This window comes from Heloderma suspectum, chromosome 17, assembly GCF_057233095.1.
Source record: "Heloderma suspectum isolate Gila_16-S chromosome 17, 16-S_ref, whole genome shotgun sequence".
Taxonomy (NCBI): domain Eukaryota; kingdom Metazoa; phylum Chordata; class Lepidosauria; order Squamata; family Helodermatidae; genus Heloderma; species Heloderma suspectum.
In genome coordinates, this window is record NC_139474.1 from 17941415 (window position 1) to 18001243 (window position 59829).

A 59829-nucleotide genomic window follows, 5' to 3' on the forward strand; every position below is an offset into this window, starting at 1 on the left:
AGAGAGATAATTTCTCCAAGGGAACCTTGCCAAGTGCAGGAGATCAAATGGCAGTCCACGCGCTGTGTGGCGCCGTGATCTGACACATGCCCTCGGAAGTGGTTTCACATCAAACCCCAACACCGAGGGAGATGCAAATGTTATTTGGGAGGTGGGAATCCCCCCCAACTTTGTTCCTAGGGAATCTGGTCCAGTAACACCAAGGTGACGGCCATAGTGTGGGCAATCCCTATCATTCTCCATAATAAAAACGCGTGTTTATAAATCCATTTCCCTGGCTTTATTAAATGTTCCACATATGTACATTTTAAAGATGAACCATTTACACGTCAGCCCACCCCACTTCCTGCTTCCCTTGAGTCACTGGGGTGGGTTGGGGGGAGGGGGTGGGTAAGGGAGATGTTCTTGAAAACCTCAACGGAAAGAACAGAAATGGTGCTGAGGTTGGGTGGGTTCCCACTTTCTTTTTGTTATGTCAAAATGCTTTCATTATTTAGACCATAATACGTTACAATTTAAAAAACTCTCAAACATGCAAACAGTAGAAAAAACATCTTTTTTTGTCTCCATTTTTTACGCTGGCAGTGAAAAATAAAAACAGGAAATTTCCCTCCTTTTTGTGCATGTCACAGCTGGGGTTCAATCGGAGCACTAATTTCAGGGAACGTAGTGTCTTGATGTCATAGGAGAAAGCAGACTTCAGTAGCTATCGATAGTTTTTTTTTTAAAGGTTAAGTCTATGGTCCATAAGAGAATTAGCTCACAATCAACCGCCCAAGAAAGGTTCCCACAAAGGGCTTGGATCTTCCACAGTTTACTCGTTAGCAATTCAAAAGGAGCAGGTAAGCTGATGGTTTCCCCAACGGAGAAAGAGAAGCTGTTATGTCAATCGTCAGGAAGTCTGGGTAATTTTCTACAAGTGGATCTTCGCTCAACCCTTTTTTAAAGTACAGTACCGCAAAGTCCAAGATCCATTTGCTGGTGACGAACAGGTGGGATCCACCCCCACCCCGCCCCCACCTAAACAAAGATGCCTGCATTTAAACGAATATGCCTGCATTTCTTCTTTTTATTAGGAAATCTCAAATTTCAATGGGCGACTATATATATATCACATGTTAAAGTAATCATTCATACCTTTAAAAAAAAGGTTACCCCCGAAATCTACATTTCTGGGTCCAAGTGTTAAAAGAAAAATAATCTGTGTTACAACAAATTAAAAGAGATTCATTCATTAGCTACATAATGGTTTTCCTTGTCTTCAAAAAAGGTCACATTGATGATGTAGTATAATTAAAAACCTTTTTGCACAGTATAAAACAAAACAACAAAAAAAACCAGAAACTATAATACAGTGAGGTAAAGAAAATGCAAAAACCCCCAAATAATAAATTCACCCACAATATATCTTCAGAAATTACCAACACAGTGATTTAAGGGGGAAAAAAATTAAGCAAAAAAAAAAAAGAGAGAGAAAAGAGAACTGAACAGCATCAATGGCTATTAGTCTGTGTGTTCACCTACTAATCTCCTACACCCACAAATCCACAGGGAAGTGAAAATGGTCTCATCCAACATTGATTCTTTTTTAAAAAGGAGAAAGAAGTCTTCTCCACGATCGGTCAGGTGCTCAGACTTCCATCAGCTCCAAATCTGCGTCCTCAAAACCATAGAAGGACTCCGTCTCGCTCTCACCCTCAAAGAGCTGGTGGAGGATCTCGGGGTTGGCGGACTCCTGGGCCTGCATGCCATCCAGCAGGTCGGTCTCCTGGTCGCGCGGCTCGTTGCTGAGCTTCAGCTGCTCTTCCAGCGAGGCGATCAGCTCCTCCTGCATGTCGGCGTTGCGCGTGGGCGTGTTGGCCGTGCCGTCAGGGCCGGGCAGCACGCTGGCCACCAGGAAAGACTGCTGCACCAGTTCGGGGCAGTCCCCAATGACCTCGAGAGCCTCGGCCAGCCAGCACAAGACCAGCTGGAGGAGGATGTCCGAGTCACACGTGGAGTCAGCCATCTCCTTGGCCTGCTCCTTCCATTTCTTGTGCACAAAGTTTTTCACGGTCCTTTTGATGCAAACGTCCAAGGGCTGGATCTTGGAGCTGCAGCCGGCCGGGACAACAGCCGGCAGAGTGCTGGAGGAGCTCAGCATGGCCAGGACCTCTTCTGAGAGATGCGTCCGGTGGCAATCCAAGACCAGCATGCCTTTGCTGTTTTGGCTCTCTATGTGTTTGTGCCACACCTTGGAGGACCAGACGTCCATGATTTCATCATCACTATAGCCGCTCTCCTTTGCCTCGAGGACAATCGTCTCCGGCACGTTAGCGGCCTGCTCCACGCGGCCTCGGTAGAAGACGAGGGTGGGCAGGACGCTCCCGTCAGCCAAGATGGCGAGGACCACGTCGCACCAGGGTTCCCCTGTCCCCACCGTCTGCAAGGCATTCTCTTTGCGGTCGTCACTGCACAGCACCTCCACGTCCAAGAAGAGGGAGATCTCATCAATGGCCGCAATCATGGAGAGGGGCAGGTCCTGGGTGTGGATCTGCCGCTGCACAAACTCAATGAAACAACTGGCGTTCTCCTCCACATCTTTGGGGAGAGGGTGAGCCACCGCACGGCGGTTGTGCGTGCTGAGATTGTGTCGTAGCATGAAGCGTACCGCCCACTCGTAGGAGATCTTGAAGCCGCCCTCCAGGGACCGCCCAATCTTCGTGGCTTTCTGGAAGAGGGTCTCCTCATTGACTGGCAACTGCTGCTCTCGCTGGGTGAGGACCCACTCTGCCAGCTTCTCTTCAGCCTCTAAGCTCAGGTACTTGGCCTCGGACAGAGATGCCACATTCTCCTCCTGGAAAGCTTGGAACCTCCTCAGCCAGCGCCGGATCCGCCTCGGAGGGTTCCTGAAATGTTCCGCCGCCTGCTCAGTGTTGCAGCACAAAGCAAAGAGAACCACCCGGAGCTTCTTCACAGAGAGCTGCTCCTTTTTGCTGACAGGCTCAGGCACTTCCTTCGCCGGGGGCTCCTCTTCATGGTCTTCGACGTGTAAGCACTCTTCCTCCTGGGCAACGGTGGCAGGTCTTTTGCTAGCCTCGTCGGGCACTTCGTCGGGCATCTCGTCGTCCTTCTCGTCCTCGGGCGGAGGAGACGATGTGTTCACAGTAGCAGCTTTGCTTGGGGGGTAGTTCGAGCCTGGAGCTTTCAGGCCTCGGTCGAAAGGCTGAGCAGGCCTGAAGGGGAAGAAAGAGAGAGACCAGATGGCACCTTGAGAGAAGAGGGACAACAACAAAACACCCACACAGGGATGGGTGGCGGAAGAACACAATCTGCCAGATGAGAAATTGGCAAAACCTTACCTTGTGTGGGAACTCCAGGTAGGACCTGTTATAAAAAAGAAAGAAGAAAAGTCAACACTTGCCATGGGAAAAGCAGCCAGTCGGGGTCACTACCCGTAAGGGATGCAAAAAGCAGGTCTCCTCATGGCCGAGGCTGGTGCTCTGCTCCTTCCTTTCTGAGGACAGCCACGGCCCTCCTGGGAACCAAGAAGCCTTGCTGGCTAGTGACCCTCTCCAGGTCCCACCCCCACAAAGACTTGTCCCTGCCCTTTCCTGTTGCCATGTAAACCTCTTAGCAGGGCAGCAAAGCGCCAACGCCAGGCAGGCAGCTCATAGACTACGCTCCTTCCCTCGTCGCATTCCGCTGCGCCAGCCTTGCTACCTCCCCCTCCCCCTGTGCCCACCTGTTCTGCCTTCCGGGAACTAATCGCACCTTGCCTCCCCGGCCAATGAATCTGTCTTGTCCCTTGCTCAAGCACTGGGGCCTGGCCGCCCTCCTGGAAGGGGCGCGGCTCTGTTTGCTCTCCCTGCAGTGCCGGATGGGCTGACATCCACACCCCCACTGTGGATGACCACGTCTCTCCCTCATCTCAGTGTTGTTCTTACAATAGGGACGTGAAGGCGAGTGATGCCCCAAATGCATCCAATGAGTATGAGGCAGGTTCTGAAACTGAGCTTAGAACTTTGAGCCAAGAGCAAGACGGCTCGATAGGGCAGAGGCAGGAAGTGGCACGGCAGCAGGAGGGGCGGGGCGAAAGGGGGCAGGACTACTGTGGGTGGCGCAAGAGGGTGGTGAGCGGGGGCAAGAGAGGAGGCAGAGCAGCATGCCTGAAACGAAGAGGGAGGTTTCTTTTCTCTTTTCCTCTTGGAAGGTGAAAGTGAAAGAGAGAGGTATGTGCATGTAATAGAAGGCTGGGGGTGGGATTCTTTCCTTTGAGGAACTGTTTGGTTGTGTAAGCACTGGGGAGAAAGGAGGACCCAGTAGGGGAGACCTGTGCTTCATGATCCTTTTTCCGTTCTTGCCCTCCATCCCTACCTCGTAGAATGACGTTGCTGAATTCATGCGAGGGGTTGAAAACGAGATGTTTGGCCATCGCGTCGCCTTCCGACGTAGCAAAGAGGCAAGCAGAGCAAGCTAACCGAACCCCACTGGGAGAGGGGAAAAGAAAGGGAGGGTCACTTAAGTGGCAGAAATTGCTACCAGTACACCCCCCGCATTCCTGAATGCCTACCTCCCATTATATAAAAAACAACCAATATTCCCTGACGATGCACAAATGTATCTCCTCCAGTTACCTACTCAAAGATAAATTACATCAAGATGTGCAACTTGAAACACTTTGATATGGTCCTCTTCTTATAAGCTACTGAATTCTAGCATTCGTTTTTTTTAAGCTTCTAGGCCTTATTGATGAGATTAAGTCTGAAAACAATTTTTTAAACAAATAAAATTGTGTGTCAGTAACAAAAAAAGAAAAAGTGAAATTCAGAGTTTGCAGAGTCCCCCAGAATTACCAAGTTTCCATCCCCAAGCTTTTTCAGACAGCATTAAAGCGATATGCAAATCATACTGATGATTTGCACAGCTACGGCCCTTCAGCTCACTAAATGCACTTCCAATGTGCTCTTGTTAGCTGAGCACAGAAAAACAATGGGTGGCTGAGAACCAGTGCACGAGAGAACAAGACGGGTCACTCTTGCCTTTTTCCGTCTCTGTGGTTTCTCTCTCATGGCTCCAGCCCCCCCCCCCTAAGGATCCTGGGAACTGTACTTTGCTCAGAGGGGTGAGAATTCACCCTCAAGAGATCCCTTGGCTCCCTCACAGTCACAATATTCAGCATTTTGGGGTGAGAGACAGAGAGTGACGATTAAATCCATTTTAGATCCACGGTGTACCCATGCCTGGGATTGGGGCGGGGGGAAGAGCAGACAAAGGTATTGCCAAAAGGTAAAGAAAGGAAAGCATTCATTCACAGAAATTCGGTCTTACCAAGCAGTGTAGTTTTTGAACAAGGCCAAGTACTTCGGGCTCTTGCGAGGAACATGGTTGCTGGTAAAAATAACAAGGACACACAAAAATGAGAAAACGCAGCAAGGATTACGGAACCCCAAACCTGGAAGGGCCCCAAAACACCATCCTGCTCAACCTGGCCCAAAGTGGGACTAGCAACACATCAGGTTGAGAAAGGCTGGGGTGGGCCACGATGGCTGAGACAGACCAGCGATCTGACCAGGGAGGAGGTCGCGTCGCACACGTCGCACCCTGAGACTCCTGCCTTGGGGTGTGTTGGCCAGCTGGCCTTTCTGTCTGCCTAGCACTTCCCCACCAACATCTCCGTGGAGAGTGGGGGCAGGACTCAGCCGCCATTCAGACCTGGGCACCAGGCAGAATTACTGTCCTCCTGTGGAACTGCAGCTTAGGCAGCGAGACCCTGCCTTGTAATCGAGGGGGGCAAAAAGTGCAGCCCGCCGAGCTGTTTCTGCTGGCCTGCCAGAACCCCTGCATCTGCCCTGGCGGAAGCAGTGCCTGGGTTTTCCCTTGCTAGCAAGAGAACCCCTTCCCTTCCCTCTGCTCTCTCAGCACAGCAGGAAGGGCTGGAGCTCAGCAAGTAAGCAGCAAGGCAGGAGGGACTTTAAGGGGTAGAGCCCGTATTTTGCCTGCAGAAGTCCCAGGTTCGATCCCCAGCATCTCCAGGTAGGGCAGGAAAAGTCCTGCCTGAAACCCTAGGGAGCTGCTGCCAGTCAGCATTGACAACAGTACTGGATGGATCGAGGGTGTGGCTCTGTAGAAGGTCGCTTCTGATGTTCCCACGCTGCTAGCACGAGCGATCAGAGGTCAGCGTTTGTGTGCGCGCACGCACACATGCACATACGTGTGGCCACGCAAGGCAGCCCTCGAGGCCAAAAAGACTGTGCACACTGCTCCCACCCCTCCCTGCCCGCACCGCGCAGCACTCACTTGATCATGTGGTTGGCATAGGCGCGTGAGCAGCACGTGCTGTAACGGCACAATGAGCAGTGGACGTAGGTTGGGAAGTGGTTTGGGAAATCCGGGATTTCGAAACTGCACTCCAGGCATGTCTGCCTGCCGAGGACGCTCCTGCGGAGGGAAGGGGAGAACCCGGTCAGGAGCCTCACTGTCCCGTTGCAAGACGGCTGCACAACGCGCGGAGTGAGGGGAAACAATAACATCTGCCAACGGCAGAGACCACAGCAGACAGGGACACCTTCTTCCACAACAGCTTGCAGGCTCGGGAGCATTGCTTGGCATGCAAGTGTCCCCCGGTTCAATCCCTGGCAGAATCTCCAGGTACAGCTGAGAAAGACCCCTGCTGAAACCCTGGAGAGCCACTGCCCATCCATTTCTGCATTCAGATGACCATCCAAGGCTTTATAAACCCTGGTGCATGAAGCTGTGGACAAGCGCCATGGCTGCACACTCCTGCCCGACTTCTTTTCTTGGGTTAATGCAAGCTTCTAGGCCCCATGGCTTAACAGCGAACCCTGAAAACGCTATCCTAAACATATATCCATATTTAAAAATCCAAAATTAAACATGCCACTTTGGAAACAGATATATAGAGGACACTTGAGTAAATATGTACCAATGCAAGTAATCTGCAACATAATTTAGCCCAAGCGGAGAATTTGGATTTTGCAGTCGAAGCACCATAGCTACGAGGTACCTGGCCCACAGCAAGGCCACCAAGTGGTGCAGGGAATCCACTCCAGTTTGGCTGCCTTGTCGTTTGGCTGGAACACCACCACAGTGGAGAAGACTCGCGTCCACCCAAAGGACAAACAAAGGGAGAAAAGCTGCGCAACCTGAATGCTGGGCTACACTTTTTGTTCTGGGGCCAGTGAGAAGCCTATCACAATTGCCTAAGTTTCTTTCTAGGAACATTTGAGTCTGAAATTTGTAAGGTTCTGACATTTTCCTGACGGCTTTCTTCTGGATGTTCCTCTGGAATGGCGGATATGGGAAGTTGGGCTGGGGGTCCGAAGAGGCCGATAACAAGGTGGCGTCCTGTAGGAGGCCTGGGGGCATGTCGTTTGCGGAGAGGGGCACCGTCCGTGGTTGTCCTCTGGATGCCCTGATGGTAACCTTTGGCACAAAGAATGAGAGATGTAATAAAAAACAGACAACATTCCCTGACCCTGAGCATGTCTGCCTGGTAAATTCTGTGAAAAGCAGAATGAGACCATAAACCGGCTTCTGGGCTACTGATGAAATGCTGCTCTGTATCTAATAAGTAAATAAAATACATGCATATAGAGAACTAGCATGTCAAGGAAAAGGGAACCTGCCATTCCTGTGATACTTCAGTTTTCTACATGCAGGCTTTTGTGGGGGTGGTGGAAGAGCATTTCATGAGAAGATGGGAAGGAGCTACTTGAAGATGTGCAAGTAGGGCGAGGCCAGGGAAACAGCAAACAAGTCAGTACAAGTTTCTAGTCCACAAGCTTTCTAACCAGCCTGCCTGCTGCTTATTACAGCTTCCAAAGAAAGGAAGACACTCACACCCCTTGAGTAAAGTTTGCCTGCCCGGCTGTTCACAAGCCCTGGCGATTCAAGGAGGCAGAGCTGCTCCTGCCCAACCCCACAGGCCCACCCCACAAGCTGCTTGTACCTTGGTGCCCGGCTTCAGCCCCTCCAGTTGCTTGGGCTTGCGGAACGTTTTGTGGTGCTGTAGCTTGTGTTCAATTTTGTCCTTGGCAAAGAGGAACTGCAGCCGACACTTGTTGCAGTGGTACACACTCTTCTTCTGCAGGGCGAAGAGAACCCAGGGCAACGCCCCCCACCCCCCCACACACAGAGTGTTACTCATCCACAGAGGGCTGAAGCAAAATGGGGGGAGGGCGCCAACGCTTTCAGACGGACAGCCCCAGTTCTGTGGTTCCCCAGTGCAAGGCTTCTAGCATTCCAAAGCACAGCATCAAGGCAGGAGGGGCCAGCAGGCAAACGCTAGCCCAGTCTTCAGGGCAGGCCTGTCCCCCTGCCAAGATTTCTCCCTGAGGGGTGTTTCTGCAAAGGGGAGCATCACCTCACCCTGCTGCATGTGTAGATCTGCCCTCAGAAAGTGAAAGCAAGCAAAATCAACCCAATGAGCCTTCTGAAGCGAAAATGTATTTGAATGCGACTCCTTTCCCTCCTCCACTCCCCAGCCAGGCCTTCTCCACACCCCAAGTCATTCTCAATCTCTCTCTCTCTTTAAAAAAACCCTACAATTTGTACCCTCCCCTTTCTGCCTGTAACAAGACCCACGACTGCAACAGAACGTAAAAGCCAAAATGCAAGAACAGCCCACAAAATCACCACCGAAACAACCATGAAACTCACAGATGTAAATGATTTAACTCAGAGGTGAACTGATACCACCTTCTTCACCACGTAGCACCGCAGCCCATATTAAATACCAAGTCTGGTTTCATTAGCCTCTCAAGTTTGCAGGGAAGAGAGACTCTCTTCTTCCACCGCCCACGTTCCTCCTACAAGAAGGAAAGCTAAACCCCACTGAAATTCTCCCAACTGCGAAGCTAAGAAATACAGGCGCTCTTCTCTAGTCTTTAAGGTGACACTCCAGACCACAGGGTACTTGTTGACCAACAGTCAACTTAGGAACATAGGAAGCTGTTGCCTTACACAGAGGCAGCTCACTAGTCTATGCAGCTCTCTACTGTGTACTCTGACTGGCGATGGCTCTCGAGGGTCTCAGACAGGGCTCTTCCTCTGGAGATGCCAGGAATGACCCTGGGACCTTCTGCATGGAAGGCACGTGTTCCATCACTCAGCTACAGCCCTTCCTCTGACTTGGACCAGAAAAATCAGGCTGCTGGCCTCTCACTCATCCTCCTGGAATGGTCATCACGGGAGGTACACATATGTTTTTTCTATGCAAAGAACCATTTGGAACTTTCTAGAGCAAAAGCCTACAAACTGGCACTCAAGAGTCCTTCCCGCTAGGGAATTTTAGTTCTGGTGCTCACGCCTACTGGGCCCGATGAAACTCCACCCCACTCTGTTCTCCTTCGATCACTGCAGCATCACAGAGAACTTTATCTACTTTTACTCTATACTGTGCAAAGCCTTTGTTTCTTCTTGGGGTTTCCCCCTTTTCCTTTTGTATTTTTAATTCTAGTTTTCAGCTTTCTGTTATATCGATTTGATTGATTACACTTCTATACCGTCCAGTTGCCAAAGTTCTCCGAGTGGTTCACAGAACAGAATTTAAAACCATAAAATACAATAGCATAATAAAACATTAAAAAGTAAACACACACACAATAAAACTAGAGTAAAAATAACCCCAAGCACATTAAAAAAAACTAGCCATGTAATCCTAAGCATGTCTACTCAGAAGAAAGGCCCATTGAGGTCAATGGGAATTACTCCCAGATTAAAGGGTGCAATCCTATGCATGGCTGGCAATGCTGGGAGTTGGAGGACTTTTTTTCTGTCAAAACATGCACAGAACTGCAGCCTGAAAGACTGACATCTGGATGCGCCCCATAAAAGGGAAGGTGCATCCAGATGCTCTGGGAAACGCTCCAGGTTGCGCCCAGGAGGAGGAGGAGGAGGAGGAGGAGGAGGAGGAGAGAAACATACCTGGTGTCTCATGAAGTGCTGCTGGAAGGCATTGCCGTTCTTGAAGACCTTGAGACAGTACGGGCAGAGGAGATGCCGCGTGTCCTCATGGACCATCCGGAAGTGGCTGTCCACCTCCGAGTACAGCGATGAGCGATACTGGCAAACCTGGGGGGAGCCATGAGCACGGAGGTGTGAGGAACGCAAGACCAGCCTCTCAACCTGTCTGCACACTGAGCTCACGGCTGACGGCTCTGCGCCAGGTGCCATCCGAGGGGGGGCCGGTGGTGCCTCAGCAGTGGCGCCCCCATTTGTGAAGTCCCCACCCCGGGATACCCGCCTGGCACCAACACAATTGTCCTTAGTGTGCTAGGCAAAGACATTTTTATCCTCCCAGGCCTTTAAATTTTTTTTTAATGTTTGATTTTGTTTTTTGTAAGCCACCTTAGAAGCTCTGCTGATGGGTGGCATATCAATCTTTAAAATGAAATAAAATAAACAAGATCTCTGCTGGGTCAGACCCAGAGGGCGATTGTCCAGCTGTCTTCAGGGCTGGACAACCCGAGGCAGGCTCTGAGAAGCTAATAAGCAGGACACAAGGGGCTGTATCTTTTCCTCCCAATCCCCAGCAACTGGTAGACTGCCCCTGAGGATGGACGTTCCATTCTCAATTCTCATATTTAACAAGAACAAAAGGAGAGCCCTGCTGGATCAGACCAAAGGTCCAAGTCCAGATTCAGTATGGATCCCAGCTGGGCTAAACAGACCCTTCCTGCGGGCACTCTCAGTACCTGGCAGACATAGGGCATCTCCCCTGGCTTATGGGTGTCCTTCATATGCTGCAGGAACATGGGCTCACTCTCGAACGCCCACTCGCAGATCTTGCATTTGGCTGTAATGCAGAAGAAGCTTGTGTCAAACGGATCGGGAAGGATTTAGACGTCGTGACAACCCACAACAAAGCTTTGCATAAAAGGCATTTGGGGTGAAGCCTGCACCGAGCCTCAAAGAAGACTTTCTTCCACATGAACCCCACTCCCGCGTGTTAAAAATGTATAAAATAAAATTATGCGAAATTAAGAAACGATTGGTATAATTTCTACAAGGTTGTGGAATTGAGCTTCTCTTGTCACAGATGTTTATTTATTAACCCCCCATCCCCAACTGCAACTATGCCTAAACCTGGGTGACTGCAAAACACATATTTTTCTCCTGTTTAGCCTCACCTCCACCTCGCTCTGCATCCTCTGTTGCCTCCTGTAGTGCTGGATTTCAGATTGTAAGCCCCTTGGGGCAGGGCCTTATTCCCTTGTACGTTGTAACGCTCCATGGCTGTTTATGGGTGCTATATGAACAATGCCACTGTTTCCTGTCCTACTGTCAGTGGGAGAGTGGGCAGTTTTTCCTCTGCCACGAAGGAAATGACACCTTTGAAGGAAGACTTGTTCCACTCCAGCACATGCAAGCCCAGCACGGAAGGCAACCTCTGTGGCATGGCCCTTTCCTGCAGCTGGGTCATGAAAAATAAACAAACCCCCTCCGAGGCAGAACTTACTGGTCGATTCGTAGGGGCTGTGTACGTTTTCCAAGTGGCACTGTAGCTGAAAAGGAGTGGTGAACTGCCGGTAACAGTGCTGACAGATGGTGTGGACGTCCACCTCCCCGTTTTGCTGGTCCAGTTCCACATGGTGTTTCATGTGATTCATAAACCTGGAAGTGTGAGCAGATACTTGTGCCTTTAAGTTTTCATTTGGGTCATATGTAAAATTTGCTTCTTCCTGCAGCCAGGTCCAATCCATTCCCAAAGTCTTAAGAGAAAAGGCTGGGAATGGCTCGCTTGGATCCAACCCCAAAAAAACCAAAATGTATTGTATAACATCTCTTAATTTGTATGTTTGCTTATCTAAATAACTTCAGACGGTGGTTGTTGTTGTTTTAACAAAAAGGATTCTCAATTTATAACAGCATCTATATCCCATTTTGACAAGCTGGTCCTCAAGATGGCTTACAACAATTACTCAGAACAATGAAATAATATATAAAGCTGTTAAAAACAACACTGTTACCACCTGAAATAAAGCTGAATCAAAGAAATAAGACAGCAGATTGCCAAGAAAAGTCTCCACCTCAAAAGGTGCCCAAACCTTTGGACAAGCAAAGCGGTTTCCAGTAGGTGTCGAAAGATAGAAAGCTGCTTTATGCCAAGCCAGACCCTTGGTCCATGCAGCCCAGTATCATCAGCACGGACTGACAGTGCCTCTCCCAGGTTTCAGGCAGGGGTTTTTCTGGCCCTACCTGGACATGCTGTCGGGGGTCAAACCTGGAACCTTCTGCATACAAAGCAGATGCTCTGCTGCCGAGTGCCAACCCTGCCTGACGGAGATGCAGCTTCCCACAATTTTTAAACGGGAGAGTTTGGGGCCGTGGACTTCAGCAGGCCAGGAGACCGAGAGGCCAGCCGTTCCCTCGCCTGCGTGCACCCTCCCCCCAGCACACATTTCGCCCGCTGCTGTTACCGTATGTTGTTCTTCAACCTCTTAGTGCAGTGCGGGCAGCGGAAGGACGTCGGCACCTTGGGGAAGTTGAGCAGCTGGTTCACTTTGCCGCCATCCCGGCCATAGTAGAAGTCATCCACCAGCATGATCAGCTTGCTCTGCGCCCCGTCACCCGTGCCATCGCTGCTTTGCTCAGAGATCTTGGCCGGCGGTGACAGCGCAGGGATGGGGGTGGAGGAGGGTGGTGAAGCAACAGCAGCCGTTTTCTCCGGGGAAGGGGGCTTGGGGGACTGGATATTTGGTTCTGACTCCAGGGGTTTCCCTTTTTTCAAGAATTCCACCATTTCAGGGCAGCAGTACTACAGCGAAGAAGAAGAAGAATTATAATAATGATAACAACAACTTGTACTTTCTTTAAATCTGAGGTGTGTTGTTTTCGAGGAATGCAAACAGGTCTGAGATGGATGGGTGTACTGGCTACTGGTCACCAAGGAACTTAATGTCTTCCGCAAGCATGGAAAAACAATGCTGTTTCCCAAGGATGTGTGGCTCTCTGGCAGGTGAAAGTCTGCAGATCCGTCAAACATGTCCCTACCCCTGCTTTCAAGTGATTATCTCTCCTGTCCATGCCAGTAAAATTAACAAAATCAGGCAGAGTTGCAGAGATGTGGGACACTGTAGTATAAAGACCCTTTTTGAGACAGACAAGCCAAAAGTCTGGGACGTCTTAGAGAAATGGCAGAAATTTTGAAAGTTATTTATAATCATCACCTGGGTCTCGATCAAGCTGAAATTTTAAATGTAGGAGACAATAGGGACTTAACAAACATGCGTGGACTTGCCTATGGAAGAGCTTTTGATTGTTCACCAGTGCATATATGCACTATTTGTAGAGTTGGGTTGTATCCAGTGGTCCACAACAATGTTAAAGCAATACAGATGGTATGCATTTAAATGTTACAATAAAATATTTAACAAATGCTTAACAAATGGTCCCGTTCCCCCCCCCCAACATATACACACACACAGATACACACACTCCTGGTGATTAGATTTGTGGCAGGGACATTCATTTATAACATGACTCCTGGGGTAATATTAATGTTATACAGTACCTAATCATGTAACAGGAACCCTTTCTTCAAGTTTGGATCTATATTTAGCACCAGAGAACCCCAAGGTTTGCAGAACTATTAAAAATATATATCTTTAGGGCTGCTTAGTAGGCCCAGAACGCTGGGTGATTGTTGGAGGTGGGGGGAAATGGAAGGGAGGGAGAACAGAATGGCGTATCCTGGGAAGGGACACGGGTGGATGGCAGACTGAGCAGGACATCCGTACACTGCAACGCTTTGTTGCAGGTCCCGTTTGTATGTACTGTCTACAATGCGCACAACAGATTGAAAAGTGACACATGAGCAATTTAAATACATTTTTTTCAAAAAGCCAAAATATACATTTTCTAAGAACTATTATTAAACTTGAAATCCCACAAAACCCATTCCAACTTTCAGTCATTTTTGGACCAAGGAATATATCAGATTGCTGGAGCTGCCAAAGACCCATCTAGTCATAGGAAGCTGCCTTATACTGAGTCAGACCCTTGGTTTCTCTGGGCCAGTACCGTCAACACTGACTGGCAGCAGCGGCTCTCCAGGGTTTCAGGCAATTTTTTTTTCCAGCCATAGCTGGAGACATCAGGGACCAAACCTCAGACCTCCTGCATGTGAAGCAGCTGCTCTACCACCGAGCTATGGCCCCTCACCAGCCTTTTGTTTCCACCAGCAGCTGGTTAGATGCCTCCGGGAAGACAGGCAGGAGAGTGATGACTTTCCCCTCTTGTCTGCCACTAGCTCCGGCATTCAGATACACTCCTTCTACAAATGGAGGCTCTATGTAGCCATCATGCCTATTAGCAGTTGGTAGACTTATTCGTCAAAACACATCCCCGTAAGAACCTAAGGTTCATCTAATCCACCCCACACCCACAGTGCCAAATCTCTTGGAAGCCCGCAAGCAGGACTTGAAAAAAAAAAACATCCGCCTGTCCCTAGCATCTGGTGTTCAGCAGTACACTGCCTCTGAATGTGGAGGTTCCATTTCAAAGATCTCTTTGAAATCAGGTAGCCCCCCCGAATAAGGAGTGCTCTCCCCAGAGAAGCCTGCCTGACACCATCATTGTCATCTTTTCAGCGCCGGGTTAAGACTTTCCTCTGCTCCCAGGCACCTGATGGTCTGTTTAATACATCAAATTGTTTAGGGTGGTTGTATTTTAATGGACAATTGCTGTAGCTGTTTTACAATTTGTATGTTTTAATTCTGTTGTATGTTACCTTGAGCCTCTAAACAATTTAATAACACTAATAATGATAAGCCAGAGGCCATCCCTGTATCTTGTGGCAGCTTGTTCCATAAATCAGTGCCATGTGGTGTGAAGAAATCCTCTCTCTTGTCAGTCCTGAATCTCACTGCCTACCGACTTTACTGGGCAACACCCACACTGAGCTGTGGTATTCTAGCAAGAACCATCTAAACCAAGCTTCCGTTCTCGGCATACAACACGGTTCTCCGAGGCTTCGCTCTCAGTAATTGTCTTGCAGTGTTCTTGGTCGAATAACAGGGGTGGGGGTTACTTACACACATATGGCCTCTTAAAGCTTCAGTGACTCTAAACTGGGCATTGCACCGGGGACAGACTTTCCGCCCACTGTCTTGTAAGTCGAAGGTGGGGATGGGTGATGAGCTGACTGTAACAAAAACAACAGGAGAAACAAGTCATGGCTGGAAGCCAGAAGCCCTGCAACCCCCTTTTCAACTTCTCACTCAGCCTGATCAAAAAATTCCCTTACAAGCCCACAAACTGCTGCATCCTCCAGTGTACCCCACAGATTCCTAAAATTCAGCAAGAATCCTAAGATGTCCAGCTTTTTTTTTGCCATGGGAGGATGACTTCTAGTCCTCCCAGCTGCAGAGCTAAGAGCGTAAACTGAGAAGTCCCCCATTCAAATCTCTCCTTTGCCACAAACTCAGTAGGTGGCCTGTATCTCTCAGCCTCAGCCACTGCTACCCATCCACAATATGGGGGGGAATAATACTGTTCCAAGCACACTGCAACTTGTCGACACCAGGTGGTGACATTCCAACTCTCACCTTTAAGTATTCAGAGCTGGCCTCCTTTCCCCAGTCCCCCTACAGCACACAGGCTACCATTGGTAGGTGAAGGAATTGTGCTGGGGGCAGGGGAGGGGAGCTTGGGTAAGACAGGGCATTGGCTCGGAGGAGGAATACTGAAGAACCTCACTTGGAAATTAACAGCCTGGCCGAGCCCTCTGTGTGTTTGGAGCAGAAGGGCAGGCCGAGCATGGAAGCAGCAGGGTCCAGGTTGAGAGGAGATGATCCACATCTTATTTATTTTTATTACTGCATTTATATCCCGCCTTTTTTCCTCTTGCAAGGAACCCAAGGTGGCTTACATTATCCTCCTCCTCTCCATTGTATCCTCACAACAACAACCCTGTGAGGTAGGTTGGGCTGAGAGTCTGTGACTGGCCCAGAGTCACCCAGTGAGCTTCCATGGTCAAGCGGGGACTAGAACCCGGATCTCCTGGCTCTCAGTCCGTCATTGTCGCCACCACACTACATCTTGCTCTCCATATGTGCTGGGTGCCTGACTACAGCCAAGGGCCAGGGCTGCCTCTTGAGGGAGGGTGAGGTGTCTCTTACCACCCACTTTCCAGCATCCTCCGTTTGGCGGTTGCCTTGTAAGTAACCTTCTTGGGTGTGCTTTGCCCAAGGTGTGATTGTTAAAGAAATGGCCCAGCTCCTTTCTCATCCTACATAAGCAGTGCAAGGGAAAGGAGGGGAGAGCTCTTTGAATTGTGCCACCACCCCCAAAATGGAGGAGCTCCAAATACATCCTATTTCCACGGCGCAGGCAAGACTAGAACTGGGTGGGGGGCCATTCATCCTGCCAGACAGACGTGTATGCCTCTGCCTCTGGAGCAAGTGGGAGGAGCAAGCGACTCTGGATACCCTCCTCCGCTAGTGGAGAATTTCCTTTTTTCTGTGCAATGGACACAGATAAAAGCGGAGTTTCTACCACTAGGATGTGGGCCAGTCCCAAGCCTCGAGTTTTCTGAATCCTTGGGTATAGACAGAGCTTACCTTTCTGCGATGGGGACTCAGAGATGCCTGCTCTCTGGGAGCCGTGAGCTGGGCTGTTGTTGGAGACCACAATGGAGCCTGAACTTTGGCCCAATGAAGGAACCGTATTCAGGGTGTTCACCAGCTTTGCCACCTCGTTGCTGTTCTCGCCTGTCACCCCGGGCCTTTTCACCGTCACAAAACTTGCAATGCTCACTGCCGAGTGGGGAGGAAAAAGGGTTTACACTCGCAAGTGGGAGGGGAGGGGGAGAGTTGGAGCAAGCAAACACTTTATTAGGCAGGGGAGGAAACCAGGTTGTGCTGGCAAGGTTTCAACTTATAAAGGCATTCCTTGGACAAAGCAGTAAAAAGAAGAATACACTCCCAGTGGAAATATGAGACCAAGTTGTTCTATGCATTCCTAACAAAATGTGGAAGGACATTCCTTTCCCCCCTTTCAAGACAGGATGCATGCAGAAGGTTCCAGGTTCATCTCCAGTTAAAGGATTGGAGGGGGCTGGTGTCAGGGAAGATGTGTCTCCATACAGCGTCTGGAGAGACATTTCTGGTAGTCAGTGTTGATATTACTGAGCTAGATGGTCTGACTCAGCATAAGACAGCTTCCATCATTTCATTGAGTTAGAGGCCAATAAAGGCATGTGGAGGGAGAATCAAGCCAGCTCTCCCTTAACCCTGTGGAGAGCGAGGGAGATAGGCAAACCTTGGTCTATCCCACCCCTACTGAAAATGGGATTTTAATAACGGTGGTGTTAATGGTCACTTTGTTTTCCTCCTTTGACATGACTTCTAAGAACAGGGACATCAATTAATTAAAGAACGCCAAGTTGACTGCTCATCTGTCTCTTTGATGGATTCAGGTCAATACATTTTCACATATATATATATATATATATACACACACACACACACACACACACACACATATATATATATATATATATATATAACCAAAATGTCAGTGTGAGTGACTTTGTGAAGGGAATGTAACAGAACGCATCAATGAATAAGCAGAAGCTGCCTGTCACTAACAGAAGTCAAGGACCTCTTTTAATATTTTTATTCATCACTCCCCATGACAAACAACAGCTGAGGATCAAAATGGTCTCAAAAAATCCCCCAGCAACAAAGCAAAGAAACAAACATGTCCTTAACACGCTGGTTAGTGTCAGGCTGGGGAGTTCTGGGTTCAAATTCTTGCTTAACCATGAAGCTTCAACTGGTGACATTGGGTCACAGCCTAACCTACCTCACAGGGTTACTGTGAGGATAAAGTGGGGGGGAATCATGCACACTGCACTGAACTCTTTGGGGGAAGGGCAGGATAAAAATGTAATTAATAAACAGCCTCACAAACCCACTGGTTAAAATCTCCACAAATACTCGTATTAAGGCTATGGAGGAGAAGGATCTCAATGGCTACTAGTCATGACAGCTGGATATTACCTCCTGCTGTATCAGAGGCAGTATGCCTCTGAATACCAGTTGCTGAGGAACAAGAGCTGGAGGGAGCAGTTATGCTCACGTCCTGCTCGTTCGGCATCTGGTTGGTCACAGTGGGAAACAGGATGCTGGACTAGATGCACCTTTGGTCTCATCCAGCAGAGGTGTTCTGATGTTCTTATGAATCAACATCAGGTTTAATCGATTTCTCTATCAATTACAGCTCACAGCCCTTACTAAAGCACCAGCTTTTTCTCCCACTCTCAACCCTAATATAACCTATGTTATTTTCCTGCTGATAAAATAGGGGGCTGGGAGGTGAGTCAGTATTTTACCAAGGCAAACCATCTTTCCCTGAAATGGTCTGCCAGTATTTTGGGCATATCTCCTATTTCCAAGAATGTCCCCAATCTTGTGTGAGTTTTTGCACCCCGGGTTGGAAGGTAGCTGGGCTGGATGAGACCCTGAAGAGACACCACCACTCTGAGTTAGCACCACTGGGCTGGATGGATCAATGCCTCACTCTAAGGCAGCTTCAAGCATTCTCTCTTTATTAAGAGATTACACAAGAGAAGGATTACATTTCAAATCTGTTCTTATCTGTGATTACTTTTCAAAGCTACGAAGTTGAGGCTACTAGATTAGTATTTGTCCCATCTCTGGGGTGGGTCAGCAGGGAAGGAAAGAAGAGGGACTTCTTTTAACCCCCACCCCCAGAAACTGGGCAAGCTAGGGGCATGTGAGGCATCACCAGATGCATCTTGCAATGTAACCCAGGGCTTCCAGGTCCCAGCTCCTCTTGACAATCAGGATCAAATGATAATATATTCTCTTTCTTGCTTTCTTTTTTAAATGTAATTTCCTCCCCGTGGGAAGTCTTACCTAATTTGGGGTTAGTAGCTTGAGTGGACTGCCCTGGCTGCTGTACAGTTAACTGTCCCACTGCGGTTGGCTGCGTTGAAGTAGGAGTGGTGGAGGTGCTGGGAGAGGACTTACTTTGCGGTTGCGCTTGGGACTGCGGTACTGTGCTCCGGATGGTAAGAGTGGCCGGAATGACCGTTGTAAAAGTGTTGGAGGATGGTCGGACCGGCATGGTCGGACCAGGTCTCACCTGGGTCATTTGGGAGAAAACCTGAGGGACGCCAACGGCGGGTTTCACGAACTGGGTACCTGGGGCTGGAGGAAAGAGACAGAAAGCCCAATCACTTCCTGATACTCTTCTGAAAAGTGTAGAAAGTGGGGCTGTAACATCTGATCCATTTAAAGCACAATCCTATGCGTGTTTAGACAGAAAGAAGTCCTACAACTCCCAGCATTCCCCAGCCAGCACAGCTGGCTGGGGAATGCTGGGAGTTGTAGGACTTCTTTCTGTCTAAACACGCATAGGATTGTGCCTTAAATCCATCAGATTACCCTTCTACCACCTGGTGCCCTCCAGATGTGTTGGAGACTATGCATCCCATAATCCCCAACCAGCATGACCACTGGGGATGATGGGAGTTGTAGTCCAGACGTATCTAGAAGGTGCCAGGTCAGGGAAGACTAGGTTAGAGTATATGAAGCAGGGGTGTTGAACCTCTTTCAGCCCATGGGCTGAATTCTATTTTGGAGAAGTTCTCAGGGGCCGCATTAAGTTGGTGGGTGGGGCCAAAGGTAAAAGAAGTGTAGCCAAAATACCAGCCTATTTTAGCTTAAAACTCTTCCTGCCAGTCATGCAGCCTGAGGTGAGGCATTTCAACCTTTTAGAATGGGAGGAAAACTGCAGAAATGCTAGGAAACCCCTGCACGATGGGTGGTGAGGGAAATGGGGAAGGCAGCACTGCCCAGAAGGGCTGCATTTGGTCCTGGGGCCTAAGGCTCTGCACCCCTGCACCTCCCTTGCTTTGACAGGGAGCCTGGGAGGCTCCTTCCGCTGAAGGCAACAGAGTGTGAAGTAACTTGCATAGACCCGTGTCCACAGCCCACACCCTGCAGCTCCTCTTCTCTCCCTTCGGACATCTGCTTGCCTTGCAGCCTGCCCCCCTTCCCGGATTTCCATCTCTGCCTTACCTGGGACAAGGGTTATGGGCCTCACAGTCTGGCCTTGCTGCACATTCAGGACAATCCCAACCTGATTCATGGCATTTTGCACAGGTCGGACGTTCCGTACGGGGAAACCCTGCATCGTACAAGGAAAAGAAGCAGCTTGAATAAGCTTACTGGAACAGCAGGCAGGATTACCTTCAGTATCCACTACCTCCACTATCAGAGGCAGTGCATCTCTAGGCACTAGGGTGGGGGAAATAATGCTGAGGAACAAAATAACTAGCTGTAAAACCAGATGGGAAGGGAGAAGTGATTCAACAAAGATCTTTTTGGAGGAAGGGGTCAACATTCATCCAGTACTGGAATCAAAGTAAGCTCGACAAGTTACAACCACAGAAATCCTAACAAAGGATCATAACAAATATGATATGAATATGTATGAATATAAAATAATACGATAGAATACCCATTTATCCGTTTTCTTAGTGCAATATTTAGAGCAGCTTTCCCCAACCTGGTGCCACCTGGGTGTTTTGGACTCCAACTCCTAGCATTCCTGACCATTCTCCATGTCAACTAGGGTTGATAGGAGCTGAAGTTATGGGATACCTAAAAGACTGACTTCTCCTGTAGGAATCTGCCTGGGGAAGTCCTTTTGCGTGTCCCACCTCTATCTGAGCAACATTTGGTGGGAACATATGAGAGTGTCTTCTCTGTGATCATGCCCAGGCTGTGGAACTCCACATCACAGGAGATCCATCTGGCACCTTCCCTCCTGGCTTTCCATCATTGTTTGAAGACATGTTTATTTTGGTTAGCATTTAATCTACCTGGTTACTTGTGTTTTTTTAAAATCTGCCGCTCAATCCACTTAAAAAAAAAAAAGATTTTATTGTATTCTGAAATTGCTCTCAGTTTTTATACTGTTAGTCATCTCAGGCATCTGTATATGGAAAGGCAGGATGTAAATCAGCTTAAAACAAATAAATAAATGGTAGCGCCAGATACATCTACCGAATATGGTACTTAAGATACACACACGGCTGCATCGCCCCTCACCTGGGTTGTGATGAAGATGGGTTGACTGGTCACCGGCGAATTGGTCACATGGTTGGCATTCTGCATGACCTGCACAGGCCGGAGAACCGGCTGGGTCACCACTGTGCTGAGACCGGAGGCTGGGTTCTGCGTGAGGATCAGTGGCTGCCCGCCTTGCTGGACAAGAGGAGTGCCGGCTGGACGGAGGAGGAAGAGTTGGGTAAAAGAAATTATGATCCGCTACTGACTTAGCCCCAGGGAAAACTTCAGCTCTACACATAGGATTGGATGCCTCCCTCACCAACACAAACATATTTAAGACAGGTTATTCCAAGCGGCTCTCTTCCCCGCCTATCAGAGGGCTGGGCAAACTTGTGGAAGCTACTTCCATGTGTGTTAGCAGAACCACACGTTCTCTATCATCTAGAACTGTAGGACATGAAATAACGGGCTTAAGTTACAGGAAGGCACATCTCGGCTGAACATCAGGAAAAACTTGGCAATGATCAGAACAGTCAGATAATGCATCCAACTGCCTAGGGAGGTGGTGGGCTCTCCATGACTGGAGGGACTCAAGCAGAGACTGGACAACCATCTGTCAGGGATGCTGTACAATGGATTCCTGCACTGAGCAGGGGGTGGAACTCGATGGCCCTTCCATCTCTACGATTCTACTTTGCCATTTTAGGTCCACCAACTGGAACCATGAACAAAAGAGTGGTTCAGGATGGGGGGCAGAGCCAAATGCAAAAATAGCGCCCCCCCCCCCAAAGCCCCATGACCCCTGAAATCATAAGGGTCTCTTTCTCTATGCAGAGAGAGGTACAGTGATCATCCCTGCCTCTCTGTGCACAGGGAAAAGGGCAGTCCCACTCAGCACTAGAGAAAGGCAGCCTTTCTCTATCACCAGGAATCTCCGTTCTTATCTCTGATTAGTGATCAAAGATAAGGGTGGGCTTTTTCTCCCAGTGCTAGAGAAAGGCTGTCTTTCTTTAGTGTTGGGAGAGGTGGTAGGACCTGGAAGGGAACCTCCACGGACTGAATGGGGAACCTCCGCTGGCCAGAGGTTCCCCATACCTGCATTAAACTATTGGGAGCCAGAACCTCTTGCAAATCTATTGAAAGTCACACAAGGATCTACAGTAGATGCCAATCTACCTCTGTCTGTCCCTGATGTAAAGCAATAGCTCAAGGATAGAGCACATGATGTGCATTTATAAAGTCATAGGTTCAACACCTACTATCTCCACTTAAGGAACACCCCACCCCCACTCTGGCAAAAGCCGAGGGGAAAACCTCAACGTGAATTGTGCAGGATAAGAGAAAGCATGAAATGTTCTTAATTTGCACAATTCATGCAAGTCACAGAATCCCACTTTTTCCACACAGTATTTGGAGCAAAAGTAAACATGGTACTGTGAATGGCATGTCCTGTAGACCCCAAGAACAGCTCAAAATTACCAACCGATACTAGCATCCAACATCTTTCTTACCACTGTTGTTTGCAAAGAGCGTCACCAGCGTCTTCTTCGCACTGTCGCTGTTAGGCGGTCCACTGCTGCTGACGGATGTGGGCGTTGTGAGGCTGCCACCAATGGATGCATGGGCAACAATTGGCATCGGGGTGGCCACTGGCTGCACACTCACCGAAACTGCCAGAAAGGAGATTCAAAATGGTTACGGTCCACAGACACATGTGGAGAACACCCCCTGCGGTAGTTTCACCTGCAACGATACCTGGTGGTTAAATCATAACATGAAAGGTACCGGGTCCGAAATCTGAGGGGTAGCATGGGAAAAGAGTTTGAGTGTGGACGTTGGGCTTATAAACCATTGCTCACCTGTGGCAATTCAGAATCGCCTGTAGGGGGATCACCCCAGGGAGTTGAAAAAAAACTGGGTCTCTCCCTCTTGCCCCTTTTTGTGCCACAAATGTTAACATATGGACTAGCAACTTTTGTAAACTTGTTTACTTCTCTGCCTTACGTGTTCTGTTGCAAAACTCTGCGGGACAGCTCACACATACAACAGAACCAAATGACAAAGCTTTCCCCTACACTGTACTGTTTCAGATGGGTGGGTGGGTGGTGCATGTTTAAATATTACACACTCACACCACCACCCCCGCCATGCATAGAAAAAATAGCATGGGCAGGGAGGAGGTGAATACATGTATACATTCTAGCTAGGAGGCCCAAGCTCACTCTCCAGCAGTAAAGGGAGACAAGAACATCTTGGCTGTCCATTAGCAGGAGGCCAAAGAATGCCATGGAGAAGGACATGCGGAGCTGGCAATCCATAATGGGTTGCCAAGACCCAGTTCTTACAAGAGCAGTTGTTGGGTAAACCTGTGTCTGGCCTGTACCACTTCAAACTGCAGATGGGAGGGACAGTGTGTCTCAAATGATGGAAAGCTCTTCCATACAAAAAAATTAATTCCATGCTTATAGAGATCTAGCAGGTAAGGGCAAAGAGGTCTAGCCTACCATTCTCACTGATATGCTAATATTGTAGTTGCAGGAATTTTTATTTTACCGAGGAGCATTCAATCACATGTGTTTTCCTCCTGTAGTCTGAAGAATGCTCCTCCATACAACCCACACTCCCACAGATAAAAATCCCTGCAAATAAAATTAGTGTGTCTGAGGGAAAGCATTCTAGCCTAACCTTATCCTTGACTTGTTGGCTTTCTAAGTCCAGGGATATAGCTCTCTCTCTCTCTCTCTCTTTAGTGGAGGAGCATTCAATCATACAAATCTCTCCCCACTTGCAATATTGAAGAAAGACCCTCCATACAAAATAAATAAATAATCCCTGCACAAAGGAAATTGACATGTCTTGGTTCAGGGAGAACAGTTCTGTTCTCACAAGCATGCTGGTTTTTTCTACCTGCAGGGTTGTTGTCCCATACCGTCCCCCTCCCCCTGGCCCCAATGTGGAAGTACAGAATCATAGGACCCCAGCCCAGAAACAGACTGACCACCTCATCAGTTGAGAGTCAGAACAGGATCTGAGTCCATCCCTCTAGAAGGGAATCTCAAACTGAAGCTATTCTTGATATCCGCCAGAAGGCAGGGAAGGAGCAAATTGGAACAGCCAGACAAGACGATGAGCTATTAAATGTGCCAATCTGTTACACCCACAAGGATATTAATAGCTAGGGAAGGGATGATTTGTTTTTCCTTTGCACGCCAGATTCAAGGATATGGGATGAATCAAAGTAGAAAGACAGTCAAACGTTTTTCATGACTGTGTTTGGGTTCCTTTCTCGCCCTGGGTTTTAAGCAAATTATAACATAGGGCTGGTACAGATGCATTGCAACACTGGCCTTAACTAGGGTTAAGGTATCAGATGCTCTCTTCCCTCAGGCACTACTTGCTTTCCTTCTCTCAGTTTCTCCCCCCGCCCCCCATTATAGTCAGAACTATGAGTATATCACAATTCTGTTGCAGCGAAGAACTCAGTATTCAAAAATTCTAATTTTTCTCCCTCTCCCACTTTTTTTGAACACTCTACATAAAACTAGGTTTCTAGCCCTCATGTCTGCAATAAATCTAAACATTTAGGCAGAGCTGCACCTTCTACTCCATAACCCATATTTACAAAGGCGTTCCAAGTCTGCAACTCTGGGAACACTTACCTTTGAGTAGGCAGACTGAGAATTTTTATTTTATTTTATTTATTTATTACATTTCTATACCGCCCAATAGCCAGAGCTCTCTGGGCAGTTTACAAAGATTAAAAACATTAAAAATAAAATATACAGAGATTAAAAACCATTTACATAAAAAACACATGAACAGACAATATATACAACAGAAACATGTATCTAAACCAACTTCAAAAAAACAATCTCAAAAACAAACAACCATAACCATAAGACATTACAGGATCGATTAAAACTTATCATATGGTGCCAAATGCCTCGGAGAAGAGAAAGGTCTTAACCTGGAGCTGGAAAGATAACAATGTTGGCTCCAGGCGGGCCTCATCAGGGAGATCATTCCATAATTTGGGGGCCACCACCAAAAAGGCCCTCTCCCTTGTCGCCATCCTCCGAACTTTCCTCGGTGTAGGCAGCCGGAGGAGGGCCTTAGAAGTAGACTGTAGTATATGGGTAGGTTCCAAATGTCAGTGACTATTGTATCTGGCAGCAGCCAGAGCAGGGGAGAGGATATGAGGAAGCCCTCTTCACTGGCATAGCTGAAACCATATTTCACTTCGCTTTTCCCCACCCAGAACTGTCTCCATCAGTGGCCATCCTACCTGGTCATTATGAAACTTGAGCGCACTTGAATTTCCTCCTTTCCCTCATTCCAATCTTCTCCCTTTTTCCTGTTGAGCAGGGTAAGAGAGCACCAAATCCCTTCCCACAAGAAACAGTTCACTTCTGGCAATCAATATGCCCTTTTACTTTCAGGTACTATGACATTCCATCTCGCGCAACAATAAGCCAGAATTCTGGAGAACCCTGCCTTATCGCTCACGAGTAGCGTGCTGGTGTGCACTGCCCTATTGCTCCTGTTTGGTTCCTTGCACCAGAGGGAGCGGCTTCTGTAAGCTGGAACTCCCCAGCAAGGATTTTTTTGTGTTACATCCAAACCAGGAACTCTGTGTGTCTCTCCCATAACAAACCAGTATGTGAAACCACGATTTGTAGTTGGTTTCCAATTCCTGGCTTGTTTAGGAGCAACGAGCCAGGAACCCTAGTTTGGATGTCAGGATAACCTTTTCCTTCATGTGCAGTTTCCTGTTACTTTAGCTATTCCTGCTGGTGGGAGGAATCAAATAGGAGCAATCAGGCAATATGCACACGTATGCTGTTGATAAGCCAGGGCCCTCCAGAATTCTGGCTTATTGTTATGTGTGAACACGGCCAGAGAGTCCATAGAAACCCAGGACACAAATTTTCAGCCCCTCATTGTGTGCTCAAATAGAAACATTATTTCAATTAGCTGCACAGATGTGCAGTAACACATGCTCCAGTATCTGAAAATGGTAACTGTGTTAGTCCACACAGAGTGCAGATTTGATGTTTTTATGAAAACTGCATGATTAGTATATAAATCAGTGTGTTAAACCATGCTCAGTCAGCTGCACATAGGCACACATGTGCAATGCCCCATGGCTCAGTAACTGAAATGATCTGGTGTAAATTTGGTGCTTCTCTGAAAAAGACAAAATCAATTGGCTATGTCATTGCGCTAATTGTGATTCATGTTACGCATTAGTGCTATTACTTATTATCATGTCTAAATACACACTTCATATTTCCATTTGTATACACTGTATGTATAGTTATGTGCATCTAGACGATATTTACATAAATTATGCACCCTGAATTTCACTATTAATGACAGAGTGTTAATAGTGTTTCTTAACAAGGTGTTTTATTAGCAAAGCTAAGAAGGCTAAATCATGCTCCTGGATGGTGAGAGGGGGTAAATTTGCATATACCACTTGCCAGGGTTGATAGATAATTCACTTGCTGTTGTGCACCGCGCAGAGCTTTGGGTGTTGGGTGGTAAAGAAATGTAATAAATAAATAAATAGCTGGTTCACCTGGGGGCAGCACCCCTCCCGTTTCAAAATGCGGACATGCCTCCAGTGCAGAATTTGTGGACAGAAACCTCCCTTGATGCAAGCTAAATATACTCTGAAAGTTAGGTTAAGATCAGATTGATCAATCTTGATTTATAAGCATATGCACACATCATTTTACCTATATAGATTTGACAGAAGCCTATACTAGGGAGAGGGGTGGGGAGAAGAGACCTGGATTTCTGTTTTCGACTCTATGACTATCACAGTATTTGAACATAAAAGGATTTGTTGGTTACCAGAAGTGAATTATTTTTCAGTCCTCCTAATCCACTACGTGTGCCTATTAAATGATATACTACTCTGGCTGACAAGACTTGCCTATTAAATGATATACTACTCTGGCTGACAAGACTTGTCTATTTTAACCTTTGTTCAGCGCTTAGTTGCATGTTAAGCCCTTCATCAATACTCTACTCTAACCAATATTGTTTTATTTATTTACGACGTTTAAAACCCTGGCCTCTCGACGTCCGTTTCCAAACTGGCATATCTTACAAAAGTGCAGCCATCAGATCTTGAAACATCAGAAAAGAACGAAACCAAACAACGGATTACAGCAAAGCCAATAAACAAAGCAGTGGAAGGGTAAGTGAATGCAACAGCAGACTCAACTTCTAAAAGCACAGAAGAAAAAGAAAGCCTTGGGGAGCAATCCTATGGCCGCTAGTCAGTGGCTAGAGGGCCATAGGATATCCGGTTTTCTGGGAACCAACCTCACAGCCCCGCTCTGAGGTCGGTTCCCGGAGAACTGACCTTCCCTGACTTCCGCTCTGCCTCACAGGCAGAGTGGAAAAGCCCCGCAGCCCGCACTCGCAAGAGGAGTGCGGAGCTGCCAAAATGGGGCATTCTGGAGCAGGCGGAAATGCCTGTACGACACATCCAACGTGTCATATGGCAGCCTCCTCCCCGGCTCTGCCCTCCCGCGGCTAGACAGAAAATGGTGAGATCCAGTTTTTTTTAAAAAGCCTTCTGAAAATTAATGTGGTGATATTTCAAGCCCACAGGCTGATGAATATTTATACTACACACGGACGACGGAGAATTAGATCCCATGCACTGAAATGAAACTGCCAACCAGCATAATGTAGAGATTGTGTATCGCCCAACACTTAAGGAATAAAAGGTAAGAAAAAGAAGAGGATCATTACCCGTGGCAGTTTTGTCGACCGAATTGTAATCTTCAACCACTGAGTCCTCGATCACGTCGCTGATTTTCTGCCATGGTTCCAGTTCCTCCTCCTCACATTCCATAAATAAGTCAGTGTCCGCCATCCTGGGGGGAAAAGGGAGAGAATGTGAGAGTAGGTCTTCTTGGGCAAATGAAGGGCTGAGGTTAAGCAGAAGCTGTTTCTAAACCTTCTTCCCTCCAGGAACCCTCTCTACATTCGAAGAATCCCAGTCCCTTATGCCGAGCCTTGATACGTTCTACGGCAGACTTCACCAACCTGGTGCCCGTCAGTTGCATTGAACTAGAACTCCCATCGTTGTCCATGCTAGATGGGAAGGATGGGAGTTGCAATCTAACTTTGGAGGGTTTTACCCGTACAGGTGGCCTCAAACTAATTTTAAATAAAATAAAGACATACACATCTGGGGAGCACCAGGTTAGGGCACCCTGTGCTAGGGTTTTTAAATCTTGCTGGGAACTGATTAGCACGTCTGTAAGTGCTTTTATTGACTGACATGTAGTCAACTGGTTTTTAATACTCTGCTTTATTTCTATTTTAATTCATTAAAAAAAATTAACTGCAGGTTGGTTGTGGTGTCCCAGGATAAGTGCCGCAGAGAAGAATAGTTCAGCGAATTGATCACTTTTGCAGAAACCATTACTGACATTATTCAAGGTCATAAATAATTCATTACTTTCCCCCCCAAAGTTACATTTTATTCTTTCACAGTATCAGGAAGCTAATTCGTTTCTGTAATTAGTTCAAGTCCCAAACCTGTTGCTGAATCAAGTTTTCTTTTTATTTGCTTATTTATTATTACATTTATATCTTGCCTTTTTTTCCTCCAAGGAACCCAAGGCAGCATACATTATCTTCCTCCTCTACTCCATTTTATCCTCACAAAAACCCTGTGAGGTAGATTACGCTGAGAGTCAGTGACTGGCCCAAAGTCACCCAGTGAGCCTCATGGCTGCATGGGGACAAAAACCCCGACCTCCCGAGTCCCAGTCCAACACTAACCATTATACCAAACTTGCTCTCACTTTTATTGTTGTTCTAATAAAGTTAATGCTTTAAAAATACTTGATCGCTATTTGACCAATATTTATTGGTCAACTGGCCAAACTGAATGGCCAACTGCACACTCATTGGGTCTCACCTTGCATGATGAGGTGGAACCTGTTGATCTTTCCCTTTCTAGACATCTATCCAAGTTACAGGACATGTCAGCCTTTGAATCCACTCACCCCATCCTGACTGATCTTGTCTCATTTGAACTGAGAGTACACCCAAACACATGTCTAACATTCAACCACACCAGAACATTACAGGGGAATATCGGTAGCGTGTTGGCAAGGCAACTTTCAAGGAAACCTGTTTGCCATTACCAATCTTTTCACTGAGGGACCTTTGATAATCTTTCCAGAAACTTTAGGGCTCTGAGGAACACGCTGGACTTACTGATACAGCTAGATGTCTGTTCAAATTCCAAACCATTGATGGGTCTTTTATTGGCATGTTTCATTAAAAAAATGGGAAGCCCAGAATGACAAAACTCTCAGCACTACCTGCATCTCACAGTTAAAGCAATCTGCTGCAATCTGCTACTGAGAGCCACACCAAAAATCTGCAACCACCTTGTATCTAGCTACTCACCTGGTCACCATAGGCATCAAGAAATTATATGCAGGCGAGTGGGCTATAGGTTGGTTGAGGAAACCAGTAAAAAAGCACAACAATTTTGAGAGTAAGTGTAGTGTCCACCTCCAAATTTTAATGCACACGCAACAAAATTGTGAGCCTCAGCTATCAAAGGTTCAAACTTGTATCACTTCTGCACATCAAGTTAGAAAACCTCTCTGCAGTAACTTCCAGTTCTTTCTTTTTCCTCCCAAAGCTTCCACTGTACATATTTTTGATATGTCAAGACTCCCCTACTCAACCAAATGATTTAATCCCAGTGACAAATATTCTAACATTTCGTTTTCCGCCACATCGCTGGCAGATGCTTGCTCACAAAAACAGAACCAGAATGTGCTAAATATATTACAAAATTTTGTCTAAAACATACACACAGATCAGAACATATTGGAGGTTTGTTCTTCCATTAAAATAGACCTCTGCGGGCGTTCAAAAGCCAGTTAGTTAATTAACAACCTTGCAACATCACATAGATATACAGGCCGTTTGCTTTACGCAGCCAAACTGGATTCAGATTTTCCTTAAAACAAGGAAAGGAATCATCCAGACCTTTCCAAATTCAGTGCAGTGAAAAACTAAACCACACTGTTGGATGCACCCTCCATGCCTTCCCCAACCTGGTGCCCTCCAGATGGATTATGGGAGTTGTAGTCCAACACATCTAGAGGGAGCCAGGTTGGGGAAGGGGCACTACTTTATACCCCTTGTAGTGGGGAAACCCTCTACAGGGTTGATCCTTTCCCTTTCTGCCAATTCCTGGGCAGCTACAGCATCTTCAGGAAAGGTGTAAGTCATTCTCCAACCTGGTGCCCTCCAGATGCTTTGGACTTCAATTCCCATCAGCCCTACCTAGCATGCCAATGGTCAGGAATGCTGGGAATTGTAGTCCGAACCATCTGCAGGGTACCCAGTTAGGGAAAGCTGGTGTAAGGTCTTACCCTGAGTCCATGCTGCAGCTGACAGGTATGGGAGGAATCCATAAAACATCACCATTTCTCCCATCCCTGAATGACTGGGCAAAGGAGAGGGCAGAAGGCAATGCTAACTGGGTTATCCCGCCGTTATTTATTCATTTAAACCACCACCGCCGCACCCCATTCCAGGACAACGCACTGCCCTCAGAAGGCAGCTTGCAATGTTTATGAAAACATTTAACATACAACATCAGTGCATGGGATTTGCACCGAACAGTTATTGTTCCTATCTTACAACAAACCCCTGGTAGATGTGATGAATATTATCTGAACTATCCATTGCTGGATCAGGGTCCTCAAGCTACTCTAAAAGTGGCCAGCTTTTGTGCGGCTGCCATAAGCCCGTGGAAACTGATGTTGAACGGTTTTATTGAATAATAACACTTTAGGTTTAGGCTGGGATGGATGTGTTTAATGCAATGATTTTATGTATTTTACCGATATGTTTTTATTGCCGGTGTTGTTTTGTTATGACTGAAATAAACTTCATTTAAAAAAATCCATCAACAGATGCATCAACAACACCTGACAGTTGTTCTAGGAAGCCGTTGAGAAAATACGGACCTCTTTGCGTGCAAGTGTGGTGGGCAGACCTTCAAATTTTAATGCATGCACACAAATATTGTGAGTCTCAGGCATAAACACTGGAATCGTTAATGCAAGGACTATTAAAGCACAATCCTACACACACTTATTTGGGAGTAAGCCCGCCCTTGTGTTTAAGCAGTACCCTGATAGCACAACATGCAACTGCGTGTAGGTGAGTACATGGAATTCCATGTAGGACAGTATATAGTAGTCTTCCCCAACCTGGTGCCCTCCAGATGTGCTCGACTACAACTCGCATAATCCCTAGCTGGCTGAGGGATTATGGGCAGTGTAGTCCAACACATCTGGAGGGTGCCAGGTTGGGGAAGGCTATTATAGAGGATGCAGCACACCCAGCATAGAAATGCCTTTCTCTGCACCCAGCTGCTGCAGAATGGATGGAGGTCTCTGTCCCTCCTCTGCCAGCAGGACAGTAAATATAAATCCAGGCTAGTAACTTTGTGGTCTTATTTACAAGGCTGGAGTAATCCCCATTCAGTTCAGTGCTTGCTGAGTAAACATGCATAGGACTGAACCAGGCACATCCTTAAAGGGTTAGTATTTGGGCCTAAGAGGAGCTCTGCTGGGTACACGGAGGTACATTAAAAATGTTTTAATGTACCTCCATGTACCCAAATTACCCCAATGTGGAACAAAGGAGGCTGCATTATTATACTAGGCCAGCCTCTTAGTCCATTTAGCCCAGTATCATTGACCCTGACTGCCAGCAACTGTCCAGGGTCTCAGGATGCTTTTAGTTGGAGATGCCAGGCATTGAACAGGAGACCTCTGCATACAAAGTAGGGGCTCTACCCACTGAGCTACACCCCCGTCTCTTCCATTTTGTTTCCTATTCAGCAACATCAAAAAATTTGTCCATCACCATTAGGAGGTCAAATTAACAGATGTAGCCACCCACAAAATATGAGAAAAGTTCTCCATTACACATACAAGTATTTTTCCTCCCAAAAGAATGGCAGAACAATTAACAAGGGAAAGAACGGGCATGAACCATCCCTTCCCACTCTCTTGTGAAGTCATTTTGGACCTAAACTCTTCTTTTCTTTTTTTAAAGAGAAAGTTTGCTTGGAGGTGATTTCTCCTTCACCACAGGCGATCAGATGCATAGCTATTTAAAAGCCTGTTTAAAATTACAACATTGTAACTGAAATTAACTTTTATTCTTCCTCTGTTTATTCCCTTTTCTGTGTTGTCTCTTCTGTGTCTAATTTTAAATTGTAAACTCCTTGGAGCAGGGACCTTTCCTCTTGTACAAAAATAAGTACATATTCTTCCTCTACCACTTCCTTCTCGTGTCTCCCCTGCGCTGGATTTTAGACTGTAAGCCCTTCAGAGTTTGGAGCTTATATTCTGTATAGCATCATGCACAGTGGCAGTGCTATAAACAAGTAAGGGTGCAATCCTATACACATTTAGAAAAAAAGAAGTCCTACAACTCCCAGCATTCCCCATGTTTTTTCTGTCTAAATATGCATAAGATTGTGCCCTAAGTAAATAATATTTGGGGTTTTTGTGGTGTCACCTCTCTCAGAAACTCAATACACTCAACAAGTACTATTTAATTTAGGCCTCACAATACCCAGCTGGGATTGGCAAGGATACAGACTTGATCGACAGAAACAGAAGCACAGGAAAAAATATGAGGGGACTTTGCTCCAACAGCAGCTTGGAGCAGCCAGCAAGCCAGACAGTCTGTCTAGGAAATCAGGCCTCCTCTCCCAAACAGGAGAAATAGTGCCAATCTGCTTTTAAATATTAAAGCCAGGATGACGAAAACAGATTTAGCCTTGTGGCTCGTTTACTTAGTCGCTTAACTGCTGTATCAAGAGGTAATGCGACCTTAACCACAGAGTCAACTGCTTTGGATATTTTAAATCTTTAGAGAAACACAATAAATATTTACACTTAGGTTAATTGTTGCAGGCTGACCTACAACCAATTCATTACAGTAATCCCCTAACTTTCCAAACCTTTAACTGCGACATGCAACATGGACTGGCCTACTTTTTGTTTTGATTTGTTTTCTAACTGTAGGACCATTGTTCTCATTTTCTCCTTGTTTTTCACTCCCCTCCCCCTGAAATCTTTCTCCTCTTAAGCAGAAAACCCAAGAGAAAGAGGAAAATAGAGAAAGAGCCAGTTGTGGTTAAGAGTGTTGGACTGGGACTTTGGAGATCCAGGTTCTCATTCCCACTTGGCCATGAAGCTCATTGTGTGACTTTGGGCCAGCCACTGACTCTCAGCCTAACCTACCTCAGAGTTGTTGTGAAGACAAAATGGAGAGCAGGTTCCTTGCAAGAGGAAGAAAAAGGCGGAATATAAATGTAGTAATAAAATAAAACTAAGGTAGGGATGCCAGGAATGTCGCCTACCGCAGACCATATGCGATTCAGTTGTGCGGTCTAGCCCATTAATTGAAGACCAATGATTTAAACAGACAGAATGAAGTAACAACTTAAATTCCAGACTAGTTGGCATGTTTTAAGAACCAAAAATCCTGCAGCATCTGAAATGCTACCGTGTTTATTATGGCATAAATTTATGTGGATTAGAGACACATGTTGCCATATCTAACCAAGTGGTGACCGAAGCTTTTCCTGCAATAAATGCAGTAGTCCTCAAGGTGCCACAAAACTTGGTTGCTTTATACTTATAGGATGGTCATTGGATGTTACCTTTAGCATAATTAGAGAACGGAAAGGGGTTATTCTGTGATAAACTGAGGATGGGGAAAACCTCAGGCCCCACACTATCTAGACAATTTATTTTACTACCCACCCCTGCCAAATGTCTCCCACATCTATCATGTCACATGACAGAGGTATATAAAATTATGTGGAGAAAGCAGTTAGGGAGAATTTTTTCTCCCTTTCTCTTAATAACAGAAGCTAATGGGGTCATCCCATGAAGCTGAATGGTGTGAAATTTAGGACAGAAAAAAGGATTTCTTCCCACAGTCCACAAGTATAGAATACACTGTCACAAGATGTAACATGTAAGATGTAGTGATGGCCACCAATTTGGGTGGCTTTAAAGGGGAGGGTTGACAAATTCATGGAGGAAAAGATGATTAATGACTACTAGTCATGATGGCTATATGCTACCTCCAGTATCAGAAGCAGTATGACCATGTACACCAGTTGCTGGGGAACATGGGCGGGAGGGTGCTGTTGCATTCATGTCCTGCTTGTGGGTTTCCCACACGCAGCTGGTTGGCCATTGTGGAAACAGGATGCTGGACTAGAGCAGATGTTGGTCTGATCCAGCATGGTTCTTAAGTTCTTATGTGATGCTGGGCTCCTAGGAACATGAAACACTTTTTGGCAGCCTGTAAAATGAAGGGTGTACAGGTGCCCTCATATTTATCCAAGGCCTACATGTTTATCCACCATCAACACAAAAAAGCATAAGGATGCATTTCCTTTTTCTTTTCTTTTCTTTCTTTTAGAAAGTATCAACAATGTTATGCTGGCCAGTTCAGATACGAGAGGGATCAAGACAAGATGGTTCTGGAAACAACAAGGCAATTCCAGGACAAGTTCTTGTCAAAGATGCAAGGAGTTCTCGGGGCAAAGATCCAAGGAGTCCCACAAAATTCCATTACATGGCATGCTACTGGAACATGTGGGTCACCTGATTTCCTGAATCAGAAGTTCCAGTTTCCTCAAAGTCTTCAGTTCAAGGCTCACAGCCCCTGTCGGAACGTGCCTGCTTGCCAAGCAGGCCTAAAAGAAACTGTCACATGGTAGATCTACATCTGGTTGAAAACACACACTCAAGAATGCTAATGAATGGACTGATAGGATACTACAAAGACGAAGAATAGTGCACCCTTATACATACTTATGTAAGTCCCAATGCATTCCGGACTGCAGCCTAAAATAGGATGCTATGGGGATCAGTCCTGGGTCCAGTACTGTTCAAGATCTACATTAAATACTCATCAGCGTGATAGCAGGAAGCAGCACATCTACTTTTGAGGATACACTAAACATTCAAAAGGATTTGACACTAAGGAGAAACAAAACTACAACTGAGCACAAGTAGAAGTGTTACCAGAGGAAAACAAATGTGTTAACTGTGAGATGGGGCATAACTCACTTGCTAGCAGCAGTTCAGGAGGATTCAGGAATTACAGTGGGATAAACTGAACATGAGTCAACAATATGTTGCTATGATACAGAAGTCCAATGCCATTTTAGTTTGCATCAACGGAAGATCAGGTCCTAGATTCCAGAAACAACACAACTGCTCTATTCAGAACCAGTAGTGCACCTTCTGGAATAGCCTGTTCCCTTTGGGGCCACACAGATCAAGAAAGAAGATGTTGGAAAATAGTCACATGGTGGTTATGGGAAGGATAAATGTTCCAGATGACAATCTGAGAAATGTTTGAAGAAACTGAGCATGGTTAGCACTAGATTAAAGGAAGATAAATAGCAGTTCCTGCTCATGTTTTCAAATACTTAAAATGTGTTCGATTGAAGGAAGTGGGTAATTGTTCCCCTTCAAGGCAAGTTCACGTTTCTGCTTAGCCATGAAACTCACTGAGCGACCTTGGGTACTCAGCGTCTCTCAGGCTGGTCTGCTTCGAAGGTGTGTTGTGTGGATAAAAAAGAACGATCCTGTGCTTACCACCCTGAATTACTGGAGAAGACAGGTACCATAAAAATACATGACAAATGCAAATAAATAAAATTTACAAGGTTTGCCCAAGGAATCTGGATAGGTATCTTTCAAAGGAGCAAACAATTCCACACTTTATGGCACAAGGAAAACCATACAGACATCCTCACCAACTGCTTCATACTCACACATACCAGATTTGGGGCTCTGAGGAGCTGGGGCAAAAAAAACCCAACGTTGACTATTTATTACATTTCTATACCGCCCAATAGCCGAAGCTCTCTGGGCAGTTCGTTAGTTTAAGTCCAAGTTTAGACACAGTAAGTTAGAGTTGATGTACAAATCCAGCAATAAGAATGATAATAAGTGACATGGAAGAGTCCTTCTGGACTATACAATCGTAGACTGAGTCACATTCCTCCCCAAGTAAGTAGGGATGCCAACTTTTGAGTGAGCTCCTCTCTGTACCTGTGCCCTTAGCAGGAGTGTGATCCGCAGACAGTAATACTAATCTCCACGCTGCAAAAAGCCTCACTTTCTGAAGATCAAACTGGTCTTAAGGTGCAAGAGCAAACTAAGCTGGGTTTCTTTAAATAAAAACAAAACAGCAGCTCCCTCATGTACGAAACTACTTCACAGGATGGAAAGGCTCTAGTCCAGGCCTCTCCCAGGTTAGGTAATTTTCTGCGTGCAGAGTGTGTTTGCTTTAATTTGAAGAAGGGTTCAAAAATGGCTTGAAGTGGAGCAGTCCAAGCAGGACTCAAGTGTCAGATCAAAAAGACTAACAAATTCATGATGGCATAAACTTTCATAGACTACAGCCCACTTCATCATGAAAGCTTATGCCATAATAAATGTGTTAGTATTTCAGGTGCCACAAGACATTTTGTTGTTTTTGATTATCCCCTCTGGAAAGGGCTAGGGGAACGGTGATACCTGGCAATAAGATACTATTTGAATTTAGAGGAATATTTGGGGGCTCCAGGCACATAGAAGGGAAGCCATTCAGAGATTAGGGCTTAATGTCGCACAATTATTTATTCATTCATTCATTTATATCCCGCCATTTATTTATTTATTTATTTATTTATTTATATCCTGCCTTTCCACTAAAAACAATGCTCAATGTGACATTTTCTTATGCACCCGGGTGACCAGCGTGCTGGGATTTTTTCCCCAGACCGTGCAACAAAGGATGTCAAAATCCTGGATTCTCTTCTCTCCGCTTTAGAGCCCATCTATAATGCCAGGTTAAGAATAATGAGCTAACTTACTGAGTTGCATATGGAGTAATGTATAGTGCTTTGAGCACTCAGGGAAAGTATTGTACAAATATGATGCATCGCTGCAGACCATAGCATGCGGCAATGAATTTCCTCACTGCGCAGACACAGAGCTGGGTTTCCCGCTCACATCAAGCGTGCGACTGTCACGTTGCAGTCCACAAAGATGAATTCACAAGAACCTCACACACAGATCATGGCATGAGAACAGTACACGGAGTGGGAAGCCATGGCTGAGATTGCCACACATGACAACCTCCACTCAGGCTTCGTGTAAAGGCCTACATACAGAAGCATATTCCATGCAATGCTTTGCTGTGAAAAGGATGGATTTTTCCAACTCAACACTACATTGTTTCTGTACGGCAACCATCTTCAACCTGGTGCCCTCCAGATGTGTTGGACTAAAAAAAATAATCTCCAGCCACGCTGACCACAGATGATGGGAGATTGTAATCCAAGACATCTGGGGGTCACCATGTTGGGGAAGGCTGCAGCACAGCGTGTTGAACCCACATTAGCTGTGGGAAATGTGAAATTCTATTTAATATAGAACGAAAGGAGCAGTATCGCCTTGAGGCCGTTGACTTGATGAGAAAGTCAGGTCAAGGGGCAAATATTCCCTTCTTAATTCTGATGCCAGGGGGAAAAGGTGGGGTAGCCAGCACGATAGACGGGGACCCACTCCTGAAAGGCCAACATGTATCGTATCTCCTATTTAAAAACATTGTGGGGTGTGTGACACGGGCAATGGTTACTTCCTCCACTCTTTTTCTGGTCCTCCAATTGAGGTAACATTTAGGCCCACCATCCATTCCCCCTAAAGAGGTGTCCAGAAAATATCATTATTTCTCATAATATGAACAAGCACAGACACGTTTTTATTTTTATAGAAACAAGCCCCTCATGTTTTAATGGTGGGGGAAGGGGAGAAAGGAAATAATCCCTTTGCCCAACATGGCCGCCCACCCAGAACTGAGTTGCAGCGGAGGGGAGGGGGTTGCTTGAGGTGAAAACGTTGCCTTTCCCCCTATAAATATATATATATATGTATGGATGGCGCAGGTTTATCCTCGTTTCACGCGCTGCGTGTATCGCTTTTTCTTAACACCTCACACAAGACTGAGGAAAAGGGCTGATGTCTGAGGGGCAGAGCGAGAGAAAAAGACGGGAGGGAAAACAGGAGTGAGCGGAGGGAGCTGGAGAGCGGCCGCCTCACTTCTCTCCCCCCCCCCCACTCTGCTTCTGTCCCGCCCCTCAAGACGAAAAGAAGGAGGGAAGTCTCGTATCACTCCGCCACGATTCCTCTCACAGAGGGAAAAGCGGAGCGGGGGGGGGGAGGAAGGAGAGAAAGAAGTAACGAGGCCCCAAGGCGGGTATGCCGCCGCCTAGCGGGGGGAAGGAAGGCAGAGAGAGAGAGAGAGAGAGAGAGAGAGAAAGGGACGGGAGAAGCTCCACCCCTTTTCCCTCCCCCGCCTCAAACGCCCCCCAATCGCCGGCCTCCCTCCGCAGCTCGCGCCGCCTGTCCTCCCCCCTCCTCCCCCGTCTCGGAACGTCTCGCGCTCGCTTTGTGTGTACGGCGCGCGCGCGCGATCTCTCCCCTCTCTCTCTCTCCCTCACTCCCTCAGTGCCCCCCCCGCCTTTACCCTATTCGGCTGAGGAGGAGGGGGGGGGAGAAGAAGAAGAAAAGGAGGAGGAAGGGGGGGGGAAAGACCCGGGCGGTTCGAACCGGTTCCCAACGGTCTCCAACCGCCACCTGCGTTCTACTGGCTGGCGCGCGCCGCCCCACGCGCACGCGCGCCCCCACCTCGCACTCTCTTCCCCCCTTTCCCTTTCCTTCCCCTCCCCCCCCCTCACCGGGCTGCTTCTGCTGCGTCCGCCTCTCCCCTACATAACGGAATGGCGCCAACTCACCTTCCAGTCTTGCTGCGGCCGCCGCTGCTGCCGCCTTCCCCTGCCGCTCAGCCTCCGAGGCTTGCCTCGTACACACTCTTAAAGTGACACACACCCCTTCCAGTACCTCAGATAAGGCCGACGCGAGGGAAGAGAGGCTTGCATGAGCTTCCCCTCCTCCCTCGCTCTCCTCTTTCAGATTTAATTTTTTTTTTTTTTTTAAATGGTTGCGGGTTGATACACACAGAAGCAACAACACACACAAAAAAGGGGTCCTGGCTGGCGGAGGGATACGGTGACGTCATTTCCTCCGTTCCGCGAGCCCGCCTCCCGATTGGCTGGTGGGCGTGACGTCACTGGCAGACCGGCACACCCTAACCCAACCTGGTGAAGTTTGTCTGAGGCATAAATTATTTGGGGTGATTAATTTTAATTTTTTATTTTTTTTTTGCCCCTCCCAAGTGTTAGGGGGTGTCTTGTCTTGTTTTTACCTCACCACTTGAATTTTTTGAGGTATTTTCTAGTCACAGAGGACAAGACAGGAAACAACAGGTGGAAAGAATGGACCGAAGGTTGGCCATGCCTTGTCAACCAGGAATTGTGATGTTCGCGCACCGGAACAAATGTGTAGCGATCGTCGCAGTTGCTTTAAAATATGTTCTAGCTTTTGTTTTGTTTTTTGCTTTTTTGACAGGCGTAGAAGTTCTGAACAGATGTAGAAGTTCGACTCCGCCGTTGGCAACTCTGTGGTGTTCAGGTGGATGGAAACACGGAAGGCCACGCCGTCTCCAAACTTTGAACGGGGCCGATGTTCAAAAGAAGCTAGTTGTCAGAAATAATCCCAGCGTTTGGGTTTTAAAGATTTTAGTTTTAACGTACATAGCTTAAACTTACATAGCATCCTTGAGGATGCTTGCGCTAAATTAAGATCTCCACAGTTTTAAATGGATTTTGTTGGTGGTGGTACATTTTCCACTAGATGTCTGATTGCCTAGTGGAGCAGCTATTTATTTAATAAATAATTACAGTATTGCCTTTGCGTCCAATCTAGGCTTACAAGTCAGTTCACAAATGTAAGATTTCAGAACAGGATAACCAGAACTATACAATCACACGGTCCAAACACACATATTAAACAGCAGAAACTAAACAAATATGACACAATCCTATGCATGTTCAGACTGAAAAAAGGCCTACAATTCCCAGCTGGCTGGGGAATGCTGGGAGTTGTAGGATTTTTTTTCTTTCGAAACATGCACAGGATTGTGCCCTAAATCACCAGAAGGCCTGGAAAAGAAAGCAAGCAAGCAAGCCACCTTTCTAAATCCCCAAAGAGAGATAATAGAATGGGTTTCAGAGAGAAGAGCATCCAACCAAGGGGATGCAACCAAGAGAAAACCCCTGCTCTTTCCCATCCTGATCATAAAGAAGGATTATGTGAATTTATGGAGGACAGATCTCTAAATAGCTAAATAACATCATCATTGAGATGCCCCTTGAGGTTCAAAACCATGAGACATTAACAGAGATGGCCTTAAAAACACTTTGGTGCACTGGGGAGAAAATCAAAATGGTATCCTCCACTGTGGTAAAAATATAATTAAAAATTTGCCAACCTTCGCGGGTATCCCAAAATCTCTCCTGAGGCAGAGTAGCTGCACCTCACTGCTTAATGGCAGGTCCGGCCATGGAAATCTAAATGACTATAAATACTATTTGTCTTCTGGGATTCTTCCTCTGAATTATGCCTATAATTTTCAATGTCTTGTTGACAAGACACTGAACACAGCTGTTGCTGCTGTATACATCAAACAAGTGCCCAGAGGTTCTACTCTAATTCAGGAAGCATTTTAACACCTGAAGGCCTTTTGCTAATAGTTAATTAAAGCTAGAGATGGATAGCAAAGCATACTCAATTAATCCCTGTTTCTCATAATGACTTAATGGTCTCTAGTGCCGTATTTGAGCCTCTCTGCCACAATAGATTCTAATTGTTAGAAATGATGGACCAAAGACCCAATAATTACTGTTGCTCTTGATTCAGTGACAGTGTGTTAAGTTTCCACAGCAAGAGGCCAATGCCACAAAGCCAGCAAGTACAAATTCCAATGGATGTCCGAAGTTTTATATAAAAACAAACAAACCAGAACTTCCCAACTTATTTCGAGCAGAAGCTACATAGTATCAGGAAGGAGAAAAAAACATTTTTGGCTTGCTAGCAAAGGAGTTGGTGCAGAGCTGCAACAAAACTTGTTTTGATGGAGGTGTGGCATTGCTGAGATTTTGAATCACAACATTAAAGTCAATGCCAGCTGTCAACGAAGACCAATACAATTCTTATTATGTTATTTCAAGGTTTATGGCCCATTATGAGAATGACGCTAAGTTATTGACAGCTTTAGGAGAGACAATAAGCAAGAAGTACCCTAAAAATATAAATGTGACAGCAGTTATCTAATTAAAAACTAGTTTTGAACATTACGTCATACTCTAAGGTGACCAGCGGAGCCCAAGAAGGTTATGTAAATGAAAGGGACAGGACTGATTTTTGATGTTGGCTGTCTCACATAACCCTCCAATCAAAAATAACAGGATTGCGCTAGTTATGTAATATATGCCTTCTCATACACGTGATGAATAATTTTAGGGCACAATCCTATGGGGATAAGAGGCCGCCTCCGAACTCAGAGGCAACCGCCTATCCAATGCAGGGCAGGAGAAGCATGGCGGGGATTGTCCCCTCTGTGCTTCAGCCGCCCTGCATTTGTGGCTAGACAGCCGATTTCAGCTGTCTAGCCGCGGAAAGGCAGAGTGGGGGAAGCGGCTGCCAGATGACACATAGGATGTGTTCTACAGGCATTTCCGCCTTCCTCGCCCCGGAACACCCCACAGAACGCCCTGTTTTCACTGCTCTGCATTCCTCTTCCGAGCGCGGCGCACAGGGCTGTTCTGAGCTGCCTGTGAGGTGGCGCAGGAGGGGGGAAGGACGGTTCATCGGGAACCGGCATATCCTATGGCCATCTAGTCACTGACTAACGGGCATAGGATTGCTCTGTTAATTGGTAATTTTAAAAAATTAAAATACATATGTAAAATCCAACATAAATCTTACTTTAGAGCAGACCCTTTGAAATGAATGGGACTTAAGTTAGTCTAACTGAAATCCCATTTATTTCAATGGGTCTGCTCTAAGTAGGGTCTATGTTGGATTTTACCCTATGTATTTTATTCTTATGGATATATAGATGCAGTTTATTGATTCTATGAATTGCTTTTATGTTTTTATTTTTTTGTGTACACTGCTTTGAAATCTGTAGATATAAGCAGCTTATAAATACTCATAAATAAATAATGTTGTTTTAAAACATTTTACCCAACCTTGGAGAACAGCTTTAATTATTACTTAGGTAGTCAATTATTTTAAAATTTTTATTTCTAATTAATTATGGCAATTATTTTAATGCAAAGCAGCTAAAAAAAACATTCAGAGAAAACACAGTCCTATCAAACACTTGAATTAAAATATCCAGTAACAATAGCCAGTCAAAAGGAAAGTATATCATCATATATATCTGTAAAAATAATTGTATTTATTTATTTAATCTTATTTATAAGCCACCCTTCAGTAACAGGCCTTTCAGGGTGGGGTACAGTTTTAATTACTGTTTAGTTATTCAATTCATTTTTAAATTTTAATTATTTATTAGAATAACTCGCCTTGCCCTGAAGGCTTTAGGTAGGTAGACTATCAATGAGAAAGGAAACAGTTTCATAAAGTGCAAAGGCTGAAATTTGCTTATGAGTAAGCCCCATCAAAATTAGTGAGACTTCGGAGTAAATATGCAGTGGAACAAGCAGAAGACATTCTAAAATGAAAGCACTCCCTTCTGGTCTTTGACTGCTGAAATAATGGCTTCCCAAATTTATATGGCTCATAGTGAATAACTGATTTATTTAGAGATGAGTAACAACCCTGATCCTGAAGATAACAACTTCTATAAAACACCTATAAAATTGTTGTTGTTATTTAATTTACTTCTTCCCAAACTTTTAGGGCAAGCCCTCACAAGGCAGCTTACAATTAAAATGTTTTAAAAAATTGAAAAACATATTATAAAACCAGCATCAGATAAAAATCATATATAAGGGGCCAAGCAATAAAATCAATAAAGGCTTGGCAGAATGAAAATATATTGGGGGGGGTCTGAGGTGAGGGAATTCTACAAGTTACATATAAGTTACATATACATTACATTTATATAAAATAAAAATGTAAACCATGGTCTAAACTAGACTTGATAGACTTGCTCGCATTGAAATCGTTGGGATATACACTTAACCAGAAAACACTATTCCCTGCGACTAAATCCTGTTGAACATCTTGCTTCTAGGGTCACAGCCTTAAGCATGCATTGATTATAGATTGCAGCTGTAAAATATATTACAATATAAATGTACACAGCTAGTGCAACTACCTATTTATCCCTGGCAATGTACTGTCTGCTAAAGGTAAAAGATTATCTCCAGAGCCTACTTTGGTGTTTCTCCAGAAGTTGTTTGGACTTTAATGAAGCAGGTAAAGTTACACATTTATAACGTAAGCCACCGAAATGAACACATGCATCATTTTTTGCAGGCCTTTAGAGTGAATTATCACATGTAGTTTATTTAAACTAAAAATTGGGAAGCTTTTTAAAATCTCTCAATAGGGCATTTAGAGCTGTCAATGCCATAATAGATGCCAAATAGATGCTTAATCTATTTCCACATCATTTATCATGACAAAGTATGTTTTCTGATAAGATTGTATAAATAGAATTAAAAAATAACACACCCAAACCAATCTACTTTAAGCTGACAAATCAATAACTTCCACCTTATAGAGTGTTTTGCTTATTCATTTCAAAATTAACGATAACAAATGAAGAGGAGGATCCCAAGAAAAGATGCTACACCCGAAGAAGAAGGATTATCTCTTTTAACCATGAATTGCACAGAGACAACTCCATCCAGCAGAGGGTGTTAATACACATGGATTTGTTCAAAGTTGATATTAATGGTAAAGTAGTACAGATTCAGAGGTAGCTTTGAAAACTTGCCACAGAACGCTTTACATTGGAAAGTTTTCTTTTTATAATTTCCGAAAACCAAAAATGAGTAATTGAATGCATTTTGTCCAGTCTTGGCAATGTCAACAGAAAAATTAAGATGTTAAAAGCATAGATGAAATGCAAATACTTTGGGAGCTTAGGAACTTTAAGCAAAATCCTTTTAAATTGTTCAATAAGAAATTCAAAAATAAGTTATATGTTAAAAGGTTACTTGGGTAAAGAATTTTGAAGTAGAACCAATTAAAACAAGGGATACCACAAAGCATGTTGTTGTTCAGTCGTTAAGTCGTGTCCGACTCTTCGTGACCCCATGGACCATAGCACGCCAGGCCTTCCTGTCCTCTGCTCTCTCCCGGAGCGTGCTCAAGTCCATCTTCATTGCATCGGTGATGCTATCTAGCCATCTCATCCTCTGCCATCCCCTTCTCCTTTTGCCTTCAATCTTTTCCAGCATCAGGGTCTTTTCCAGTGACTTTTCTCTTCGCATTGGGTGGCCAAATTTTTGAGCTTCAGTTTCAGTATCTGTCCTTCCAATGAGCAGTCAGGGTTGATTTCCTTTAGGGTTGACTGATTTGACCTCGTTGCAGTCCAGGAGACTCGTAAGAATCTTCTCCAGCACCACAGTTCGAAAGCATCAATTCTTCGGCGCTCAGCCTTCCTTATAGTCCAGCTCTCACAGCCATACATTACTACTGGGAAAACCATAGCTTTGATTAGACGGACCTTTGTCGGCAAGGTGATGGCTCTGCTTCTTACTATACTGTCTAGATTTGCCATAGCTTTCCTCCCAAGGAGCAAGCATCTTTTAATTTCATGGCTACAGTCACCGTCTGCGGTGATCTTGGAGCCCAAGAAAATAAAATCTGTCACTGCTTCCATTTCTTCCCCTTCTATATGCCAGGAAGTGATGGGGCCAGATGCCATGCTCTTAGTTTTTTTAATGTTGAGTTTCAAACCAGCTTTTGCACTCTCCTCTTTCGCCCTCAACAAGAGGCTCTTTAGATCCTCTTCACTTTCTGCCATTAGGGTGGTATCGTCTGCGTATCTGAGGTTGTTGATAATTCTCCCAGCAATCTTAATTCCGACCTGTGATTCATCCAACCCGGTGTTTCTCATGATGTACTCTGCACATAAGTTAAATAAGCAGGACGGCAATATGCAGCCTTGTCGTACTCCTTTCCCAATTTTGAACCAATCGGTTGTTCCATGTCTGGTTCTTACTGTTGCTTCTTGACCCTCGTACAGGTTTCTCAGGAGACAGGTAAGGTGGTCTGGTACTCCCATCTCTTTCAGAATTTGCCACAGTTTGTTGTGATCCACACAATCAAAGGCTTTAGTGGAGTCAATGAAGCAGAAATAGATGTTTTTCTGGAATTCTCTTGCTTTCTCCATGATCCAGTGAATGTTGGCGATTTGATCTCTAGTTCCTCTGCCTCTTCGGAACCCAGCTTGTACTTCTGGTAGTTCTCGGTTCACATACTGCTGAAGCCTAGCTTGTAGGATTTTGAGCATAACCTTGCTGGCATGTGAAATGAGCGCAATTGTACGGTAGTTTGAACACTCTTTGGCGTTGCCCTTCTTTGGAATTGGAATGTAAACTGACCTTTTCCAGTCTTGTGGCCACTGTTGAGTGTTCCAAATTTGTTGGCTTATTCAGTGCAGCACTTTAACAGCATCATCTTTTAGGATTTTAAATAGCTCAGCTGGAATACTGTCATCTCCGCCAGCTTTGTTGTTAGTAATGCTTCCTAAGGCCCAGTTGACTTCACTCTCTAGGATGTCCGGCTCAAGTTCGGTGACCGCACTATCATGGCTATCAGGGACATTCAGATCTTTCCTGTATAGTTCTGTGTATTCTTGCCACCTCTTCTTAATCTCATCTGCTTCTGTTAGGTCCCTGCCTTCTTTGTCCTTTATCATGCCCATCTTTGCACAAAACGTTCCCTTGATATCTCCAATTTTCTTGAAAAGATCTCTAGTCTTTCCCATTCTATTGCTTTCCTCAATTTCTTTGCATTGTTCATTTAAGAAGGCCTTCTTGTCTCTCCTTGCTATTCTCTGGAACTCTGCATTCAGTTGAATATATCTTCCCCTTTCTCCCTTGCTTTTCTCTTCCCTTCTTTCCTCAGTTACTTGTAAAGTCTCCTCAGACAGCCACTTGGCTTTCTTGCATTTCTTTTTCTTTGGGATGGATTGAGTTGCTGCCTCCTGAACAATGTTACGGACCTCCATCCATAGTTCCTCAGGCACTCTGTCTATCAGGTCTAATCCCTGAAATCTATTCCTCACCTCCACTGTGTATTCATAAGGGATATGATTTAGGTCATACCTGAATGGTTTAGTGGTTTTCCCTACATTCTTCAATTTAAGCCGAAATTTTGCAACAGGAAGCTCATGATCTGAGCCACAGTCAGCTCCAGGTCTTGTTTTTACTGACTGTATGGAGTTTCTCCATCTTTGGTTGCAAAGTACATAATCAATCTGATTTTGATATTGACCATCTGGTGATGTCCATGGGTAGAGTCGCCTCTTGTGCTATTGGAAAAGAGTGTTTGCTATGATCAGCATGTTCTCTTGGCAAAACTCTATGAGCCTTTGTTCTGCTTCATTTTGTACACCAAGGCCATGCTTGCCTGTTATCCCAGTGATTTCTTGACTTCCTACTTTGGCATTCCAATCCCCTATGATGAAGAGGACATCTTTTTTTGGTGTTAGTTCTAGAAGGTGTTGTACGTCTTCATAGAACCGATCAACCTCAGCTTCTTCGGCCTCAGTGGTTGGGGCATAGACTTGAATTACTGTGATGTTGAATGGTTTGCCTTGGATTCGTACTGAGATCATTCTATCGTTTTTGAGATTGTACCCCAGTACTGCTTTTCCCACCCTTTTGTTGACTATGAGTGCTACTCCATTTCTTCTAAGGGATTCTTGCCCATAGTAGTAGATATAATGGTCACCTGAATTAAATTCGCCCATGCTTGTCCATTTTAGTTCGCTGATTCCCAAGATGTCGATGTTCAATCTCGCCATCTCATGTTTGACCACCTCCAGCTTACCTTGATTCATTGATCTTACATTCCAGGTTCCTACTGTCACAGTAAACAATAGCCTAGTTCAGCTTGTGGTTTAAGATCCTGGCTTGAAACAATATCGGTAACCATTGTTTTCCAATTTGGCTAATTAATAATGGCTAATTAATCCAGGAAGGGCTGAATCATGGCACGCCAGAAAGAGAGGAGAGAGAGCAAGGGCAGAACTCATGGGCGTGAAGCTCATGCATGTCTTGGCTTAATAAACTAAGATATGTACACCCAATTGGACCAATGTGTTAGCCTATTAAAGGAAGTGAATGTTTATCCTAGCAAAAGTTTATCTTTCAAAAAAACCCTTTTAGATAAAGACCACGACTTTGATATTTGTTCCAGAGAGGTAGCCATATTAGCCTGTTACAGCAGACAGACACAAAAACAGTCTAACAGATTAGCTCAGTTCACACATAATGACAATGTTTTAATAACAAAAGTGTTGTCATGGTACTCGATGGCTCCCACTAAACAACCCAGGGATGTTCTGTCCCTGGGTTGTTTGTTGTGAAATGCGAACCAGGAACTCTGGCTTTGCTCTTCTGTGACGAGCCAGAGCAGGGTTCCAACTCTGGCTTGTCAGGGGAGAGAAGCCAGAGTTTTGGGTTCAGACATCATGCTAAACAACCCAGGAACAGAGTGTGCTTGGGTTGTTTAGCTGGAGCGATCGAGCAGCGTGAAGTAGCGTGCCAGCTTGTTCACAACAACCCAGGGTTTGGGGGGAAAGCCCCCCTGGGTTTTCACGATATGCAAACCAGGCCATTGATTGTGACAGATGCTTGCATGGGCTGCCTGATGCATCAAATGCATGGCATTTTATCCTACATTAGCAGATATTACATGTGTATAGTCGGGAAACAAACAGTAGGCCTTTCATAGTGTTTTAGCCCCACGGTTTACTATTTTTTTTCCACTGTAGCCATGTATGTATCTATTCTATATCTATTTAAAAACTTTCTGCTAATTGAGGCTAATTCTTCATGTATCTGACATAGTGGACTCTAGCCCACATAAGTGTCTGCCACAATAATGAGAAATGGTTTGTGTGACAAATCTGATGAGACACAAAATGAACTGTTCTTCCCTGATGTAAAAGGATACATTCCATCCTATTTTATAATTGTCCTTTTGCTCTGCTAAAAGCATCTTGCATGTACTTCAACTTTCCCTATCAGGGCCAGCCTCTACTTGTCGCTGTAAAGTCACTTATTCATCCCTGTTTTTTTGTCTCTTTCAGGTGCCTTAGTGATATGTTGTTAGCATAAGTTCCTAGAATAGTCACTCTTTGAGGCTCAGCTTCTTTCCCAGTGTCTCTAGATATTAAATCTCAGGTGTATATTGTCTCTAGCATGCAGGTACATAAATGTATGTACAGTGCTGTAATGCAGCCGGGGGTCACGGGGTCAAAGTACCAGGACTTTTTGATATATAGGTGCGAATGACATCACCTGCCCCCTCCCTCTGACCTTCCTGTTCCTTCTGAGTTTGGCTGCAGTCCTCACAGTAGTGGGTGGGGTGGGGTGGGGGATGGATTTTCCCAGCAACAATATAGTGCTGTGATTAGCTTTACAAAAGACCTGCTCCTGATGGAGATGAAAACTGCTAGAACTTGTTGACTTTAAGATAAAGAGCGTTTCTAAACGAGGCTTTTATTGTGCACTCCTGATTGCTCACTCACTAGTTTGCGTGTCCTTTACACAATGTCGTCATTCTTCAAGGCCTCTCCCGTGCTTTGCACTTCCTAATGAGGAAGGTCTGGTATTACTTAGAAGTGAGAGTCTCATGAAAATGTGCAATTCTGCTATACCCCAGCACCATCTAATGGTTGTATAATGAAACATATAGAAAGGCAGAGAAAGACACCCTCCCCCTCCGAAAAAAAAACATGTGTAAGGGAACCGATCTTAATTTCACAAAGAATCCGGAAGCAGAAGCCTCGGTAAAGGTGCGGGATAAAAGCCTCATGTAGAAATGCCCAAAGTGTTTCTCCCAGTGTGGAAAACCTTGAGCTGGTAGGATGCTGTTTGCAGACAGGCTGTGTCCCTCCCAAAGTCCAACATGCTAACCACTACGCTGTCTTTTGCCAGCTCAGTATTTTATCTTGCACAAACATAACTTTAGTTAGATTCTTCTCTTGCACATAGTTCAGAACCTATTTTCCGTTAGTGCAACGTCATTCATGCTAACAGAATTACACAGTAGGATACTGCCCTATGTCTTGAACAGCTGATAACGTCTTGTAGAACAATTATATATTTTTTTCTATTATATATTTAACAATCGTAACAGAAAAGAACAATCACCCTTTCGGCTTTTAAAACAGTGGAGGGCACGGCTATTGTGGAGTAAAGAAATACTGCTTAAAAGTGATAACTAGGGCACAATCCAGTGAACGTTGAGCATATTTAATCTCTATTGACTTCAATGGGAAAATTAAGTTGTGAAGGTTTGAAGCCTACAGAGACAAATGGGACAAAGGTCGGGCTTAGAGGTCTGGAGTTTTCTGTTGGGAGGGGTCAACCCTGAGAGTAATTTAATTTCCCCAGTTAAGTCTCATTTCTTCAGGGAGGGAGGAAGATATATAAAGGGAGTGACAGAGCCAGTAAGAGCAGGGACAGCCAGAGCCTGAAGTGAGAGCAGAGTCTGAAGAGTGAGCAGGAAGAAGCAGCCTAGAAAAGTCTAAGGATAGTAGGGTAAAGGAACCTGCATTTTGAACTTCTATTTTCTTGTAAGGTCTTTTGTATCACTCAGCTCTATTGTGTAAATACCTTTAGTTGTAAATTGCTTGTTTTCAGTCTACTAAGTAAACTGTTGTGGTTAAACCCTGTGTCTAGAGTGTCAGTCACCCCATGTCTATAGCCTAAACCCCACATTATTAGGAAGGGCAAGTTTAAAAGAAGGAAGGTGGGACTCTTAATGAGGCAAGAGATTATAAGGAGTTGCTCAGGGGCTCCAGGTCATAAGTGGAACCTTGTGATAAGTACAGGCTCAACTACCTCCCCTTGGAACCCTCTATGGGACTTAAATATCCTTAATGTTGGCTGGATCATACCCCTAGTTTAGACCCAGTAAAATCTTTCATTTCACATATCCTCTTTCTTTTATTCTAAAAGGCCAGCACAGTTTACCAACGCTCCAATAAATGCAGTGAAACTGGTTCCAGTTTCAAAAGGATCTGCCTTACTGCATCTTTATTGACATAAATAGCACATGTGACTTTGGAGAGCGATAGATTTTAACAATTCAGGCACAGCATCAACAGCTGTTGGTAAAGAAAACAAAATTAAGGCCCTATTTACACGGGGGCGTTTATGCCAGTGTTACTGTGCCTCACGAATGGTCATGACAAATGACATCACCACCACTCCGCAGCAAACACACAGTCTCCTGCTGGAAAACCCACATTTTTGGAGAGGCGTTTTGTGCAGGATTTTCCCTTTACCGTGGCTTCCGCACAGTTCCTCTGTAGTGGAACTAGCCTCCCTGAATTAGAAGAAGTTTAGTGGGCATGCCCAGGGTGTGTTTTGATGTTCCATTACTGCGGGTGGGCTGCTACTCCCCCCCCCGCCACCTTTCTCCTTCACAGCTGCGTAGATCTGCCTATACGAATGTGCGCTTTCATTCTCCCTGTTCAACCAAATGTTCAGGGTTTTCTTTTATTCTTTAAAAAACAAATAACATCTTCATCCAGTTTACAGACTTTGAGTTATCACTGTAGCATAGATGGACAGAAGAAAGCAATTCACAAACACATTTTCTGGCAAACCATAATAAAGTGATAAAAAAAAGTATACCTAAAAGGGAGTCCATCATTTTAAAAAGCACACATGGAAACGTCATTTATCCATATTTCAACAAAGTTGATCTTTGCATTCATAATTTCAAAAGCGCCCAAGGTTGGATTAAAAATAAACAATAAGAAGAAATTACTAAAATTGTAGGTGTTGAGCTTTCTTTAGACTCACTGGTATTTTGATCTGGATATATTAACCATATAGTCCCAACTGACATTCTAAAAGGTTGAAATACCTCTCCTAAGGCTTAGTTACCCACAGGAAGAGTTTTAATCTCAAATATGCTGATACCCACTGTTAGAAAAAGAGACTCCATAACCGTTGGCGCCTCAGTTACGTAGGAGCCCGAGTGGCGGGAAAAATGTGGGCGGAGCAAAAAGGAGAACCATAATGACGCGCTCATGACTAACGGCTTGGTAAGCTGATACTGACTGTTTATTGGCTGTTAACTTGGTAAGCTGATGTACTGACTGTTTCATTGGTTACTGGCAAGAACAATAGAAGTGATATGGTATAAAAGGCTTTTGCACACGTGTCTCGGGGTCCAGACTGCTCTGCACCCGTTTTGCAAAACGTTTCAATAAAATAGTGTTGGATCCACTGCTGCCTGCCTGGCATCCTTTTCTTCTAAACTGAAAGCAAGAACTTTTTATCTAACAATTTGGTGCCGTGACTCGGATCCTGCTTCGGGGCGCGTCCCCTTCGCGCTGAGCCGAGGGGCCGCGGAGGAGAAGTGTCCACAGGCGGTTGTTTTACACTGCCTTCTCCTCACGACGGTGGCGGCGGAGGCGCTTGGGGACCAACGCCAGAGGGAGAGGGAGACGTGATCACTCCTTTTTGGCACCGGCAGTGGATCAATAGGCAGCTGGACGTGGCTGCGGGCGGGACAGAGGAGGCCTCGGGGTAAGTGAAACAGCTTACTTTAGCGGATACACGCGGGATGGTGGTGTGTTTGTGATTGTGTGAGACGCCTACGGGCGAAGCAAGTGAGGAGCCCCGATCTGCATTTCCTTGTCTCGGCGACGGGCTGGGTCAGAGGAGGGCGAAGCACAAGATTTGTTGAGTGAAATCCCACCATCATGGGTGGGTCCCAATCCAGGCTCACGGAAGAGTCCCATACGCCCTTGGAGTGTTGTTTGCGCAACTGGTCACATTTTAAGCAGGATTATGGAACTAAGATGACGAAGGATCGACTTGTCCTTCTTTGTGCCCGGGAATGGCCGGTATTAGAACCCAAATGGCCACCCGAGGGGTTTTTTGACCCAACCCTGGTATCTGCTGTGCCCATAATAGTAACACAAAGGGGAAGTTGGGATCAGTTTCCCTATATTGATTCATGGGCAACTTGCATACCTCTTGGCGGCAGGCCCACCCCGTGGGTAGTTAAATGTATGTCCTTGGCCCTCCCTGTGATAACTGGAAAAAAATTGACGAGGAAGGGAACACCTAGGGTGGCAGCGACGGCCCCTGAGGATCTGTTGCTTCCTCCTCCCTACGGGACTGCTGTTGCGGGGAGACTACGCCCGCCCCCCCCCAAGGGAGCCTGCCCAAGAGTTGCAACCGTTAAAAATTCCTGAGATTGGGTCTATGACTGTGTTCGAGGACACTCTCCAAGATCGTTTGGACACCCTTGAGAAAAATTTCAAAGAGATGAAGGGTGCTTGGGGGCCTTGAACCCAGGAAAAGGTGCCTGATAAAGAGGAGGAAACCAAAGGAGGGTCTAATTACAATTTACGAAAGGACCCTCAGCCACCAGTAAAATTGACCTTCCCTATTAGAGAGGTCCCCGATCCTACCGCCCAACACCCACAGGGGACAATGTTTGTTTACGTTCCCTTTACGACATCTGATTTGTACAATTGGAAACAGTTCAATCCTCCCTTTGAAGAGGACCCTGGTCCACTGTTGTCCTTAATGGAAAATGTGAGGCTTACACACAATCCTACCTGGGATGACTCACAGATGTTGTTAAACACTTGCTTCCTTAGTCAAAAGCCAACTATTCTTGCGTGGGCGTGAACTAGATTTAGAGAAGAGAACCCCCAGGCGACTGAGGAGCAAATGGCAGAGGTTTTGCCTATTGGGAGGCCTGACTGGGGAGTGGCCATGGCAGCGCAAAGGCAATTACATGCTGAATACTTTCGGCTTGTTTTAGTGGACATGAAACAGGCCGCTCGAAGGGCCCCCAATCTGCAAAAGGTCTTGACGTTGAAACAGGACAAAAGCGAGCCCCCCGCCGTCTTCCTCCAAAGGCTGAGAGAAGCCTTTGCTAAATATACTGACATCGACCTGAATGACCCAAATAACCTACAAATTCTCACAACGCAGTTTGTAGGAAATAGCTGCCAAGATATTAGAAAGAAGTTACAAAAAGTCGAAGGAGGACTGGCGGCTGATTTGGGAGTCCTGGTTGAGGTAGCCCAGAAGGTCTATGAAAGACGAGAGGAAGAAGAAGAAAAGGAAAAAGATAAAAGGCAGGCAAAACTACTTGCTGCCGTTCTCAAGCCAGAGAAAGGAGGGACTAAGAAGGGTGGAAAGGGGAACAGAAAAGGGCCTCCCTTAGGAAAAGATCAGTGCGCTTTCTGTAGGAAGTTTGGGCATTGGAAACAAGACTGTGAAGCCCTGAAAAAGAAAGAGAAAGAAAGCAGGGGGGAGAACAAAGAGTGTTTTATGAACAAGAAAGAGATGAGGACAGACCGGGGCCTGGACCCCTCTTGGCCGTTTCCGAGGCAAGACGGGACCCCATGGTCAAAATTAAAGTTGGGGGTCGCTCCTATGATGCCCTTGTGGATACAGGGGCTGCCTTGTCCATACTCCCCCTTAACAAGCCACCAACGGGAAGTGGGGGAACTACCACCATAATGGGGGTCGAGGGAAGGGCAATGCGAGTGCCCCTTTCTCGTCCTTTGTTTACTAAAATTGGAGAAACACACCTAGAACACGCGTTTGTCTGTACTCCCTCCTGCCAGGTGGCATTGTTAGGGAGGGACTTATTGACTAAGCTCCAAATTGAGATCACTTTCACCCCTGATGGAAGAATGGAAGTACGACTTCCCAAGCAACAGAGCAGCAACTACCAAATGGCCCTTTTTAAAGCCATGGAGGAACCCACTTCAGAGGCAAATGAAGACTGGTGCTTAATAGAAAACAGAGTCAACCCCCTGGTTTGGGCCGGGGTTGGAGGGGCCTCTCGTGCCAAATCGGCGGCACCATACAAAATTCCTCTCAAGGAAGGGGCGAAACCAGTTCATATGAAACAGTACCCCCTTTCCCGCCAAGGGAAGCTGGGTCTACAACCAGTAATAACGAAGCTCCGAGAGGAAGGCCGACTCATCGAGATAATGGCCCCCTACAACACGCCCATTATTGCTGTATCAAAAGGGGGGGGCAAAGGGTTTCGCCTTGTGCAAGACCTCCGCCTCATTAACCAGCAAATCGAGGCCCCCCACCCTGTGGTCCCTAACCCACACACCCTTCTCGTAAGAATTCCAGAAGATCATGCATGGTTTACTGTCATAGACCTAAAAGACGCTTTCTTTAGCATCCCACTCCACCCTGATTCGAGGCCTTTGTTCGCCTTTGAGTGGGAAAGCCCAGAGGGTGAGTCAAAGGTTCGACAAACATGGACAGTGATCCCTCAGGGGCTCAATCTTGCACCCGTCGTTTTAGGTCAGCAACTTCAAAAGGACCTCGAGCCTTGGGTCCATCAGCACCTTGAGGTGCATCTCCTCCAATATTGTGACGACCTCTTGATCTCAGCCAAGGCTAAGGATATGTGCCTAAATGGGACAATTTCCCTCCTTAATCATCTAGCTGAGAGAGGCTATAAAGTGTCAAGGGAGAAGGTGCAGCTAGTCCGACCAACTGTAAAATTCTTAGGTTACCACTTAGCCAAGGGGACCCGAAGCTTGGGATCAGAAAGAGTCGAAGTCATTCGTGACACTCCTGTCCCTACGTCCCCCCGTGAGCTAAGGGCCTACCTGGGATTGACTGGATTCTGTCGGCTGTGGATAGCCGACTATGGGGAAATAGCACGACCACTACATGAGGCACTGCAAAAGGATAAATTAGACAAATGGAAATGGACTAAAGAAATGAATAAGTCTTTCCTCAGCCTTAAAGCCGCCCTTGTGTCATCACCGGCCCTTGCCATGCCAAATCCCAGTCGACCGTTTAGACTCTATGTGCATGAGAATAAGGGCGTAGCCTCGGGGGTGCTCTGCCAACGGACTGGCCCTTCCTAGAGGCCAGTGGGTTACTACTCCAAAGTCCTTGATGTTGTAGCACGAGGATGGCCGAGCTGCTTGAGAGCGGTAGCAGCGGCAGCCTTGATCTGCACTGAAGCGGAAAAAATGACAATGGGAGGGGCCATCGAGGTCTGGGTGCCACATGGGGTGCCGCAAATCCTAGGGTCAGGGGGAGGAAGCAAATTCCTCAACCCGGCTTGGCACTCCCGATATGAAATAGGCTTGTTAACAAACAAAAGCCTCATTATCAAAGCCTGCTCTAGCTTCAACATCGCCACCCTGTTACCGGCAATACAGGCCACATGTGGGCCGGGGCTCCCAGATCATGATTGTCTTGAAGTACTAGACTTGGACACCAAGGGTCGGCCAGATCTTGAAGATGAACCGTTGGAAGGGGCCGAAGATCTGTTTGTGGATGGGTCCAGTTATATGCTAGACGGGAAGTGTTACACAGGGGCGGCTGTCATCACCCATAGCGAGAGTGTCCATGAAGAATGACTGCCTCCTCATTTTTCCACCCAATCCGCTGAACTGGTGGCCCTGACAAGAGCTTTGCAGGCAGGCAAAGGAAGGCGGGTAAATATTTACACTGACAGTAAAAATGCTTTTGCCGTTGTGCACGCTCACAGACAGTTATGGAAAGAGAGGGGATTCCTTACAGCAAATGGATCCCCAGTTGCCAATGGCGGCTTAATCATAGACCTCTTGGATGCCCTCCAGTTACCCTTACAAGTGGCAGTTATCCACGTCCGAGCCCATGGAAAGGAAAAAGAGGAAAAGTGGAGGCAAGGAAATCAAAGAGCTGATGAGGTTGCAAAGAGAGCAGCCAGGGAAGGAATCCAAGGAACATTCCTTGTCTTACCCAGAAGGGGGGAGCGCCCCACATACTCCCCCTCTGAGTTGCAAATGGCACAAGAACACAAAGTGAGTCCTCGCAACGATGGATGGATCCAGATGACGGATGGAAGACTGCTTCTTCCACAGACCCTGCAGGGAGTTATCCTGGAACAAGTGCATCACTCTCTTGGACACCCTGGGGCATCAGCCATGATTGACTATTGCAAAAGGCTATTTGTCTCCCCTGGCCTAACTGTACGCGCCCATCGACTAGCCGCAACCTGCGAGGTCTGTCAGAAAACTAATTCCCCCAGAGCCCCCCCTCCACCAAAAGGAGGGCGACCATGGGCGTACTATCCCTTCCAGAGGGTACAGATTGATTTTGCTGAAATGCCACCGTGTAGGGGTTACAGGTATTTGCTTGTAATAGTGTGTCAAATGACGGGGTGGGTAGAAGCGTTCCCATGCAGGAACTGTCAAGCAAAAACTGTAGTTGCTAAGTTGTTACAGGAGGTGGTGCCCCGGTTCTCCTTGCCTGAAGTTATAGAATCCGACCAGGGCTCACATTTCACTTCAGCTGTTACGCAAGCGTTGGCACGAGCTCTGGGGGTAGAGTGGCACTTACACTGCCCCTGGAGACCCCAGGTGAGTGGGCAAGTTGAAAGAACCAATCGGAGTCTCAAGGAGACTCTAACCAAACTCCAGCAAGGGGTAAGACTCACTTGGGTTGAGGCTCTGCCAATAGCTTTGACAAAGCTTCGAAAAATGCCAAGAAAAGACATAAAGCTGTCCCCCTTTGAACTAATGTTTGGATTCCCGCCTCGGGTACACTGCGGAAGGAGGGAGGAGGTCAAATGGGAAATGGGAGATCAGATGTTAAGGGGCCAGTTGATTTCTCTACAGTCTGTTCTTTCACAGCTACGAGCCTACTCTGTCCCATTCCAGAGATTGCCACTAGATGCTCCCATCCATCTCTTCCAACCGGGAGATGAAGTACTGCTGAAAAAGTGGAATAAAGAAGCTTTAAAGGAAGGGTGGGAAGGACCCTACCTAGTGGGACCAACCAGCCATTCATGTGTAAAACTTGCAGGTTCTAGCAAATGGACACACTGCAGCCGGTTGAAGCCATTTAGATGACCCCTGCTTCCTCCTGTCACCCGGACAGAACAGGAGGACACGGGCAACGGTCCTCTGCTCCCTGGCACCCCCCAGGAAGCTGCCAGGGGCACAGGCGAAGAAGCCATCCAGGAGCCACAATCGCCTCTTGTCTAATAATCCTAGCACCTAGGAAAGGCCAAGATCCGACTTAATCGGGCTTGATAGAATAGCTACTCTTGCTAAAATGAAGTGGCTGTGGATCCTAACATTGCTTACCTATGGAGTAATGGGATCAAAACAATCTTGTTGCCAAGAAGGGGGAAACACAGTCTTCAGAACTTCTCTAGGGACAGAATACTACAAATCCATGAAGTCTATCACTCGCTTAGGAAAGAAGGTTTTTGAGATACAATTAACCAAACCCTACACCTATTATACTGGTACTCGGAAAAGCCAATTACCACTACGGGCCAAAGTTTGCCTCACAAAGGGAGGGCAGTGGGGATTAGATCGATGGAGCCTGCCGCGGGTCCATCAGACCATTAAGCAAGTTGTACAGCAAGCCAGGCTAACCCCTGCAGCCCCACGTCTGCCCCCCTTAATAAAGATCCCAGAGATAGAGAAGCGCCCCTGGAAAGCCAGATTAAGGGTGCCAATAACAGAAGAAACTGCTAATGTGTGGCTAGAATGGGTAAAGTACACCGCCAAGTCCTTAAATAAGTCTGACTGTTTTATTTGTGCTGCAGGAAGATCGGTAGCAAGGGTACTGCCTTTTCCTCTGGGATGGGACACTCCCTCCCTCCTCCCCTGTGTGATCCATTTGTTCCAGCACCCTAACGCATGGGGACAGGAGGAGTGCCAGACTCTCAATAAGTTGTACCCTCCCCTCAAATTAGAAAATCGTGTTATACCCCCTGTAGCTTTTGTGCAACAAAGAAACCATACTGGATGTATATACCGAATCTTATAGGGGGAGGGGAGCCTGTAGGGAACCTGACAAACAAATGGAGATGTGTTAATTCCACTAGCTTTAAAAATGATTCCCTCCCAATCCCACGGGCTGATCTCTGGTGGTATTGCGCGGGTCTAGAGTTGTATGAAGTATTGCTCTTTAATTGGTCAGGAGTTTGTGGACTGGTCCAGTTGGCAGTCCCCTTTTCAATCGCATGTCGTCCAACAAGGGAGATTAGCCAACCCCGACAGAAACGGTCGGTAACCCCTTTTGATAATCGAATATACATTGACTCTATAGGGGTGCCAAGGGGAGTGCCAGATGAGTTCAAAGGGAGAAATCAAATCGCTGCAGGATTTGAGTCTACCCTGTTTTGGTGGGCGACCATTAACAAAAATGTAGATTGGATCAATTACATTTATTATAATCAACAAAGATTTATAAATTATACCCGTGATGCTGTAAAAGGATTGGCTGAGCAGCTAGATGCCACTAGCCAAATGGCCTGGGAAAATCGGCGTGTTCTTGATATGATGTTAGCAGAAAAAGGAGCGGTGTGCGTTATGTTAGGTGGGCGGTGCTGCACCTTCTACCCTAACAACACTGCCCCAGACGGCACAGTAACAAAAGCATTACAAGGTCTCACCACCTTATCTGAGGAGTTAGCCGAGAATTCAGGGATTAACAACCCCCTGACTGCCTGGCTAGAAAAGTGGTTTGGAAAATGGAAGCACCTAGCAGCCTCAATCCTTATCTCGCTTGTAGTGGTAGTAGGAGTTCTGGTATTATTTGGTTGCTGCATTATCCCCTGTGTTAGAGGCTTATCCCTGCGATTGATAGAAACCGCTCTGTCAAAACAGATGCTCTTGCTTTATTGTACCAATAAAGGGGCTCCGTTTTAAATGCTTTAAGACATGAGTAAAGACTTAAAGGAGGGAATTGTTAGAAAAAGAGACTCCATAACCGTTGGCGCCTCAGTTACGTAGGAGCCTGAGTGGCGGGAAAAATGTGGGCGGAGCAAAAAGGAGAACCATAATGATGCGCTCATGACTAACGGCTTGGTAAGCTGATACTGACTGTTTATTGGCTATTAACTTGGTAAGCTGAAGTACTGACTGTTTCATTGGTTACTGGCAAGAACAATAGAAGTGATATGGTATAAAAGGCTTTTGCACAGGTGTCTCGGGGTCCAGACTGCTCTGCACCCGTTTTGCAAAACGTTTCAATAAAATAGTGTTGGATCCACTGCTGCCTGCCTGGCATCCTTTTCTTCTAAACCGAAAGCAAGAACTTTTTATCTAACACCACCACTTGAATGAGGCTTCTCCAAAACTGAATTTGGCTCTTGAGCTGAAAGAGGTTCAACAACCCTGCCATATGGCAATAATCTACAGGTGGAAAAGAGTTAACCACCCAACAATTGATGACCACTGTATGAGGTTTGGGATATGGCCTCTATGATGAAATTAATATGATTAGAGTCAGAGAAGGACAGTTAGTAAATAATTATTTTATACGAAAATGGAGTCTCTATTTCATATTGGAATGAGAAAGTTCAAGATTCAATGCATACTTATTATTGGGGCTGTTTGACTGGGACGAGTTTAATTATGTTTATAGTTATAATTAAATATTTTTACTTATGAATGGATGTCATTTGGAAGTTGAATGATGAATTTATTTGGAATGATGTAGTGAAAGAATAACCTGAACGTAGAATAAAAAGAAGAAAAATCAAAAGAAAAATCCCCTAAAATGGAAGGGGGGAAAAAGAAGCAA

At 46.0% G+C, this 59829-nt stretch overlaps 1 protein-coding gene across 5 annotated transcripts; it reads right to left on the reverse strand.

Annotated features, from left to right (window-relative positions):
- Positions 1-265: 265 nt before the first annotated feature.
- Positions 266-39205, reverse strand: POGZ (pogo transposable element derived with ZNF domain). 5 transcript variants are annotated; one of them, XM_084823506.1, is made up of 19 exons: positions 38950-39205; positions 27822-27946; positions 22562-22720; positions 21090-21265; positions 20055-20163; positions 19002-19181; positions 16566-16760; positions 15039-15148; positions 12423-12760; positions 11462-11616; positions 10698-10798; positions 9928-10074; positions 7952-8086; positions 7253-7425; positions 6280-6420; positions 5311-5370; positions 4357-4469; positions 3342-3366; positions 266-3215 (listed from the first exon to the last, which is right to left on the reverse strand). In XM_084823506.1, exons 2-19 carry the CDS (start codon positions 27943-27945, stop codon positions 1631-1633), a joined length of 4026 nt encoding a protein of 1341 aa, XP_084679632.1. In that variant the 5' UTR covers position 27946; positions 38950-39205; the 3' UTR covers positions 266-1630. The 5 variants fall into 5 exon arrangements, with proteins under 5 accessions (XP_084679632.1, XP_084679631.1, XP_084679630.1 ...); XM_084823505.1 differs by having other exon boundaries at positions 7946-8086; positions 38950-39038; XM_084823504.1 differs by having other exon boundaries at positions 18888-19181; positions 38950-39038.
- Between the last annotated feature and the right edge of the window lie 20624 nt (positions 39206-59829).

What these genes read in the sequence shown, in the direction of transcription:
- POGZ (XM_084823502.1), bottom strand. Translation starts at nt 27,945, where the DNA reads ATGGCGGACACTGACTTATTTATGGAATGTGAGGAGGAGGAACTGGAA. An exon ending in AGGTTGAAGAACAACATACG is followed by an intron (nt 11,617 to 12,422) that starts GTAACAGCAGCG and finishes TCACACTTCCAG; the next exon opens with GTTTATGAATCACATGAAAC. An exon ending in AGCCGGGCACCAAGGTACAA is followed by an intron (nt 7,426 to 7,945) that starts GCAGCTTGTGGG and finishes TTTGTGCCAAAG; the next exon opens with GTTACCATCAGGGCATCCAG.